The sequence below is a fragment of the Mchenga conophoros genome, linkage group LG3 (genome assembly GCF_057382185.1).
Source record: "Mchenga conophoros isolate Kocher_MC1m ecotype Shallow Benthic linkage group LG3, M_conophoros_male_GT1.1, whole genome shotgun sequence".
Taxonomy (NCBI): domain Eukaryota; kingdom Metazoa; phylum Chordata; class Actinopteri; order Cichliformes; family Cichlidae; genus Mchenga; species Mchenga conophoros.
Window position 1 is genome coordinate 45,041,009 of NC_140528.1, and position 52,478 is coordinate 45,093,486.

A 52,478-nucleotide genomic window follows, 5' to 3' on the forward strand; every position below is an offset into this window, starting at 1 on the left:
CTCCCCCTCTATCTGAACCGGCAGGGGACCTTCTCTGGACCTCCCGAAGTCCACAACCAGTTCCTTAGTCTTTGAGGTGTTGAGTTGCAGGTGGTTTGTGTGACTCCATGCGACAAAGTTCCTCACCAGACTTCTCTACTCCTCTTCCTGATCATCCCAGATACACCCCATGATGGCCGTGTCATCTGCAAACTTCTGAATGTGGCATAATTCAGAGTTGTAGCAGAAGTCAGAGGTGTACAGGGTGACCATTGTCAATCAATCTCGTGCCGTGTCTCCAGTACATTACAGAATGTGTCCAGCTTGTCAAGTTTAAATAAATCTTCGATCGCTACCAGTGTGGCTTTGAAGTGCTGTACTGTGTGTTTGTAAGTTTTCTCGCCAACAAACACAACAATGGCGATGAAACATTTTGCACCGTCAAAGTCACCTGCGGGTGTCTTTGGTTTCATTCTATAATACTGGACTTATTTTTCTACAAAGGTTTGAACTTTGAGAGTCTTTAAACAAGAGAGAAAAGTGTGAAAATGTTCATGCCTGTCTGAGAAAAGTGTATAAAGTGTGTTGTGAGGGGTTCTACAGCCTTAAAACATCTATAATAATTGTATAAAAATAAAGTTGGCTACTTCGCAGATTTCACCTATTGCAGGTTAATTTTAGAACATAACTACCCCGATAAACGAGGGACCACTGTACTAAGTAATTTATTGAGAATTTTTCAGAAAAACAATATTTCCCCATTGGATAATCAGAAGAGAATGGATGAACGGATAATATTTCACCATTTTACTAGGGTGACCAACCGTCCTCTTTTTTGCAGTTGTTGACTTGTAAAAGCCTATCGTTTAAATATGTTAAAGTTTTCTTTAAGCAATTGTATTATTAAAGTTTTTCATGACTAAGCCAAATCTCTTCTTTTTTTGGAAATCAAATGGAAATCAAAATATGGTCACCCTAATTTTACAAGACAAGTTTTCTTTACTTTATTGGGTGCAGCCCATATTATTGAGTCATTTAACCTGGACTGAATTCATGGTATTTTACCAGACAGGAGACACTCCTTTCCTGTACAGCTCTTTTGGTAGTTATGTTTAAACAGTGATTGCGAAAGAAAAAAAAAATCTTAGAATTTCTTAAACATTTCTTGCATTTTTCAACTGTCTTTTTTTCATCAACAACATGAAGTGCAGGTCTTCAGGGCCAGCTTATGTGATAGGAATTCTGTGGAAAGTGCAGGGTATCAAGCAAGTCCAGGGGATCAATCACTGCTCAATCTCATCATAACAACTTTATTCTCTTAAACATTAGATCTTTAAACCATAGTCTAAGTGGATATATCACCTGAAGCTTAGATTTGCTCTAAATCTGACCAGGCCTGCTTCAATTCACAACTGAAAAGTGTCTGTAGAATATTTTTGCCTGTACAGTATAGTTATTTATTTATTATTTTATTTTGTAACAATGGAAAAAAGTATTTACTCCTTTTCTGTTAGCTGACACCCATCCTAGAGTAAATAAGTGCAACAGACAGAAGTGGTACCAGCAAGTACAGACAGATTTACACTTTAAAAGATTGAGAGAAACTGTATTGTGATCTAAGGAGCTTGGAAGGAAAAGCGTCTGGACTTCTTTAACCTCCTAGAACCTGGCGTCCACATATGTGAACGTCACATTTTGGGTTGCCTAGACTAAAATATGTAAATCATGTAAATTGACAGAGTGAGTGCACAGAGGGCACCAAATTTTTGCAGAGTTGCCACAGACCTCCAAACTTCATGCGGTCTGCAGATCATGTGGATTTAGTCGTGAACCGTTTACCAAGCAGCGCGACCTGATTTCTGCTTGTCTAGTCTGCCATCTGGTGGAAAAAGGCGGTAAGTGCACGTATGACCGCCTGGGTCCACTTTTTTTCTTCTTTGTTTCTGTCTCAAATAAGCAGCTGCTACAAAGAAACCCCCGAGCTGCCCCGCTGCTGTGTTTTATCCATGCCGGCTCCCTTACAGTCCGCCGGGCTTTGAGAAACACGCGCTTTAGGTACGTCCGTTACTTGGCTAGCCGAAGCTGTTAGCTTCCTCAGCAGCTACAACAGACTGCGACGTTTACGGTAGAGGGTGTTTGTGCGACCGCGTTAAACAGCTAACTAGCTTGAGCCCGCTGATGAAGTGCGGTTATAAAACAAAGGGATTAGCAATGCTGGCCTCGAGCTGTAGCAACACCTAATAACGGTCGCAGCTAACAGTTTTTACAGTAAACAAATGCTATGATGAAAAGCATTGCGTAGAAGTACTAGTATTGTGTTAATCACAGGATAAGTTGCTCTACTTTCCCCTCTGCTGATGTGAGCGTTGGTGGTATAGTGGTTAGCATAGCTGCCTTCCAAGCAGTTGACCCGGGTTCGATTCCCGGCCAACGCAAAGTCATTTTTTCACTAAAGTGGCAACTTTAGATTCTACTGTTAACAATTGTATATTTAAAAACGTGCTCACCCCAACGATTTTCATTTGGTGTCTGAAAACTAGCGTCTGAAAACTTTTTGTGGGGGAAAAGCTTTTTGTGGTATGAAAACTAAAGTCATTTAAACACACTGTTAGAATTTAAAGCTACCCGGATTTTCAGGCACTAATGCAGGCACAATCAGCTGTCTATGTCCTGTTAATGGGGACTTTGGCACGACTGTCCTATCCTCTCTTGCTTGCCGTGATCAAATTCAGTGAGTGTTCATACCAACGGGACAGGAATTTTATTCTACAAACTTAAACATGAAGAGGAACTCATGACACTAAATACAAAATATATTTAAAAAATATATAACTTGTCTCTTATGTTGTTCCTGCAGCTGCTGAATGAGCTCTGTTAGTACATGCCGACATGGGGAGGTATTTCCACAGCGAGGTGGACATTAAGAGCCCGTGGCATCAGGTGCTGGCTGCCTTCTGGCAGCGCTACCCAAACCCATACAGGTAATTAATGATTGTTTCAGTGAATATGCAAAGTCATTTCCATCAATGAATCTGATATTTTTCCCTTATAAAACAGTGAAAAATGTCACCTTATTATCTAGTACAATAAAAGAAAAAAAACACATTAGTCCATTTTCTCCAGACAATGGACAAAGTGGACCAAACTGTCGTGCTTTTATCTTGACTGCATCAACCCTGGGTGTTGTTTGGAGAACTTCAGTTTTTTAAACAATAAAAGACATTTAAAAAAAAAGAATGTGTGAGTGCCCTTAAAAAATAGATCTGTTTTGGTGTACCAGCACCCATGTACTCACGGAAGATGTCCTATACCGCGAGGTCACCTCCAGCAACCACCTGCTGTCCAGGCGACTGCTGACGAAGACCAACCGCCTGCCGGGCTGGGCGGAGCGGGTCTTCCCCATGCACATGGCTCGGGCGGTCTATGTCCTGGAAGATTCTATCGTGGACCCTCAGGCCCACACGCTCATCACCAAGACCTGGAACCTGAACCACAACACGCTGATGGTGAGATGCGCTCTGATTAGATCACTGTGGTTAATTAACCCCCCCACCCCCACCCCATGACAGATAGGATAGAGTTCAGATCGATGGTCTTATTGTCATCAAGTGATTTCTCCCACTTTGAATGGGGCAGTTTGCAGTTTGAGATAACCAATCAGAAAATGGCCACGAGCTGTGAATAGCATGAAAGCATGAGATCATGGTCATAAGAGGTGGATGTAATAGAGCAGACCTTCCCAAAGTGTGGGGCCCGCCCCCCAGGGGGGGGCGCAGAGCCATTGCAGGGGGGGCGCGGTATGAAAAGGGGGGGGAGAAAAAACAAAACTCTTGGACACTGCTAGCACGGGGCGCCCACAGAAATGCAAAGCAGGAGATGAAGCATTGCTGAATATGTTTCCAAACCAACTTCATTCTAAGCCAAAGACTAGAAAATCTGGTGAAGCATGTTTGCCCTTTGGTTTCACCTGCACAAGTGCCGAGGTAGGTCTCCCGTACAGGATTGGTTTTCCCTGCGTTGGGAGCAGCACTGTGCTCTCCCTATCACGGACAAACAGTATCCCACAGTTGTTTATGTTTTTAAACCCATTTTGCACAGAGAGGCATTTTTTGAAAAATGCATTGATAGCAATGTTGAATATTATTACACATACAGTAAAATAATCACACCGTGACGCCTCTGCCTTTCTAAATGGAGGGACAGTAACTGCGTTTGTATATGTTAGTGTGTAAAACCTGAAGACAGTAAGATTAACAGTATTTTGTCTCTATCTGCCATTCTGCAATTCATCTCATGTAAACAATAACGTGCGCACAGCGTGACGTGAATAAAGGCACATACCTTTGACGTTGCGTGACGAACTCTGTATTCCTCATCCACACGTAAACGGAAAAAAAGGAGTTTTAAAAAAATCTCAGTTTTCGGTGATTCGAAATGCTGTTTATGTGTGAACGAAACAGCTGCGTTTTCAAAAATACCCGTGTAGGTGTGGACGTAGTGTAATAGTTTACTTTCTTACTACCTGTAATTTATTGCAAGTTACTTGTATTTGCTTAGTTGTTTACTAAATGTTTGAGGTGTGAAAGAAACCGCAATGGAGCAAAATATGGGCGTGTGTGGTTGGAGGATGTGTTTGTGCGTGTGCGTGCGTGTTGTAAAACAAAGGCAGCAAAAAAAGTTTGGGAACCACTGTAATAGAGGAACCAGCTGACATGGTTTGAGCACCTGAATAGGAGATCTCCTGCACATCTAGACTTTGATGGACTAGGTCAGGGGTTTTGGGCATGTCCAGCTGTGAGGAGACCTGGGACAGAAACAGGACTGGACTGGGAATGCCTTGCTGGAAAGGCTGGAGATAGTTGCCTAAATGAGGCCATTCTCTCCACTTTTGCTCATCTCAGAAAGGACAAGAAAATGGATGAATTTGCAGATTTAAAGAACTGCACTGGACACAGGTATAAATGCTTTTTGACTGGAAAACTACAAGGCCTCTTACAGTCTGGTTGGTTTTAACATTTTCAGTATTTAACTAAGTTGAATATAATACTTTTTCCTGTGCTTGAACATAGTTTGTGTTTGGAGTAAAAACGGGCTTTTTTGTACATTTTCTACCGTCTCTGCCTCTAAGACTGTTGTGGAGCGGTGTCTGTTTGAAGAGAACCATGGTCGGCCATCTTGGACCAAATTGAGGAGGGAGGCCTGGATCTCCACAGCTGTATATGGACTGGGTCGACCCATACAGGTATACACAAACATACAAATGTTTCAGTCCTAAGGAAAATTGGCCACCAAAACCCAAACTCAACCTACTATCACTTAAAGTATAAAGAACACATCAGCTTCTCTTAGTGTATTTCTGATAGAGATTGACAGACCACGTGACCTTCGTGCATTGCTTTGTGGGTACCCGTGGCAACAAAATCAAAACACTGCATTAAGCGCTAGTATTTCCAGCACCGGTAATCATTAATTCTGTGGTTTTAAACCCTACTTGCATTTTATTTACCCCAAAAACAGTTATGTACAAAACGACGGACAACACGGCAGGTCCGTACAAAGGTTGATAGAGGGCGCCCAGTCTGGATCGCATTCCAGCATTTTGTAGGCTGGTTTTCCTACAAAACATAACAAACATTAGCCCGCAAAGCCACAGTGAACAAAGCAGCATAGCGCAATGAATTCTATTCAAATCAATATAAGACTTACTTGTAACCTACATCAACAATTATGTTATGATAAATTACGTAATAACTACAACAGAAGACGTACCTTTGTGGAAATGCTTGGAGCAGACTAACATGTGAGCTGGAGTGTTCTGAAACGTTATATTTGGTCTTCAAATTGCTGCAATCCAGGCCATACGTCAGCTCTTGTTACTTCGGAAACATGGCTTGAACAATTTCTCTTCCATGACGTAATCCCATAAACGATCTCTTTACCCGTCGGCTTCCCGTGGCTGTCATGCGACCGGCTATTGCAGTTAATAATACAACAGCTTCTCGCCATTTTTTGTGTTTCTTTTTATCGCTGTGTGACTGTTTTCATGTGAAAGCCTGCGTGCGCTAGTACCTCTTGCCACGAATTCCCAGAATCCTTTGCGGTTTTACCCCAGAATGACATCACATTTTCAATCTCTATAAAAGATCCCCAGTAATGGCTGGAGGTGTGGTCAACACGAACTTGATAACGGCTGCTTAGTTTGCCTTAATGTTCTGCATGTTTGCGATTATAATTTTATTCCATTATTTTTGCAGTTGGGTTGTTATGCTTGTTACATAGCTTCATGTTGGATTAGCTAATATCTCGGTTACTCCTTGGCAATGCAGGTCATAAATAAAACCCCTGACTAGTTAGCGAGTTGTTGCTGGGGAAATTCGTTGCAAAGAGGGTGCTGCACCAAAATTCTGTCTGCGATTGGTTTGGTCTCTTATCAGATTGTCCATTGTCGCCCATAGTTTGCATGGAAGATGTCTGCAAACACTCAGAAAATTGTGAAGTAATACCTCCTGGCTCTCAAGCCAAGCCAAGATACCAAAACCAACTATGTGACCCTTCGTCAGTATCTATATACAGCTAACGTATGGTGCGGGTATTTATCTTTGACTAATTCTTTGTCTTTCTCCGCCAGGAATTCGGTCTTGCCAGGTTTAAAAGTAACCAAGCTAAAGCCATGAGAGGGCTGGAGTACTCTCTCTCCAAGCTACAGAGTAAGTCACAAATACATGCACACACACATTTGTATTTCACCTCTGAGGGCTTCACCAAAACCTGAAGCTTAATTACCACAAGCTATGTGTTTTTGTACAAAAGTCCTGAAACTGTAAAAAGAAATCCAGTTAAAACCAAGAAAACAAACGTCAGCCTATCACAAAACCGCTGTTTTTTTCTTTCTTAAAAAGGGAAATCATCATTTAAAAACTGTGGTTTTTATTTTCTCTGATCATCTTTGTCTAATTTAACTTTTAGAGCATTTCATTAAACGTTGGTCTCAATCTTGAGACCAACATTTACTGTATTGCACACCTTTGGTGGTGGCTTAGAGTGATGTCAACTTTTTCATTGATTTTTAGATTTGGTCACAGGAGTCACAATTTTTTTTATTTATTAAAATATGAATAACAAATGTCATATGAGTCTTCTCTTTTGACTTTTTTATGTAGATGTAGTTTAGATCAGCCTGATTTTCGGTCATTAGAACTTAAACCTTAGATTGCATATAAAAGACGACGGTACACTCCGGGTGTGAGAACTGTGCATTTTCTTTTCTAGTGTTAAACCTTAAACCTATTTTCAGCTCCATTATGCTCATATTCAGTTTATTTTTCACTTCAGGGCTCAGATCAGTGTGACAGTTCCTCATTTTCTACTTTTATTTATCCACAGCTAGTGACCAGGGAGAGTCATCAGAGAAGCAAAAGCCCCTCCCACCACAAGCCACGCCGACCCCCAACCAGAAACCCAAACAGTTTGTCTGAACATCAGTAGGAACAACAAGCCCACAATAGAGATTGACAGACCACGTGACTTTTGCGCATTGCATGCCGGGAACTCGTGGCAAAACAATCCAAGTACCGCATCAAATGCAAGCATTTGCAGCACTGCAAAACGTTCATTCTCCGGTTCCAATACCTTCTTGCTTTTTCTTTGCCCCCCAAAAAAGGTATGTACAAAACGAAGGATAACAATGCCGGTCTGTACAAAGACAGACTCGACGAAAAGGCAAAGAAAAGATACGTGGAAAAAAATCAAAGGAGTGAAAGGGTTAGACCCTTACGAGCACACAGAGTGGACAAAAGACGTTAGCGTGCTGCCCAACTTTCACCACCACCAGTGCATACATTCATGAAGTTTAGTAACTTCAGGTCACTGCAACAAGCCCAGGTACAGTTTACTGACGGATGGGTACAGGACCTTGAAATGCACCGTGTAGAACGAAAGACCATCGCACAAACAAAGGTAAGTTTACCAGTCTCACAAATCGTCTTCATAAATACACATTCGTTAACCGTTTATTAATAGGACCTTTAAGCTCAATGGTAATTAATTAGTAGTGGAAATAATTTCTGGTACGGATTACAGAAATGTAGCAGTGACAATAATATTGTATGCTGTAATCGTACTGGGCAATTAGTGATACAAAAAAACAAAAAACCTGTTTTATCTGCTTTACCCGTCGGCTTCCCGTGGCTGTCATGTGACCGGCTATTGCAGTTAATAATACAACAGCTTCTTTCCATTTTTGTGTTTCTTTTTATCGCTGTGTAACTGATTTCAATTGAAAGCCTGCGTGCGCTAGTACCTCTTGCCACGAATTCCCAGAATCCTTTGCGGTTTTACCCTTGAATGACGTCACATTTTCAATCTCTATGGCTCGTTTGAAGAGCAGCACTAAAACGGTGGGGCATCCACTCATCCTCAGTTCTGATTGGTGACACATTAGCTGATACTGATTACTTTTCAAAGTCACCAATCAGAGCAATGAACTACAATAATTCCCAGGATTCCTTGGGACTGATTTAATCATCTTATTAAAGTTTTAGTAATTTTTTTTTGAAGTTTGCAGTTTGTAATTTGTCAGTTATGTAATGTAAACATGATATTAAGTTAATAATTTAAGTTTATGTTGACTTTTCTTATCTTTGTTTTTATATTTTTATATGGAAATAGTTTTTTGTCTTATTTTGTAGAATTCTCTGAATGATTATTGTCATCTTGGATTTCTTTGGGACCTCCCACAGTAAATGTCTTAAGAGATTTTCTATCAATAGGAACGGGTTTACATCAGATTCAGGTAGTTTAGAATCAGACAGTTGTAGAAATGCATGTTTCATAGTATCCATATGCCAGTTTGAGTAAATGTTTGTTTTCTGGTGGTATGGCTCTGATCTTAAAATTCCAATAGATTTATGTTCTGGATAATTGGCCAACCCATTGAGACCAAGGGGAAGGTCAGAGTTGAGTTTTGTTTTGTCTCATGCTAAAGAGGATATTGTGTTTTAGATGTAGTCTTATCCGTTTTGGCTTTCCCATTTTTCCATTTGGTAGCTCGAAAAAGGGTTGTCAGTAACCTGGTGTATGTTAATATTGCAGCATGCCAAGCTGCATTATGCAAAATCAACCTCTGGGGCTAACAAATAAAGCTAATGTTAAAGCACTGAACACTGCAGTTTCTCTAATATCCACTTCAGACTGGTTCTAAAAGTGACCAAAAGTGAGTCAGTTCCCACAGACGCAAAATGTCAAACTTTACAACAGAAATAAAGATATTTACAGCCTGCTACAAAAAGATATTTTGGCCATATAAACTGTCCTGCATGTTGGCTAGAAGAGGGACATCAGTGTTAAAACTTCTGCCCACTCCCTGTGTGTTCTATATAATATCTATTCACACATCTTGACGCTGAAGGTTCTACATGGTTCTTACATGGTAAAGTAAGCACCTGAAAATAAAAGAGAAAAAACTTGTGGGCTGCAAATGGTAGTTTCTCATTGCCCGGATAAAAATAATTTGTTAAACAGCCCTCACTGGATTGACCAATGCTTGTAATGGGAAAGCCTAAGTGAAGATATAAGAAGGAAAACTGTAGATTAACCTGAGTTGGGAAGGTCTGTTGGAGCTATTTCTAAGCAACTGCAGATTCCAAGATCATCAGTTCAAGCAGTTTCATCTAAGTACAAGTTATTTGGATGTCTCATTGCTAAGGACTGAAAGAAGAGCCAAACTGTCACTATCAGATGAGAGGAAATTGGTCAGGATGTTCAGGGATCCCCCAGGCTCAAGCCTGCCATGAACAGGAAACTTCTGGAACACCAGCATCAACGTCGATAGCAAAGTCAGTTTTAAATTGCCACGGAATGAGAGGGTGCTGACCAAGAAACAAACTCCTACTCCAAAAATAACACCTTCAAACTCCACTGAAATTTGTAGCTGCCCATATGGACAAGCCAAATGCATTCTGCAGAACATCTTTATGATGAGACTAGACGACCGGGGCGGCGGGTTGGGAAGCTCATCTATGTAACCGGAAGGTTGCCGGTTCGATGGACAAGACACTTTACCTACTGCCTACTGGTGTTGGCCAGAGGGGCTGATGGCGTGATATGGCAGTCTCACTTCTGTCAGTCTGCCCCAGGGCAGCTGTGGCTACAACTGTAGCTTGCCTCCACCAGTGTGTGAGTGAATGAATAGTGGAATTGTAAAGCGCTATGAGGGTGTCGAAAAGCGCTATATAAATACAATCCATTATTATTATTATTAGACAAAGGTTGAACTATTTGGCCAAAATGACAGGTGGTGTGTTTGGAGGAGTAGCACTGCAGCGGCCGTCAAGCATGGTGGTAGCGTCATGCTCTGGGGCTGTTTTTACACTATTGCTACTGGTACATTACACAATGTGGATGCAATAATACAGGACTCCTTTTTTTTTTTTTAACTTGACAATGATCCCAAACACAAACGAAAACTCGATTCAAATGGATAAAGCACATTAGCTCACATTAGCTAAGCCAGGTCTTTGCGAGGAAACTAACCAATTGAAATAACCTCTACCAATTCTGCCATGATGAATGGTCAGTTATCCAGCCTGAATTATGCCAGAAGCTTGTTGATGGATACCAAAAGTGTTTGGTTGAGGTCAAACCTTCTGAGACATTTAACCAAATACTAGTGAGGATGTAAGTATATATTTAAGTCTTTATGCATAGTTTTCGACCCTGTGTGAATTAGAGAAAATTCCAAATAAATTCAAACTTGAGCACCCAGCTCTTATTTTTTAAAGTAATTAAAGATGTATGCTATACCATCATTCCACCATCGAAAAAGGCCAGTTCCAATAACTTATTTAAAAAAACCAAATTACCATGACATTCATGATGAGTGTGTATAAACTAGAGATGGACCGATCCGATATTACGTATCGGTATCGGTCCGATACTGACCTAAATTACTGGATCGGATATCGGAGAAAAATAAAAAATGTAATCCGATCCATTAAATATCACGAAAGCACCTCACAAAACTTGCAACACGCCGTAACTCACCTCAGAACGTTAGCAGTCGGAGCAGTATGCATCACGTGATAGAGCGGCTGTGGCATGCAGGACCTGTCGGTGGTTTGGATAGCATGTGGAGCTTCGCTAGCAACCCGGCATTTCATCTCCGACAAAGTTATCCCCGAGAGAAGTAAAGCAAGTGTGTAAGTCCATCTCTGAATGTTTGTAAAGCATTCCTGCCTTAAGCTTAACAAGCGATATATGGAGCGACTGCCTCTCCTGCTGCTACTTCAATCACGAAACTGCTTAACGATCAGCTGATCGGCTTTTCTGTCGCGAGTCCGTGTCTCTAGTTTGCTTTTGGCCCACTTTGCACCAGAAAGAGGAAACCAGCGGCTGAACAACAGCAGCACGTTTAAGCTTGATCAGCTGTTGTTAGAATGTATTTAATATTACTTTCTACTCCAGGATCTTTTTCTACGTAGCTTACGGCTGTAACTGTGCAGGGGCGGATCTAGCAAAGTTTAGCCAGGGGGGCCGATAGGGCATGAACAGGGAAAAGGGGGCACAAAGACATACTTTTCTTTCTTATTCTCATTTAAAATGTCGAGCTTTTAATAAATAATTATCTGACACCCAAAGTTTTAATTTTATGTAAAATGAATAGAAGTCAATTACTGTATATAGTGACTATTAAGTCTAATATATATACCCTAGTAAGCTATAGTACTTTTTACTTTGGGAAGGTACCATCTGTGCAGTCTGCAATTTTGTTGAAGAAAGATGTTGAATCTATTTAATATTTCTTGAAAAATAATTGATTTCTGTGCATTTTTTTCACACTTTATCAAATTAAGGTTGATTACGTCGATTAAGCATCATGAGGTGGAGCGTGAGGGGTGGTTCCCTATTTTTTATTTTTTTATTTTTGTTGCTGGGAGTTGGAACCCTATTAGTTAGGTTGCTTAATATTTACGCTAAGTACTCTTTAAAATACCAGAATAGGGAGGATGGTGTAGGTTTAAGTTTATTAGATTGATCAGTATTGCTGAACTATGAAATATTTTTTTTGTATACAGGTATAACAGAATAGCTTTAGTGTAGTTGTTGTTTTAAACTTGAGTATGAACTTGCAGACTTGCAAAATGCAGCAAGATATTTTAAAAAACAGTTTTGTTGATTAAAAAACACTATATCGGATTCATATCGGTATCGGCAGATATCCAAATTTATGATATCGGTATCGGTATCGGACATAAAAAAGTGGTATCGTGCCATCTCTAGTATAAACATCTGACCACAACTGTATGTTTAAATGTGGAATGAATGGGTGGTGTCTGTAACACTAATATTAGTGCACATCTTTTCATTTTTCTAAGCCCGTCAGCTTTTCAAAGCCTCTGAATGTATTGCAGGAAATATTCATTAAAGCTGAAAAGACTGGAGTTCAAGCTGAACAGTTTCAGAGCCAAAAAGTAGAAGTAATGAAATTCTGGAAAAACACAGACTGGTTACCACACGCTTTATTTTTCCATCCTTTAGCAGAAATAGTACAAGTATAAAGGAGATGGATAAAAGCAGCATGTCTCTTGTCTCTGCGAACACTGTCACATTAGGTCAGCACTCGGTTGGTCAGTCAGTCCATCAAAGTCACCGTGGAAACCACCTGAGAAGACAACCAGAGTAAACTGTGACTGCTGTTCTTTCTGTCACAGACCTTGGCTCCTTTTCACAAATCATATCCCAGTTCTTCTGTTGGAATCATCTGTGTTTGAGGATGACCTCTGCCCTGATGCTGGACTGTCAGGTGACGTACAGTGGTGTGAAAAAGTGTTTGCCCCCTTCCTAATTTCCTATTTTTTGTGTATTTGTCACTCTTAAGTGTTTCAGATCATCAAACAAATTTAAATATTAGACAAAGATAACATGGCCCTGTATGAAAAAGTATTTGTAATTAAATAGAAATTTTCTAACAAACTGAAGCAAGCTAAGAGATCTCAAAAAGCAAAACAACATACCACGATCCAAAGAAACGGCTGATAAACAAAGTAGGTGACATCTCTCAGTCTGGAAAGGGTTAGAAGGCCATTTGTAAGGTTTTGGGACTTCAGTGAACCACGGTGAGAGCCATTATCCACATATGGACAAAACCTCGAACAGTGATGAACTTTCACAGGCCAGCCTACCAAAATTACTGCAAGAGTGCATCAGCAACTCATCCAGGAGGTCACAAAAGAACGATTCTTGACCTCAAGCTGAGATCACGAACAGATGGCCGTATATTCCCACTTGGGTTCTGCAGGAGGACAATCATCCAAAGCACAACAGCAAGTCCACCTCAATGGCTTAAGAAAAACAAAATGAAAACTTTGGAGTGGCCAAAGTCAAATTCCTGACCTGAATCTGATTGAGATGCTGTAGCATGACCTCAAAAAGGTGGTTTAGGCTTGAAAATCCTCCAATGTGGCTAAATTACAACAATTCTGCAAAAATGAGCGGGCCGAAATTCATTCACAGCACTGTACAAGACAGACTGCCATTTATGGTAAACGCTTCGTTTCAGCTGTTGTTGCTAAGTTTGGCCCGACCAGTTATAAGGTTTAAGGGAGCGATCACTTTTTCACACAGGGCCATGTAGGTTTTTTCCTCTTAAAAATAAACACCTTCATTTAGAAACTGCATTTTGTGTTTACTTGTGTTATCTTTATCTAATATTTAAATTCTTTTGATGATCTGAAACATTTAAGTGTGACAAATCTACAAAGGAAATACCAAATCAGGAAGGGGGGGAAACACCTTTTTGAACCACTGTATAAACTAGGACATTTTATTCACTCAACAGCTTATCAGGCAAAGTTGGAAACACAAACCCATCAGTTTAGGTGGGCAGAAAACTTAACTCCAGTAAAAATTGCTAACATATCTGTAATGTCTCTTTCCACCTCCACCAGTGAGGTTTCCTCAGGCATTTTTCCTCTTTCTGAATTTCTTACTTAAACTTCACTGTTCTCTTCAGCAATCACCACATAACATATATGATGGTAAATCACAAAAGCCGATTGTACCTTACCTAATAAGTCCAGGACACGCTGATGAAGGCTGGAGCTTCAGGTTCATATGTCAAACTGGCAGATCTGCGTACCCGAGCAGGTGTGTTACACGTCTGGAAGTTAAAGACAAAGTCCAGGCTTTACAAAACCAAGAGTGATCCATTCATTTAGGACTGAAGCCACTGACAGCAAACATTTCATCTTTTGTGTCAAAACCCTCCAATTCTAACATTTTTATTGAATCTGATGATAGTAGTCTCTGAAAGTCGATCAGCATCTATTATATATGGGTCGATTCATCTTTTAAAAATGATGAATTCCGGTGATAACAATGAACAGCATCAGAAACAGCATTTTCAAAAGCTGAAGAACCTTTTAACCCTTTAAGACCTACCATAGAACCAAGTCCGCCAAAGCTTACTTTATATTTTTACATGCTGTAGTGCCATTTTTGGGAGCATTTCAAGTTGCTATACATCAATACAACTGTTATAGCCCAAATTTTAATAATATTTATGCATTAAATCCATAGTAACCACATAAATTGCAAAAAAGTGCAATAAACTACAGAAAAATTGAACATCGTTTTTGTTTTGTTTTTTAACATATATTTCTAATTAGAGAAATTTAAGAGGTTTATCCCTCAAAACTTTAAATACAAAAAAGTTGCAAAAAATAGTTTACAACCACAGGAAATTTAATTTGAGTGTCTTCATAGTTTTATTTCTGAGATACACCAATTTTTATATACTGCAGAAAAATTGAAAAACAATCGTATAATGCAAATTTGCAAAGAAAACAGCATGTGCATCAAAATAAACTATTTAAAGCAGTGCAATTTGAGTTCTAAGCATCACAGAAACTATTCAGAAAAGCATAAAGTCAAACATGACTTTTAAAAACACCAGTATAGGCTTTTGAGGCCTACAACTAAAAAACTACATTTTCCGCGAAAATGACGTCACTTCCGGTTTCTGGCAGGTAATGGCGGACATGCGATCGTTCGCGCTGACGTCTATTTCAATGTAGGAAGTGTTACGAAAAGCTGATCGGATTGGCAAAGTGTATTACATTTTTGTTCCTGCAAGCACTTTTTATGCAATTTTTGCAAAGCTATATGTGGAAGGAAACCGTGACCTAGCACAAGCTGATGGCATAAGATGTAAGTACAACCCCTCCAGTTTCATATGCAAAACAACATTATTGTGCTAGCTTACATGGTTCCGGTTCTACAGGGATTTAAAAATAGTTACGCAAAACGGAGCGTTGCCGCTCCGACCGCCTTTAAAGGGTTAATGCTTGATGCACTGCACCCATATCTAACAGCTCGGGCAAATTAGGAAAAAAATCTATGGTGTCATGGACAAGAAAGTCTACCACAACATTTTAGTGCATTATGGAGTCTCTTCTGGACCGGAGCTGATTAGTCGTGGGTTCATATACCAACAAGACATTGACCCCAATCATAAATCAAAGCTGTGCAGACACTATTTGACCAAGAAAAAAGAATGTGAAGTTCTGGACCTGATGAAATGGCGAAGCGAAAGGTCAGACTTCAGTTCTGTTGAGCAGATTTGAGATTTAATGTATTCAAAGACAGCTCGCTAAAGTTTTATGCAAACCAATTCTCTGTGGACAGCTAGAAGCTATTTGGACATCAATAGCAAAAGACACTATGGATAAGGAACAGTAAATAATGCGCTTCAGTGCTTGAACATTTGCACACTGAAGAGAAATGTCTATGTGCAGAGCAATGTCTCATGAAATCAGAAAAGATGGCCAGATTTGGTATATCTTTCTATGAACATTTGCGTACCGGGATGCAGTTGTTCCCCTGTTTGGGACACAGGTGGAGTTGGCAGTGAAGGAAGATGTCACTAGAGCCCCCAGTGAACCGGAACATGTTGAAGGAGAAGTAAGTGGAGGTTGCCAGTCCGTTTTCCTCCACCTGCACCGTCGGGTCAGCAGGGTTTGCACAGCTGTTCATAAGCAGGAAAATAAACTTTGTTCAGGAGTCCATGAGAGTGATCAAAAGGAGTTGAATTAATCTCTGAGCAGCAGCGAGCAACCACCACCTCTGAGTTTCTCTCACCCGTTAATGATCAGATCATGTCTTGGACTGCTGGTGGGTGATGCCTTGTCAGTTGCCCAGCAGGAGTCGGTCACCACACTGACCATGCTTCCATCCAAGCCATCGGTCTTCAACACCATCCAGATTTTCTCGTTCAACTGCAATTCACTGTTCCACTCCACAAGTTGTGTGCGGCCGGCATCAGTGTAGGCCTTGATAGTCAGAGTGTAATTCCATGCTCCAGATGTGATGCACTGTGCAGCGGACCTGTTGTTAACAACAATCCCAACATCTTAAAATACTTGCTCTGTTAACAATGCCCACATTTTAACAAATATTCAAACAATACCTAGCAGCCATTACAAACCAGTCTCTGATTCTGAAGGTTGCAGTGTGGATGCTTGGCTGACTGTGAACACAGGAGAAGTCGATCTGGACTTGGTCGTTGCGAGTGATGATGTCAGAAGAGTGATTCTGGCTCCTGATGGTGTTCTTATAGATGACGTAGCTGTTGTTGGTCTGCAGGGTCACATAATCAGATACTAAGCAAGTTCTTCATTGTTTCATCTTTAACATCTGATACTCTTTAAGATGTTGACTGACTGGTATAAACTTCAGATGACCAAAAATTTTAGAATTCACAGAGATCAAAGCTTAAACAGCAGGAGATGAAACCCACCGTGACCACCGTCCCACATCTGTTGCTGCTGTTGAAGCTGAAGGTCACCATGTGGGTGAGCTCGTCCACCTGACCCCTGCAGGTCGGGTCGTTGAGCTGTAAAGCAGAGTAATTGATGTCTTTGTCCTCCAGGAGACAACCGACCAGAGTGACTGAAGCAGTGTTCTCCTTGCAGACCGCTGCATCACCTGAACGTCACAATATCAGTCAGAAAAATCACAGTTAGAAGTTTTCCTCCATTATTCAGCCCTGTTGTCATGGTGATGTCACAGCTGTCGTACCCAAAGAGTTGTTTTCTTGGTACTTGGAGGCAAAAATGGTCCGACAAAAGCAGCGAGTGTCACCACCGACCGTCTTCTCACCACAGAACTCGTGATCGCTGCAGGTCCTGTCCTGACAGAAGGCCTCAGAGGCTACAGAGGAACACACTCATCTATTATCCTGAAAACATGGGAGCTCTAAAAATCCACAGTTCAGTTCTTTAACAAAGGAGAGCTTATTAATAGGGGTGGGTTTTGATTAGTGATTTATCGATTAAAATCGATTCTAGCTTGGATAACGTGATATCGATTCATTAAAATCCTGAATCGATTTTTTAATCTAAATTTATTTTGCCCAAAAAGCCAGAATCTCAGGTTAAACCTCACAAAATTTCAACAACCACCAAACAGCTAAAACAGTAAATGAGAGCAGGTACACGGATTCTGCACAAAGACGTAAACACAAAGCGCGGACCTGTGGATCAGGATCAGGATCAGTGAGATGTTGCCTTTCTCACCCGACGGCACGGACTGGGGCTGAAAGCCGACAGCTCGCTGATTCTGATGTTTCGGCGGGTCCACGCTTTTTTGCGCTAGATTCCGAAGCTGCAGGTTTCTCTCTCCAACCAAAATTCACTGAACCAGCAGCAAAAGAAGCAGCAAACTACGCTTCACATTTGATAAACATCGACGTGAATTCCCTCTTACTTTTGCTGTTTTGCTTCCACCACGATACAATCACACTTCATGCACAGCTCTCTCTCTCTCTCTCTCTCTCTCTCTCTCTCTCTCTCTCTCTCTCTCTCTCTCAGTCTACTTCAAGAACAGTTTTGTTGAGCTAGTTAATAGGTATGCCCTCATTGTCATCTGTTGTGATTTTATTTTGAAAGGATGCTTCCTGTTATGCTGCGGAGTATACGCGAGAGTTCAATAAACAAAGTCACCTTTTGGTGTGAATGTTCCCATGAAAGCCGATGCCCCACGTGTGATTATTCCTCCGTCTAGATAATAAGTATCTTCAATATTTGATAAAGTCTCGCAAGTGTCAGCTTTCTTTTTATGGATATAAAAATATAGAAATGTACCAATGCATGATCTGAATTATAATATTTCTGACTGTCTGAGGCCAAATTTCCCCGATTCAAATCAAATCGAATCAGAATTGAATCGATTCTAGAAATCAGTGACAATCTGACGTCTTATTAAGGTCTTATTAACATCTTACAGCAGCCGGTCTTTGATGTCCAGCCATCCAGAGCGTGGTTGTGTTGACTGCAGGCTCTGGCGTAGGCCTTCAGGAACTGACAGTTGAGTCCGCTCACCGCAGGATATTTACACAAAGTGTCGGTGCAGGCGGTTATGTAGGGCTCTGGGTCGATGTCAGTGTTACAGGAGGAGAAGGGCGCCTCCTTCAGGAGATTACAGCTGTACCACAGATAGAGAAACAAAATTGAAGACAATAAAATAATAATCTGTAATCAGTTGTGTTTATCTTCCATCTATGCTACAGTCACATGTGATGTACCATGTAATTTACAAGACAGATCAACACACATGTTTTTTATTACGTCAAAGGGTAAACAGATCCTGCCTTGTGGATCAGTCTGCTCACCGTTCAGTCACACTGGTGCAGTTGATCGTGCTGTCAGCAGGCTCACTGTACTGCATCTCACAGCTAGGGGGCGACAAACAACAAAGTTCAGGCTCCTTTATAAAAACAGAATATCTGCAACATCAGCAGCAGTCAGAGGGACTCTGAGCTTGTGATGCGGTCTTACCTGGTGGAGCTGTACTCAGAGAGCCTCAGGTCACTCAGAGACCTGCTGGAGTTTCCACACAGACCCTCCACAGATGAACCAGCAGGTCCTGCACAGGATCAGGACAGAATGAGTCAGATCAGCATCAATATTCAAACTGGACAAACACAGAAGAATAAATAACAGCACAGTTTACAGTTTACATTACATGAGTTAAACTTTATTTTCTGTACCTTTTAAGACGATCTGTGCGGTGTCGCCATCAAAGAAGACAGAGATGCTGAGTTTGGTGAGTTCGGCAGTGACTCCAGTTTGGTCCTTAGAGAGCTGCACACCGTGAACCAGCTGAGATGAGCTGCTGAGGGTCAGTGTGGAGTCGTCCAGCTGCATCACAGCAGAGACAAAGTGGTGGAAACACTGAGTGAAACATGTCAAACACACAAACAGGCTGATTTCACAGCAACAACCACTGAGTTCAGCAGAGGATGAGGGAGGACTTTGGATCAGACTCCACTCTGACACATGAACTGTGGCTGTAGGTCGCTTACCTGAACTCTCCCACCTTGTTCCAGGTGAATGTCATGCCCGTCCACACGCAGCGTCACACTGTCCAAAAAGCTCACATCTTTACGACGTCTGTCCCTGAAGTTCCCCAGAACAAGGAAGTCTGGGAGTGACGGAGTCGAGAACAGAGAGTACGCACAGCGATCCTGGATGGAGTTCATATGGCCGTGGACGTCGATGACAGTGGGGCCGGTCACAGTGCAGGTGGAGGCCGACACGCAGCTGATAAAGGCAACCAACCACAAACATCACCATGAGTTGCTGCCAAAGAAGGTTACCGCAGGGGACCCTCTATTTCTTAAGTTATTTCACTGTAGAACCTTTTAGTAACAAAATATGAAGAGAAAATATTTACATGCCGTTGCCTTGACAATACTCCAATGGACCACAACCAGAGGTCTGGAGGGTTGCAGTCTCAGAACAGGTGACATTGGAGCAGATTTCTGGGTCAGAGTTGACCACAGTACCAGGTATATACACAGTACCTGGGAAGAGATAGAGGCTTCACTTTAGTTCAACAGTTTTCCAACTGTAAGTGCAAATAAAACAGTAACAATCAAATCTTTCAGAATTACATAATCCCAAAGTCACGGTAGGAGTTTAAGATTCACTAACCTGAGTGTCTGCATCCACTGATATCTACGGTATAATTATGATACTTGTTAAGAACGTTATTAACCGCTAATGTGTCGATTACGAAATCACTGACCCGAGTTTGGAGCTAAACAGAAACAAACACAGCTAATGTTATAATCACAGAGCAGAAAGAACTGACATCAAGCTGAAAACAGACACAAATGTTGGCATTAAATATAAAGTATTTAACATATTACGTCAAAGTGTTATTGTTCATATACACACAGACTCACCGCCACTAAACCAGTGCCATGTGCTTCCAAACTCAGAGCTGCTTCTGTCCCAAAGTTGAATAGGTTTAAGATCATCTGTAAACAGGTTAACAGGAAAGATTCAGTCACTGTGAAGAAGTTTCATCTGAAAGTGTTTAGAAAAGCTCAGGTTCACAACATTAACATTGGGCCTGTTGAGCTGCATTGCTAAAACATTTTGAATTTCATAATGGAGTGTTTCCATATGCTATAAAAACTACAGTCATCACACATGTTTTTAAATCAGGTGATTATATAACCAATCATCAGACCAATCCTTCTGCTAGCAACAAAAATAGCAGAAAAAGTGATTTTTAAACAAACACGATCATAATCCAACATGTTGTCATATACTGAAGTGGTATCCATGCAAGTCTCTGTTTTCATGGTCTGTATTGTCTTAAAGTGCCTCTGTTTTCAATCTTTAATAGTTGCTTTTGATGTTTAGTTTGTTTGGTTATGATTATGCATTACTTTTACCATTCACATGCGTTGGTCCTGTCTCCTGTCTACGCTTAGATGCCTTTGCATCTTTGGTTTTCCTTCACCCTTCAGGTGAAAACTAGCCTGTACGGCTGCATCTTACATACTCATGTTAATTAGTCTACAATGTCCCTTTAAAAAATAAAAAATAAAAAAAACATTTTTCATTTTATGTTTGTTTTCAGTGTTGATTGAAACTATTAATTTTAGGCACACCCTTCAGGCTTTGTGATACAGAGCAGGACTCACCGTTAAATGGCGGATCGGCATGATTATTTTCACACTGCATCTCAAACTGTTCTGAATTGTTTGTGTTTTAGTTCTAATCCAACGTTCAAGAAAAGAATCTGCTTGAACTATAGAAAGAACTGCTCTCCTTTTGTCAGGTGAGCTCCCCACGATGCAGTCGCCTTTATTCCCAGGGTTGTAAAACTTGTCAAAACAGAACGCAATCTCTTCTCTTGTGAAGTTCGCCTGTAAAAATCAGAGACACAACAAATCAAATAGCAAAATATTTTGTGGGTTTTTCTGTCATGTACAGCTGAACTGTTGGTGCTCAGGTTTCAGTCAGAGCTCTCGCTCTTCTTCAGGAAGCTGCATCAGGTGATGGTTACATACTCAGCATCACTGCAGAGGACATTAATAAGACGCTGATCTCTGAACTCTTCACTCAGTCTGCAAACATCATCTCTGCTACAGGTGGAGATTAAACAGCAACAACACATAAAGCTCTGCTAAAACATCAGGCTTCATCCTACTCACATAGAGCTTCTCGTACTTCTGTCCATAATATGTGATGGGACATGAGCTGATGTCCAACACTGAAGACTCACTGATTGTCTGTTGCTCAGCACCTGAAGACACAGACACACGTGAGAGGTGTGAGCTGCAGCCTGTTAGCTGTTAGGACAAACAAAGGTTCACATTCACGCGTTTGTAGAAACAAAGTATTCGTACAAGTTGCCAAAATCTTGGAAAAGGAGGGTAGATTACAAGTTAAACTTGGGGAACTTATATGGATGGGTATAGTAGACTTAACGTTTTTATTACTTACTCACTTTACACTCTCATTTGTAATAGCAGAGCATACTCGATGCAGCGATGGACAGCCGGATAGGTCATGATCAGTCTCATAGCTGGTGTAAAACAACTATTCAAATTATTTTGCTAAAGAAATAGGGTTGATGGATATATGGGGACTTATGAAGTCTTATCTATGTTACGGTAGTACATTAACATGTACTCTCACGACAGGCCTAAACACTAAAGTACAGAAATGTTACTATGTTGTAACTTCAGATATTGCATTGTATAGATCAGCTATGCAGTGTTTGGAAAAGAGAATGAGAGCTGTTTTGATCTGAATATGATGAGTTGATAACATTCAGAGTGCCAGTGAGGCTAAAACAAAGTAAAACAAAATGTATGAAATACATGACAGGGACTCACAGATAATCAGGGTGAAGCTGAAAAACCAGTAACAGACAGATATGGACAGGGAAAAAACTCCAAATGCAAAGACTGGAGGTCCACTACGAAGCAGGATTCAAGGCAAGGCAAGGCAAGTTTATTTGTATAGCACAATTCAACAACAAGGTGATTCAAAGTGCTTTACAGAGACATTAGAAACAAAAAAAAAATAAAAAGCACGATTTAAAATGGATTAAAACAAGCAAATAAACTAACTAACTAATTAACAAATCAAATCAAATCAAATCACTTTTTATTGTCACATCACATGTGCAGGCACACTGGCACAGCACATGCGAGTGAAATTCTTGTGTGCGAGCCCCACAAGCAACAGAGATGTGCAAACACAACAACACAAACGAGCAAAATACAAGAATGGCCAACCTGAAACTAATAAAACAAACAAACAAACAAACAAACAAACAAACAAACAAACAAACAAACAAACAAACAAAACAGTATATAAAATCAAAACAGATAAAAACAGAACAGTAGATAAAATCAGTAGTTAAATGTAAGTTTTGAAATTTAAGCTTAAAAGTGTGGATTCAATCTTATTTACGCTGGGTTTTCTGTCCTGTGAAAGTGTGACTGGGGCATATCATGATGGTAACTAATACTGCAAACCTAACCTGCACTGGGTAAGAGATCAGCAGGTATGAAATCAGTCACCTATTCTCCAGAAATGAGCTTGGCCATTTCTGGGAGATCCCTCGGACCTCTGTATGGCGAGCAGTGTTGGTCAAGTTACTTGAAAAAAGTAATCAGTAACTAATTACTGATTACCTCCCCAAAAAATAATGCCGTTACTTTACTGATTACTTATTTTCAAAAGTAATTAATTACTTAGTTACTTAGTTACTTTTTAAAACACGATTTACAACCTGAATAGGTGATAAAGCGATAGATCTTTCAGCCCAATTCTACTTTTTCTGCATAATCCATCATACAAAATGTAATCAAATGGAAAAGTCTCTTTTTTTAAACTTGTTTTATCAGTTTTAATCTTTTAACTTTATGCATCAAGCAAAACATTTAATTATATGCAACATTCTCTGACTTGAAGAAATTAGTTTAACATTTAAACCTATTTTCTGCACATTCCAGCACATAAAATAAAATATTTTTTTGTGTTTACACTCAGTCTTTCAAATAGATGCAAGTAAAACACAGCAGAAAATAAATAAAGTCAAAGACTAGCGGTCCTGTTGCTCTATTTTCACCTGTGAAGCAGGAGTAGGGTAGGCGGATGCTTGCCCTGGTGCAGGTGTGCCGCGGTCAGTTGAAGAATCTGCGAGTTTCTCTGTGAGTTTCCCATTACGTGGTAGCGCACTCGGTGCTTGCTTGGAAGTTTAGGGGGTTTTTTTTGCTGTAAAAAGAAGTTTTCTTCCCACGCACAACGGACGCTAATGTTTTTGTCACTTTTTATGGAATCAAACTCAAAGTAAGGTCAGTACTTCCACGCTTTAAACGCTGCACGCTCATACTCTCTCCCACAATCGATATATGATCCATTGTTGATCTGCACACAGCTGTTGTCACCAACGTCGCGCTCGCTTACGTCACTGTCATGACACATTCTCGCAAAAAAATCACGGTTTTAGTAAGGCAGTAACGCAGCGTTCCTACGGGAAAGTAACGGTAATCTAATTACCGTTTTTGCAATAGTAATCCCTTACTTTACTCGTTACTTGAAAAAAGTAATCAGATTACAGTAACGCGTCTGATGGCGGGTAAGGAGGGTCTAAACTTTTTCAATGACATCTAATGTTTTTGTCACTTTTTATGGAATCAAACTCAAAGTAATGTTTTTGTATTTCTCTGAGTATCAGTTAAGAAAAAAAAAAGATTCTCAACTTTATTTGCTGATTTTCTCCTGGCTGGCTGCAGATATCTTAACACATCTTTTCTGTTTTATAAGCATTAATATATTATTCTAAAAGAGAGCAGATATTTGTATTGGTGACCTTGTTAAACATTTTTCAGTTTTACTAACTGAAGTGCTTGAAGTATAAACTTTTAGTACTATATATTTCTCTACAGTGCCTTTCTCTTCACACACACACTGCTATTTTTGTGTGTAGCGATCCATATTTTCCCCATGGTACAGTTTTATCTTCCTGCATCCAGTAAATATGGAAGCTTGTTTCTGCCACTGAAAAAAATGCTGTCAGTTAACTGCAAGTTACACTTTTGGTTTACTGTCTTTAAATTTCAATTTAGTAACTCAAGTTTAGGATCAGGACTAGGGGTTATAATTTGTCTGAGTCTTATTAGTTCAAAATGCCACGAAAATAACTCAATATTAACAAAAAACAGGACTTGAAATGTTCAGTTATTACGTGAAAAGTTTAAGATGAGTGAGTTAAATTGAATGTGAACAGAAAACAGGAAATAATTTCTTCCACATAGACCCAAAACTATATTTACTGTGTTTGGACCTTTAAGGACACAAACATGTTAAATGTGAGCAAAATGTTAGTAAAGCTCAGTGTTTTCAATGCAAAAAAGACCATAGCATTGTCAAACGCGCCAAACCTTCCACGAGAAAAACATAGAAACTAAAAGACAAGACAGGGGGTTTGAAAGAGTTCAGGGAGTCGTGTTGAATGTAATTAATGAACCATCAGATTGATGGATGGGCAGATGACAGAGATCTACATCCCTTGAACTCTTTAAAAATGCTTGTTTGTTTGTATGATTGTTTATTCTAAAATAAAGATATGAAAGCAAGGATCCCAGGAAAATCTGTCCATGTTTGTCAGATTATCAGCACTTCAAATGGCCTTCACTGTCCCTCCTCACTTCAGGTCATTTGGTCTTTGTTCCTCAGTCTCTGATTATCAGTTCCTGAATACTAATCACCAAATACTCAAGTCTAGTAAGGATACTTTTAAAGTAGCTGCGGTGCATGCTTACCTGCCAGTACAATGAATGCAGACAGGAAGAGCAGTGGGCACAGCATGTTGGAGGGAACCAATCGCCTGACAAAGACCTGAAAGAAAAAAAAACACAGTTGGACGTCTGTGATTGGACAGAAAGTAGCACAAACATCAAATGGTAACACTTGGAGTTATTACTGTACATCATCTGTAAGGTTAGGAAAATCCCAGCATGCAGAATGTTTGAAATTATGACTCTGAAGATGTCACAGAAACAGACTAACTGAACAATCATCACTGTGCGAGTTAAACATCTCCATGCTCCTTCAGCTGTCAGTGAAATTTGTCTCCTTGCACCAACACTTGGCACATTTCCTCTCTGAATCTAAGTTTATTTTCTCATTAAACACCAAACTTCAAAGAAGAGAAACATAACAATATGAATAAAAGACTGGAGGAATGCGTATCATGAGCAAAAAAACCAACGAAAACCCTGAATTTATCCTTTAAAAGGAGGACTCGGCATTTAAAAGTTCTAAAAGTCAGTGTGCGAGTTTTGCCCACTCCTTCGTCTGTCTGTTATTTATCCTGTTAAAGCCACAGAGATGCCCGTCAGTGACTCTTTATTGTTCTACTCGTGCAGCTCGTCTTACCTTCTGGAGCTCTGTTGGAGGATGAGGAGGGTGGAGGCTGCTGCTAAGGAGGCTGTCTGGTGATGGTGTCTCTGTGAGCCGTCCGTCTCTCTTTATTTGGATCCTTCCTGCTGTCCACACCCAGGTAGAGAGGAGGGCTGGAGGAGCTACCTGATGGGAACCTCCCACTGATGAATCAGCCTCTTACAGAGAGACACCTGAAATAAGCCCCCGAGAGCTTCAGGTGTTTTTTGAAACCTTTCAGCATATAACATTTATGTCTTCTTAAATGGAATAAAATTAGAAATAATTCCTTATGAATTTTGATTGCTGAGATTTTTCTAGTGACCAACATCTTGTCCCGGTCCCGTTCGTAATCTCAGCTTTCTAATCACCACGTGGCTGCAAACACAAGTGCACACGGGCAAGAAAGTCGTCAAGGCCACCAAGATACAGAGACGGCAGAGATGGAGGAGAGTCCCAAGGCTGGAACGTTTGAGGCCAGAGATATCGTATCAAACAAAAATTCCTTTAGTTCACTCCTTGTGCTGAAAGTTTTCGTGTCACCCTCACTGCACCTCATCTTTGGGATGACTGTGTATTCACACTGTTAGAGTCCTGTTAATGCCATCATATTACAACAACTTTAATCTACATCTGCTTCTGCTCAGACGGTACCTTTTTAGGGACCAGGAACCAGTGGGGTAGAGAGGAGGGCTGGAGGAGCTACCTGATGGGAACCTCCCACTGATGAATCAGCCTCTTACAGAGAGACACCTGAAATAAGCCCCCGAGAGCTTCAGGTGTTTTTTGAAACCTTTCAGCATATAACATTTATGTCTTCTTAAATGGAATAAAATTAGAAATAATTCCTTATGAATTTTGATTGCTGAGATTTTTCTAGTGACCAACATCTTGTCCCGGTCCCGTTCGTAATCTCAGCTTTCTAATCACCACGTGGCTGCAAACACAAGTGCACACGGGCAAGAAAGTCGTCAAGGCCACCAAGATACAGAGATGGCAGAGATGGAGGAGAGTCCCAAGGCTGGAACGTTTGAGGCCAGAGATATCGTATCAAACAAAAATTCCTTTAGTTCACTCCTTGTGCTGACAGATTAACAAAAGATTAATACACTAATCAATTTTTGTCAGAAGCACGTCGCATATGCCAGCAACACAACTCTAAGTAGCTACAGAGAGACTGATTAAGCAGTAAGAGTGAGTTACCCAGAATTAAACACAGATCGGCCACAACTGTTATAGGTAAAAATGGAATAATGTCACTCTTTCACTGGCTAATATGATCACTTCACTGTAGGTCATTAGTCGCTCAATGAACATTTCATTAAACAGAGCAGGAATGTTTAAAACAGCGTGTTCAAACATCCTAGTTTTATTTTGAATGCTCACATTACTTCTTACTTTGCAAAAACACAAAACTAGCAGGGTCAGAATTATTAGCATCACTGATGCTAACAGTCAGCTGTGTGTGGTCTCTGTTGGATAACAGCCTGAACCGAGTAACCCCAGCCTATTCTTCTTTTGCAAAATTCTCAAGCACCTCCAGATTTGACGATCATCTTTTATGGAGCTCGGTCTTCAGTTCCCTCCACAGATGTTCAGCAGGCTTCAGGTCAGGACTTTGTGCAGGCCAGTCAGTAATGCTCATTGTGAGCTGGTTTTTCATCGCCTCCTGAAGGAGCCACGTCTGTTTTGTTTTGCGGTTATGTTGGAAGACAAAGTGAAGACCCAAGCACAGTTTTGCTGCTGACTGCTTGATGTTTTCCTTCAGGGTTGTCACATTTTCTTTCTTCATGTTTCCTTCCACTATGAAGCATCCTCACCGTGTTTCACTGTGGGGACGAGGTTCGCTAGGAGTTGGTTGTTCTGGGGTCTTTAGACACGTCTCTCACTAGTTTTCTGTCCAGTCTTTGAGATCTATTCCTTCCAGTCTCTGCCAGGCTTGTTCTGTACTGTCTGGCTGTCTTTGAATGTATCGATGATCCTTCTCACTCCACTTCTTGACACCTGGAAAATTATTGTTAATGTTGTATTTTTAGCTCCAGCTTTCTGAGCCTCAGCAAGTCTTTTTCTCAAGTCTAAACTGATTTCTTTTGGTTTTGACATAATTTATCTGTGTAAGTTGAAAGATAATCCTCAGTTTTAACTTATTTCACAAGTTTTGTGGATTTAAAGTTAAACTAGATCATTTGCACAGCTGTGGCTTAATAAAAAAGTATTTTTTTCAGGACGGGTTTGATTACAATTTTGTTGTTCTTGACAATAAGATTCTGAAACAGAAATAATTTAGGCTTACTTAAGAAAACTAGTATGTTTACACATGCCATGTTGAAGTTTGAAAAGTTTTAACCCAAATTTTAAATTTTAGCGGATGAATGGAGGGAACATAACAGGATGTAAAATATTGGTCATTACATTTAAAGATGTTAGAAGGATCATTGTGCTTAGTCTTTGGACTCACTGACCCATTGATCCAATCCTTTGTGAGCAGGTTTTCTGATGTTTGACAAAAATCTCTAGTAAGTGTCATTAGCATCAGCTTCATGTCAGAATTATTGGGTGTAACAGATAGAAAAGCTCCCACAGTCCCTTTATCAGCCCTCTGAAATATCAAAAGATGCATTTGAGTACACAGCATGTTTACAGGTAATCGTGTCAGTGTTACGTAGTTGTTATCAGTCCTTAACACACTCATCTGAAAAACCCCATTATACGTCATGTTGCTTTGACTCGGTGTAGACACAGATACAGGATGTGGAACAGTTTGGATAATAAGGACTTTAGTGTACATTTTGTTCCCACTGGGATTTTATTACAGCTAACAACAATACGCACTTTACATTCTGAAAGCCTTCCTTTACTCTGACATTTGGGCTCTGAATCAAGAACCGTTAAGTTTGTACATGCTTCTCTGATGGTGAACATCTGTCGGCGTATGCTTATGTACTCGGGCTAACAAACTGCACCACAGAAAGTACACTATGTGTACTTTCAAAATGCATTTCTTGCAAAAATTTAATTTTTGTCGTATGTACATCATCTTCATCACAGTCTCACTTTTTCAATCACATGACATTTTACTATGGTATTCTGGTTGTGCTTTTGTGCAAGAACACGTATTTTAAACTGGCCAGACTGCATCAAGATGGGATTTTAGTGGAGCCGAGTGTAAAATGAGGATCTTTCAGTGCAATGATGTCATTTTGCATGCACTGAAAGTTTTCGTGTCACCCTCACTGCACCTCATCTTTGGGATGACTGTGTATTCACACTGTTAGAGTCCAGTTAATGCCATCATATTACAACAACTTTAATCTACATCTGCTTCTGCTCAGACGGTACCTTTTTAGGGACCAGGAACCAGTGGGGAATGTAGACAATTTAACTTTTAACAATTTTACTTGAGTGAACTATGTGAAAACCTCCTTTATTTATGAAGAGTCAACAAAATATTTGCAAAAACACAAAACTAGTTACAGTATCATCATGCAAGGACACAAAGACAATTTTTAGGTATTTTGAGATGAGACATCTAGAATGTCAAGGCTTGGGAGGAGCAGATATAAGGGCGCATTTCACATTTGATTTTGAGGAAATCAACATACTTTGGGTAAACCATGTGGAGCGATTCTCACAGAATCATAAACACAAAAAACTTGCTGTGCTACAAATTGAAAGACATCACCACTGTCGTGAAGGTAAATGCTACTAATTAGTGAACTAAATGACACATTCAGAATACTTTATTAATCCCTGAGGAAATTATGTGGTTACACATAATTAATGTTAATTAATGCAAATCAAATTAATTTGATTTACATTAAAATTAATGTCAATGTCAATGAAAAGGTGACAGGCATGTTTTCTGGAGTGCATCTTGCCAAAACACCTAGTGTGACAGACCTCATTCCAAAAGGTTGGACAGGATGTGAGATTGAACATTACACAACTTTTTATTTATGTCTGTTCCCAGAGGCCATTGTTGAGTTGTGGGCAGTACACCATCGACAGCTGGAGTGCATCTAGGATCCACCATACATGGAAATTTTTAGGTGTAGGGTGAATTCCAGTGTTTTCTGACAGGATGTCAGGTAAAAGGTGTATTGTGTATATTTGTCTGTAACAAGTTAAGCATGTGATCGTGTTATCATTGTCATTAATTTGATGATTATGTTTAGGTCCCCACTGTGCAGCACAGCTTTATCACTGCAGTGTGAAGCTCTGACAGGAGCTCGGTGCTGTATTTGGTGGTCAGGGATGAAACACAGGGTTGTCTCTGCGAATGCTTCAACTCTAACTGTTTGGAAAAACTGTTGAACCTAAACTTTGATTGTGTCCTCTGTTTTATGTTATTTGAATTTTCTTTTAGATGTACATAACTTTAATCATCAGCTGTAGTTTTTAAATGTACTTTAGAAATAAACTTGACATATAATTATGACATTTTTGGTTTATATTGAGTTGGTGTGCTTGTGCTTTCCTTGTGCCATTGTTGATAATTTAGTTCAGCTGGGTCTCGTTCTACATGGCTGTCTGCACTTCCCTGAATTTCCCTCTGTGTATACTTCAGTTGCCACATTCTGTATATACTAGAGATGGCACGATACCACTTTATATGTCCGATACCGATATGAATCCGATATAGTGTATTTTTTAATCATTAAAAATGTTTTTTGAATATCTTGCTGCATTTTGTATAAGTTCATTCTCAAGTTTAAAAAACAAAACACTAAAGCTATTCTGTTATGCCTGTATGCAAAAAACACACTGCACTCAAAATATTTCATAGTTCAGCAATACTGATCAATCTAATAAACTTAAATCCTCCATCCTCTCTATTCTGGTATTTTAAAGAGTACTTGGCAAAAACATTAAACAGCCAACTGAAATAAATTTTTCTAATGTTTAAAGTGTCAGGAGGCTTTTAAGAAACTGAGTGGAAGGACTTGCTTCTAGGAGGACTTTGAGTCACCAAATACATTTCTCACTTCAAAAATGATGTGTTCAATTTATTTCTAGAAGCTCAAAATCATCTGCAAGTATTAAGGCCTTTATTTTACCTCAGATACACAGCTAGAAGCTGCTCCTGTTCCCTGTCAGTCAGTTCCCTAAAATTACTTCTCTGCCTCCACAGATGTCTTCCCAACTCTGCTAACCAAACCTCAAACTGCCCCACTGACATCCTGAAAAATGCACGAAAGCGGTCATGGTACAGATTTAAACTCCTGGATCAAATCTCACCGGCGTTCTTCTTGTGAGAAAGTGAACCCAAAAACTCATCCCAAAAAATTCTGAAATTCTTGTAGTCTTTTTGCATAAAGCTTAGTTTTTGTTTTGTTTTTAATGCTCTGAAATAATCTGGGGTGCATAGTATTGTGTACATGTGTGGTCAACTTCTAAATTCTGCCTAACAAGATTTAAAATAATTCAGTGCTTGCCTCATCTCCTACAACATTAGTTTCCTGTTTGCTATGGTCACCAGAGATGGGCAGTAACGCGCTACTTATAACGCGTTACTGTAATCTGATTACTTTTTTCAAGTAACGAGTAAAGTAAGGGATTACTATTGCAAAATCGGTAATTAGATTACCGTTACTTTCCCGTAGGAACGCTGCGTTACTGCGTTACTAAAACCGTGATTTTTTTGCGAGAATGTCTCACGACAGTGACGTAAGCGAGTGCGCCGCTAGTGACAACAGCTGTGTGCAGATCAACAATGGATCATATATCGATTGTGGGAGAGAGTATGAGCGTGCAGCGTTTAAAGCGTGGAAGTACTGACCTTATATTGTGTTTGATTCCATAAAAAGTGACAAAAACATTAGTGTCCGTTGTGCGTGGGAAGAAAACTTTTTACAGCGAAAAAAACCCCTAAACTTCCAAACAAGCACCGAGTGCGCAACGACGTAATGGGAAACTCACAGAGAAACTCGCGGATTCTTCAACTGACCGCTGCGGCTCACCTGCACCAGGGTAAACCTCCGCCTACCCCCAGTCCTGCTTTACAGGTGAAAATTACGGTGGCTGGGAAGTGCAAATCGCAACAAATTAAAAAACCGCAACAAATTACAAAAACCCCACAACAAATTACAAAAACCCCACAACAAAATACAAAAAGCCCACAACAAAATACAAAAACCCCACAACAAATTACAAAAAGCCCACAACAAAATACAAAAAGCCCACAACAAAATACAAAAAGCCCACAACAAAATACAAAAAGCCCACAACAAAATACAAAAAGCCCACAACAAAATACAAAAAGCCCACAACAAATTACAAAAAGCCCACAACAAAATACAAAAACCCCACAACAAATTACAAAAAGCCCACAACAAAATACAAAAAGCCCACAACAAAATACAAAAAGCCCACAACAAATTACAAAAAGCCCACAACAAAATACAAAAAGCCCACAACAAATTAAAATAAACCCGCAACAAATTAAAAATCCTTGACGGAAAGGGATTGTCTGAAATACCGGAAGTGACACAACGATTAGGCTTACTCCATATTTGTAGCTCAGAAAAGTGATTCGGGATGTAAACAAACGTCGAGAAACGCACTCCTCACAGCGCTTCCTCATTACCCTGACCGTGCTCGCTGCACTAAAAATAGATGGAAAATGTTTTGTCCGTTTTGTGGCGTTAGCTTCTGCCTCTTCACCCCTTTTTGTGCTTCCTGTGGACGGTCTCTGGAGCTTTTGCGGGACACAGACCAGGCCGAAGGATCAGACTCCCCAGGGACATCAAAACATACAAAAAATTCTGAACAAAGTAATTTTGATATATTACTCACTTTTTTTCTCTTCAGTCTATACTATTTCAGTTAAATAGCACGTTTATTTACCATTTTGGCTTTTGTTTCTTTTTATGTTTCCTTATACTGTATTCTCGTCTACGTTTAGTAATGGAGAGTGCTTATAACCCCGTTTTGATGTTAAACGTTTTTCATTCAACCAGAACAAACATGTCCGTCATACAAGCAGTTCATGGAGTACAAAAAATCAAAATCCAAAGAGCGTCAAGCCTTCAACTGTGGAGCAAAATTAAAACTCAAGCAACAGAGTAAACCTGTCAAGGTAAGCCATCACAGGTAAATTTATAAACGAGGATTTGGCAATTATTCTTAAAGTGATCTTGCTTTTATTATTTGTTTCTAGATCAATATAGGAATAATGGCGAAACAACAAACGGACTTAAAACCGCTAAGAGGGAAAACACTGCCCTTATTTATTAGCCCCGAAATTACAGCCCCTGACCTCCTGAAGCAGGCTGTAGAAAAAATGATAACATTCAACAAGGACTTGGTGGAGGGACCATATGTCCTTTTGTATCCCGACTGCACAGAGGTGATAAATGTGCCTGGGACAGAAAGGCCATTCCGACTGGCAGACTACAAAGATGAAATAGGAAAGAACTACAACAGGATTTCTCTTTTCATTTGCCCAGAGAGCCACTTCAAACAAGGTTTGTTAATTTTATATTTTGATGTATTTACATACACAACAACTAATAATGTGTTTATTTTCTCAGCTCTGATTGCAGAGGATGGTACCTCAGACTCAGACCCTGAGATTGTGATTACATCAAGAAGCACAGCTGAGTTCAACCAGGCAGACACATTGGTGTGTACCTTTTTCCCCCTCCACCATGCCAGAGGCCTGTGAGTGGCCCAGGCTGAGTGCTCTATTTTTTTCTCTATAATGATCATAATTCTGTAACATCCATGGGTGGATTATTTTCATTGTGTGATTGTATGTTCTTTAAAAAAATTATTATTATTATTTTGATGAACTAAATGCAATACGAAGTTGTTGAAAGCTTTGAAAAGTGCATATTTTTCATCTTAGGTTTTCAAACCACAAGACCAGAGTACCCCTAATGGTAAACATGCAGAGAAGGAGTAAGTTATTTCAGAGCTTGTTCTGCTATATATTAGAGTTGGGCAATACAATATGTCACAATATTTCTTTGTTTTATTTCAGGGAATATTGATATACATCACAATATAAACAGCTAGATTTGTACATATTAAATGTGCCGTTGCTCATAAGTAAGATGTGAAATCCTCAGAAGCTTGTTTTGATTTAAATATTTATTTCCTGTCATACGTTCAGACAGACAGATGTATTACCATATTACATTCCTTTCAGATAACTAAAAAAAGGTACATGTTAAAAACTAGATAAAAAGTCAGGGATAAAGATTTCCAGTTTCAAAAGACAACAAACACCATATCACTCAATTGCTTGGTCAATTACATTTAAAAACCAAAAAGAATGATTCTAAAAATAAATCTTAGTTTACAGTAAGTTTTACAGGAGAACAGACATAAAATTGACAGTTTTTGTCAATATCATATGAATAAGCTAAGAAATTGTCACGGCTGGCGGGGTGAGCCGTGTGGTGTGGGGGAAAAGGAGGACCCAAAATGCGGCAGTGACTGATGATTCGAGTGTTTATTTACAAGTGGTGGAGTGGCAAAAACAGGCAGTGAGGCATGACAAAACAACTGCAGAAACCTAAACTGGGAGAACTAAATGACAAACCTGAGACCATGCAAAAGGGGTGCGGGGCAGAGAGACAGGAACGGAACACCATAGAACGCAGACGAGCCAACAACGAACACAGACCGACACCCACTATATACACACACACATACACAAGGTAATCGGGTAATCGCACACAGGAGGGAAGAACAGCTGATCTGAATACACATGATGACTGGAGGACACAAGCTGAACACAATAACAGACACAGACCGTCAGAATAGAACAGGAAATCCAGAACACGAGCCTTCAAAGTAAAGCAGGAAACACACAGACTGATTTACAACACAACACGGGGACATGAACAGAGCACCAAGGACAGACACAGGTAGGGCTGAATATACACCAAACTTCAGGTTCAACCCTAAACTAATACAAAATCAGAATAAACACAAAACGCTGGGTCAACGACCCAGGACCATGACAGAAATAAAAGCAAATTCTCCTAATCTCTCCTTGTATATTTATTTTAATGGTTTGTTTAGATGTAAATGGTGCCCAAACATCTCCACGGGTGGTGTTGCTACTTCACTGTGCTGCAGGTAACAAGTCACCCTAACTGGACATGATGCTGTTCCCATAGCAATTGGTTGCTGCGCAACTTGATAAGGATTGACTATTCTTATGTCAATGAAAAAAAAGAGGGATTAGAGGAATAAGCAGCATGTAAAATGGATGGATAGCTCTATTGCAATAGTCTCATATTTCCATTGAGAAAAAAGTATAGTGCAATACATATTGTTATTTTATTGCCCCGCCCTAATACAAATATTTATTGGTTTCATAGCATTTTTATAATGTTGGTATCATAAAAAATATAAAACTGTATGAGCTTCTTATCTGGACATTTTAATTCCAATTCTGTTTCAGACATGCTCCAGGACCTTCATCTACCATACAGCCATGTCAGGTATTTGGGCAATTTATGTCAGCATGAGGTTTTTTGCTATTGTTGAAATAATACAATGCTATGTATGTTTATGTACAGTATGCAATCTTTGTTGTTCTTGTTTTTCAGATTGTAATATCTGATACAGAGGATCTTGATCACCAAAACGAAACAAATCCAGTCATGAGTCCCTATAGGTAAATAAAATTGTGTCTTATACGTAATTTTAAACCTGTAACTACAGTACACGTTTGGGTTTGTGAAATGGGTAAAGATAGTTATAGGGTCAACACAAGTTTTTCTAATGTTGGAATTATAATTTCTCAACAGTAAATATGCAGACCTGTGTGCCCCCTGCATTGAGGACGAGGATGAAGAGCTGGTTGAAGTTGCTTCACCGATGGATTCCAAAACACTGTAAAATATCAAATAATACTTCAAATAACAACGCTAAATTGTATAGTCTTGCATTCTGTCTTTCATTTTTGTGATTACAGGGAAGACGTTAACATTACTCTACCTGACATCATTGCAAACTTATCCAGTGCTATTCATCATGGAAGTGTCAGCAGATTCAACATCTCAAGAGCAAATGTCTGGGATGGAGCAGTCAGGGGTTTCAGGCGGTTGTCATACTCTGAAACCAATGACATGTTGGTTAAATTTACTGATGATGCTGGCATTCTAGAAGGAGGACTTGATGCAGGTGGCCCAAAACGAGAGTTTTTGAGTCTGCTAATGAAACACATGAAAGATCGTCCCATTTTTGATGGACCAGAAGGACATCGATTCCTCGTCTACAATGCAAAGGGTATGCAATGATCAGATCTTTGATAAACTTAATTTAAAAACATTTTTGGGACTTGTAAATCAATTTGTTTTTAATTATTATCAGAAGCAACTCATTTTTTTTGGATTATTTCAACACAGCATTAGTATGTCTATCTGGTCGATTGATCTGACATCGATCGGCTCTGATCGATTGATAGAGAGAGGTGTGTGTGTGTGAGAGAGTTTATCATTTACTGTATTCATTCACAGCTGTAAGAGAGGATGACTACTACCTAGCAGGAAAGATGATAGCTGTGTCAGTTGTGCATGGTGGTCCAGGGCCCCATTTCCTGTCAGAAGAGCTGGTACATTATCTTGCAGGCCAGACTTCAGTAAAAGCAACAGTTGCCTCAGTCACAGATGACGACATAGGGAAAGCTTTACTAGAGGTGAGGACAGCGCAGGATTTGAATGCAGGATAGAACTATAGTTTCTTCATCTGTATGAAATTAAAATCTTCTTTCTTTGTGTAGGGAAAAAAACAGGAATGAAAATCAGACACGTAAGCTTACATTGTGTATGTCCATTTTTATGGGTTTTTCAGATCGACAGTGCTGGTTCAGTGGATGTCCTGCGTGACTGTGTCATAAAACACAGTACTATGCTACAGGTGGCTGGTTGTCTAAGGCATGTTTCCACAGTTGAGGAAAAGAAAGACATTGTGTCTGACTATCTCCGGTGGTATATAATTGCTCGAAACTCATCTGTAATTGACAGGTAAGACTATTATAGAAGAGACTATGCACAACACCGTCATAACAATAATTCTATAATTTCCAACTGAAATGTTTTACATTCTCCAAGGTTTCCAAAGTTCAAAGTGTGTCCATAGTTTATGCATGTATTATGAACTGGTAAATGACACAAAGTTCTCCTCATTCTTTAGATTTAAAGAGGGTCTTTCAGCACTTAATTTCCTGAGTGCGCTCCAGCAACACCCTACTTTGCTTTCCCCGGTCCTGTGTCACATGGAAAAGAAACTCACAGCTCTTGAACTTGAGAGACTTTTCAAACCTGACTTCAGCCCATCTGGAAGTAACAGGAGACGTCTGGAAAGTCAAACTGTGGGCTACTGGTCAGACTATCTGCTGGACTGTGAAGGTTTATACCAGTATTTCTTTTAGTACTCATTACAAGACAATGTGTTGAATTCACATATACATATATAATTTTTTTTATTTTTTTTTTTTTATTCTTTGCAGAATCACAAACTGCTGTGTCGGTGGGCGATGTTCTGATGTTTGCAACTGGGCTAACATCACTGCCACCTTCTGGATTAGATCCACTACCAAGCCTACAGTTCCTGGATGACTCTTTATTCCCGATGGCAAATACATGCTTAAACTTATTGAAACTACCCATGACAACCTCATATTCTGTGTTTAAATCCAACATGGATTTTGGAATTCAAAACTCCCCAGGATTTGGATGTTTCTAGGATGTCTGGCCTTGTATTTCAAACCTGCTGTTGATTTGTTTCTCTAGTTTTTAAGTCAAGATTTTTTTAAAATATGTTATGAATAGGAGAAGGTGGGACATACTAGTTGTAACACTGATGTAGCGCTAATGAGTTAATACAGGCTAGGGATTGAGTGTGATTATTATTAATCAGAAGATTTAGGAATGCTACTGGAGCTGATGGGCAGTAATTAAATACACACAACACAAAATGCTTTTGCAGGTACCATGTATTTAACCGAAAGCAAAGAAAATTAAGAAAAGAAAATGAAAGCTTAAATAATCATTCCTGCTGTAGCTATTTAATTAATAGAAAAACCCAGTGGGGGTGCACAAAAACAACTAAGCAAATTCTTCTGGCTTATACAAAGCAATATAGATTCTCAAAAAAAGTTCCCCATAAATAACACATGTTAACATCGAAAACACTGATCCACACTGAAGTCCATGAGTTTTATCTGAATATCCATGAGAGATGTCCAAGCGCTATTGTCCATAAACGGGGGAACTGGTGTGTATGATTGTGGAAATCAGTGTATTCGGATATTACGGGACAGAGCGTAGTCTTTGATAGCTTCCTACCAGTCCAGTGGAAGCTTTAATGCAGAATGAGTCCTGCTCCTAGCCGTTCATTGGCTCGCCATCCTTTTCCATACCCCAAAAATGTTCACCTGGCCTGCATTAAATAAACAAGGCCAATAAGAAATCACAAGAACAACATACAAAAATGTCAGCCAATTAAGCTAAATACATTAAGTTATTCTTGTTCCTGTGTACACAATTTATAAAAATAAACAAACAATATATTGGTTAAATATAATATTTCTAACCAATAAGGATTTAACTGAAAACATTTCAACTGCTACATACATACATACATACATACATACTATGTAGCTCCACAACATTTGTTATTCAACAACTATCAGTCAAATCAAAATCAAATTGTTTGGACCGGCAGCAGCCGATTAGGGTCAGCTGGTAGCAATACAAACAGTCAATTAAAAGTTCAAACTCACCAATTCCGTTCTGTTCAGTGCACAACAACATTATGGCTCTGGCTCACAGTAATCAGCATCTAAGTTGCATAAGTTAGTTGGTGTTAAAAAAATGCATTAAAACGGGAAAAGCAAATGTTTGCCAATACACACCTGCAACAGCTCTGTCACCTGGCTTGCCTCCACGCATCTGACGGGAGGAAGCCGGGACAGGCTTACTATGGCCTACATGCCATTCGATTGGCTGAGCAAAGTCATGTGGTTGGAGTCATGCATTTGTGATGCGTTCAATGGCAGGAAATAAGTGCAGGAAATTACTCTGGGTTACATAGTGGTACAGCACAAATCCATTTTGGTTTACCAGGTGTAATTTTATTAGATAACCCAGTCACTTACAGCTGCTTCTTCTTGGCATTACATTGTAAATTCTGTAGGTTTTTTTGATACAGGACTTATCCAGAAATCAGTTATGTATTTGAGCGTGTTTTTTTTTATTCTAAAATGTAGGTACATATGTTCAAAGGAGATTGAAAATACAATGGCTTGACTTGATTTGTTCAAAGGTTTGACAGTGCCGCTAAAAGTAAAGGCATTTAAAAGTGCACCGTGTTCTACTCTTAAAAGTTGTAATAAACCCACAATACAGTGCAAGATTTGATTTTATTATTTATCGAAATGTTCAGGACTGTATCTCAACTTCCATCAGCTAAACAAGCATCACAATTTGCAAGACATTGCAGTAAGAATGTGCTTTTACAAACACTAACTTAAACTTTTGGCATCTTCAGCCAACTCATGTAGCCTAGTCCAAAAATACAGCATATGCTATAGGTTTTGGTAAAAAACCAAAAAAAAAAAAGGTTGGTTTTTTTGGGTTTTTTTTTAGAAATTTGCAATTTCTAATAACTTCATGTAGAGTTCAGTGGCAGACTCCCAGCAGACTGGCTTTTGAAAATGATTTTGCTCCATTACAAAATCCAGATACTCCTGTATGTTTGAGTCCCCACATACAACTACTGACAACCTAGACTCAGGAAAAGTGTCCAGTTCAGATTGTTGAATCAGGAATCCACAGTCCCTGGAGCCGTATCTGTGGTCAATGGAAGACAATTGCATTAATATAGGTTTACACAAAGTAATTATTTGATCATTATTATCCATTACCTGTGGGGTAGGTAGTACAGTTCATTTGGCACGCCTCCTGGACATGAAGCTGTTCTTGAAGGACGACTCCGATGAGTGTTCCACAACTTCACACATTCATCAAGATCCTTCTGAACAATGTCAGTGAAGCAAAATCTCAAAAGGCACTGATGCTCATGACTTCCATTGAAGTATCCAGCGTCTCGAAGATCCGCAAACAGCTCCAACCAAAACTGAGCCCTACAGAAATTGTTAAAAAAAAATTGTTTAGAAATAGTTTAGTTAGTTTACATGGCATCGTTTCACAACATGTCATCGCATGGCACTTTACAGTTCATTTTAACTGAATCATATATAGACTCCAGTCAGTTTAAATGTTTTCTATTGAAAGGGATTGCATACAGGCAAAAATCGAAAACATTTGAGTAATGTGCAAAAGTTCATTTATTTTAGTAATTCAAATTAAATGTGAAATTACCAATATTGACTCATTACATACAAAGTGAGGCATTTCAAGTATTTGTTATAATGTTAATAATTAAGACGTAGAACTTATGAAAAACATGTTCTATTTGTTTGGGTCCTTTTTGCATAAATTACTGCCTCCATGCAGCGTGGTATGGATGCTATCAGTCTGTGGATGTGTTGAGGTGTTATGGAAGACCAGGATGCTTCAGTAGCAGCCTTGCGGTCTTAGCCACTACACTATGTGACACCCCTTTCATCCACACTTACATTGGACAAAACTTTCTATTAATGTGCTTTGATAGTCTCTGGGAACAGCCAACGTCTTTTAAGGTGTTCTTTATGGAGGGTGTCAATTATGTGTTTTTTTCCCCACAGCTGTCAGGACAGCAGTCATGTCCATCCTGTGAGTCGTCCTAAATTAGAAAGACCATTTAGAGGCTCAGGAACCCTTTGCAGATGATTTGAATTAATTAGCTCATAGTAGAGTGGCACTTTAAGTCTAAAATATTTAACCTTTTCACAATATTCTGGTTTTGGAGTTGGGTTTTCTTAAGTTCAAAATCATAATCATCATAATTACTAAATGGGCTAAAAATGTCTAGTTTGGCAAATAATGAGTATTTAATATCGGTTTTACTTTTTAAGTTGAATTACTGAAATAATAATAATAATAATAATAATAATAATAATGGATTGCATTTATATAGCACTTTTCGAGGCCCTCAAAGCACTTTACAATTCCAGTATTCATTCACTCTCACATTCATACACTGGTGGAGGCAGCTACAGTTGTAGCCACAGCTGCCCTGGGGCAGACTGACTATAAATCAACTTTTGCACAACATTCAAATTTGTTACACCTTTAAATATCAGGCAAAATGAAATGTTATATTTACCTTCCTTTTCGATATATGGACCACCAGGACTCAATTCGCTGGTTATTCGTTGATGAACCAAACATGTGACTGGACTCTCCGCTGAAGTGGTCATCATGATGGTGACGTAGTGCGCACTGAACTGCAGCCATAATGCCGTTTTCTGTCCCACAGTCAGTTCTCAGTCTCATCGGTACAACACCAAGGCTCCCAACACATGACAAGTAATAGTAAGCTATAACCACTGGATTATTATTGGTTGGTCCACATTCTAGCCACAAAACCTTGCGTGAAAATCCATCAATGCACCCTGAAATGGCCAAACCGAATGGTTTGAGCTTGTCATAACCATCAGCATGCCACATGTAGTTGGGTCCCAGCGAATGATAGGTTCTCCTAATGAATCTTCTGCGTGTTCTCATCTGGCATCCATGAGGATTAAGCTCCCGGAGTATTTTCATCACATCATCCCTCTTCACTTTAAGATGATGCTTTTGTTTAAGTACCTGCCACATTGTTCGATACCCAAACAATCGCCCAGGTCCTTGAAGCTCCGCTCTGATTGCGTTAATGATTGTTGTTCTGGAGTGAAAATGTTTTCTTCGGTAAAGTCCAGCATTATTGAGTTTACTTTTAAGACTCCTTAAACTCATCTTTACACCATGCAAAGTTAACATCATGTCCATGATAACACTATATGAGTGACCTTCGTTGAAATATTTAATGCAGCACTGTAGCTTGTCTGATCCTTCGGCCTGGTCTGTGTCCCGCAAAAGCTCCAGAGACCGTCCACAGGAAGCACAAAAAGGGGTGAAGAGGCAGAAGCTAACGCCACAAAACGGACAAAACATTTTCCATCTATTTTTAGTGCAGCGAGCACGGTCAGGGTAATGAGGAAGCGCTGTGAGGAGTGCGTTTCTCGACGTTTGTTTACATCCCGAATCACTTTTCTGAGCTACAAATATGGAGTAAGCCTAATCGTTGTGTCACTTCCGGTATTTCAGACAATCCCTTTCCGTCAAGGATTTTTAATTTGTTGTGGGGTTTTTGTAATTTGTTGTGGGGTTTTTGTATTTTGTTGTGGGCTTTTTGTATTTTGTTGTGGGCTTTTTGTAATTTGTTGTGGGCTTTTTGTATTTTGTTGTGGGGTTTTTGTAATTTGTTGTGGGGTTTTTGTATTTTGTTGTGGGGTTTTTGTAATTTGTTGCGGTTTTTTAATTTGTTGCGATTTGCACTTCCCAGCCACCGTAGAAAATAGAGCAACAGGACCGCTGAGTCTTTGACTTTATTTATTTTCTGCTGTGTTTTACTTGCATCTATTTGAAAGAGTGAGTGTAAACACAAAAAATATTTTATTTTATGTGCTGGAATGTGTAGAAAATAGGTTTAAATGTTAAACTAATTTATTCAAGTCAGAGAATGTTGCATATAATTAAATTTTTGCTTGATGCATAAAGTTAAAAGATTAAAACTGATAAAACAAGTTAAAAAAAAAGAGACTTTTCCATTTGATTACATTTTGTATGATGGATTATGCAGAAAAAGTAGAATTGGGCTGAAAGCTTTATCACCTCTTCAGGTTGTAAATCGTGTTTTTAAAAAGTAACTAAGTAACTAAGTAATTAATTACTTTTGAAAATAAGTAATCAGTAAAGTAACGGGATTACTTTTTTGGGGGAGTAATCAGTAATTAGTTACTGATTACTTTTTTCAAGTAACTTGACCAACACTGATGGTCACACCTCTCTGTTTTCATCAAAAACTGTGTGCTCAAGGGGGGGAAGCTATAAACAACTGAAACGTAAAGCTTGCAGAAACACAGAGATGAGATGAACAGACTTCAAAGTCCAATACAGCACTATATGTACACGGAGAAGGGGGAGTGGAGAAAGCCGGGGATAACGAGACACAGGTAAACTAAATTGAAGGGTGAGCCAATGAAAGGGTAGCTAAAATCAAGGCACAAGGAAAATGCAGGAAACCACATAAACAAGTAAACCAAGAGTCAAATAGAATATTTACATAAATAAAACGAAAGTCCAAAAACTTAAAAACATTTGGTCAAATCACCCAGGACCGTGATACACTGTATGCTTTTGAATCCATTAGGTTGCGTAAAAGGAGAAATCGTCAGCTGGATAATTACTGGATTTCTACCTGAATGGTGTTTGAGCCAGAAAACAAGGATCAAACTCAGGCTGGTTGTTGCCACATTCTTTATTTTTTTTTGGCAGAAAGTACAACAATAAAGATAATTGTAGGGCCTCTACAATATATAGTGCCTCAAAGCAACTTTTGGTGTGAATTGGCACTATATAAATAAAATTGAATAAAGAAGATGGAGTGAAGTAGTGTTTCTCTGTGTGTCTGCTGAACACTGTCCTCAAAAACAATGTTCAGCATTTGGTCGGCAACTGGTCATTCAGTCGTAGTCAGCATGGAAACCACTCTTGCCCTCTCGTGATTCTGTTCGCAGCCAATCTTACTTCTTACACCACTCATTAGATTTGTCACCTGAAGTTACCTAATGAGTCCAGGACATGCCGATGGAGGCTTCACCTTCGTATTTGGATCCAACAGATCTGCGTCTGCGAGCTGCTGCATTACAATTCTGGATGTTCAAACAAAATACAACTGAATTCACTTCATGTTTTCAGTGTTGTGCTGTGAGTGTAGTTAAATGAGGATAAAAATGTACAGAACAATATAATCTAGTAATAAACAGGTGTTTAGTTAGAACGTAACACATGCACCTGCTTTACTTAAAGCACCAAAATGATTATATATGACCATATATGTTAATGGTGTGCTTTGGAACAATGAATAGATGGTTAGGTTTGTGCATAAAAAATCAAGCCCTCCTGTAACAGGTGGGATGAATAGGTAAAGCTTGCTATGAGTGTTTGACAGCGAGGCCTACCGGTATGCAGCTGGTCTCCTCTTTGGGACACAGGTGGAGTTTGCAGTGCAGGTAGACTTCACCAGAACCCCCAGTGAACCGGAACATGTTGAACGAAAACAAGGTGGAGGTTCCCAGTCCGTTTTCCTCCACTGCCACTGTCAGGTCAGCGGGGTTCGCACAGCTTTTCATAACCACGAAAATACACGTTATTGAGGAGCTGATAAAGGTGATCAAAGTGAACTTATGAGTGACTCTGAGTATCTCTCACCGTTAATGATCAGATCATGTCTTGGACTGCTGGTAGGTGATGCCTGGTTGGTTGCCCAGCAGGAGTCGCTCACCACAGTGACCATGCTTCCCTCCAGCCCATTAGTCTCCAGCTCTACCCAGATCCTCTGGTTCAGTCTCACTTGACTGTTCAGCTGCACAACTTGTGTCCGCCCAGCGTCGGTGTAGGCCTTGATAATCAGAGTGTAATTCCAAGCTCCACATGAGATCTTCTGTGCAACGGAGCTGCAGAATGCACACATTTGCACTGTTAACAATGCCCACATTTTAACAAATATTCAAACAATACCTAGCAGCCACTACAAACCAGTCTCTGATTCTGAAGGTTGCAGTGTGGATGTTCGGCTGACTGTGAACACAGGAGAAGTCGATCTGGACTTGGTTGTTGCGAGCAGAGAGGGGCAGTAACGCGTTACTTGTAACGCGTTACTGTAATCTGATTACTTTTTTCAAGTAACGAGTAAAGTAAGGGATTACTATTGCAAAATCGGTAATTAGATTACCGTTACTTTCCCGTAGGAACGCTGCGTTACTGCGTTACTAAAACCGTGATTTTTTTGCGAGAATGTCTCATGACAGTGACGTAAGCAAGTGCGCCGTTGGTGACAACAGCTGTGTGCAGATCAACAATGGATAATATATCGATTGTGGGAGAGAGTATGAGCGTGCAGCGTTTAAAGTGTGGAAGTACTGACCTTACTTTGAGTTTGATTCCATAAAAAGTGACAAAAACATTAGCGTCCGTTGTGCGTGGGAAGAAAACTTTTTACAGCGAAAAAAGCAAGCACCGAGTGCGAAACGACGTAATGGGAAACTCACAGAGAAACTCGCGGATTCTTCAACTGACCGCAGCACACCTGCACCAGGGTAAACCTCCGCCTACCCCCAGTCCTGCTTTACAGGTGAAAATAGAGCAAAAGGACCGCTGAGTCTTTGACTTTATTTATTTTCTGCTGTGTTTTACTTGCATCTATTTGAAAGACTGAGTGTAAACACAAAAAATATTTTATTTTATGTGCTGGAATGTGCAGAAAATAGGTTTAAATGTTAAACTAATTTATTCAAGTCAGAGAATGTTGCATATAATTATATTTTTTCTTGATGCATAAAGTTAAAAGATTAAAACTGATAAAACAAGTTAAAAAAAAGAGCCTTTTCCATTTGATTACATTTTGTATGATGGAGTATGCAGAAAAAGTAGAATTGGGCTGAAAGATCTATCGCTTTATCACCAATTCAGGTTGTAAATCGTGTTTTTAAAAAGTAACTAAGTAACTAAGTAATTAATTACTTTTGAAAATAAGTAATCAGTAAAGTAACGGGATTACTTTTTTGGGGGAGTAATCAGTAATTAGTTACTGATTACTTTTTTCAAGTAACTTGACCAACACTGGTTGCGAGTGATGACGTCAAAAGAGTAATTCTGGCTCCTGATGGTGTTCTTATAGATGACGTAGCTGTTGTTGGTCTGCAGGGTCACATAATCAGATACTAAGCAAGTTCTTCATTGTTTCATCTTTAACATCTGATACTGTTTAAGATGTTGACTGACTGGTATAAACTTCAGATGACCAAAAATTTTAGAATTCACAGAGATCAAAGCTTAAACAGCAGGAGATGAAACCCACCGTGACCACCGTCCCACATCTGTTGCTGCTGTTGAAGCTGAAGGTCACCATGTGGGTGAGCTCGTCCACCTGACCCCTGCAGGTCGGGTAGTTGAGCTGTAAAGCAGAGTAATTGATGTGTTTGTCCTCCAGGAGACAACCGACCAGAGTGACTGAAGCAGAGTCCTGCATGCAGACCGTTGCATCACCTGAACGTCACAATATCAGTCAGAAAAATCACAGTTAGAAGTTTTCCTCCATTATTCAGCCCTGTTGTCATGGTGATGTCACAGCTGTCGTACCCAAAGAGTTGTTTGCTTGGTACTTGGAGGCAAAAATGGCCCGACAGAAGCAGCGGGTGTCACCACCGACTGTCTTCTCACCACAGAACTCGTGATCGCTGCAGGTCCTGTCCTGACAGAAGGCCTCAGAGGCTACAGAGGAACACACTGATGTATTATCCTGAAAACGTGGGAGCTCTAAAAATCCACAGTTCAGGTCTTTAACAAAGGAGAGCTTATTAATGTCTTATTAAGGTCTTACAGCAGCCGGTCTTTGATGTCCAGCCATCCTGAGCGTGGTTGTGTAGACTGCAGGCTCTGGCGTAGGCCTTCAGGAACTGACAGTTGAGTCCGTCCACTGCAGGATATTTACACAAAGTGTCGGTGCAGGCGGTTATGTAGGGCTCTGGGTCAATGTCAGTGTTACAGGAGGAGAAGGGCGCCTCCTTCAGGAGATTACAGCTGTACCACAGACAGAAGATGAAGTTGAAGATAATAAAATGATAATCTGTAATCAGATGTGTTTATCTTCTATCTGTGCTGCAGTTACATGTGATGTACCACAGAGATCAAGGTACAACACAGATGTTTCCTGCCTTGTGGATCAGTCTGCTCACCGTTCAGTCACACTGGTGCAGTCGATCGTGGTGTCAGCAGGCTCACTGTACTGCATCTCACAGCTAGGGGGCGACAAACAACAAAGTTCAGGCTCATTCATACAAACAGAATATCTGCAACATCAGCAGCAGCAGCAGTCAGAGGGACTCTGAGCTTGTGATGAGGTCTTACCTGGTGGAGCTGTACTCAGAGAGCCTCAGGTCACTCAGAGACCTGCTGGAGTTTCAACACAGACCCTCCACAGATGAACCAGCAGGTCCTGCACAGGATCAGGACAGAATGAGTCAGATCAGCATCAATATTCAAACTGGACAAACGCAGAAGAATAAATAACAGCACAGTTTACAGTTTACGTTACATGAATTAAACTTTATCTTCTGTACCTTCTAAGAGGATCTGTGCGGTGTAGCCGTCAAAGAAGACAGAAATGTTGAGGTTGGAGAGCGACAGCTTGGCAGTGACTCCAGTTTGGTCCTGAGAGAGCTGCACACCATGAACCAGTTGAGGCAAACTTTCAAGGGTCAACATGGAGTTGTCCAGCTGCATCACAGCAGAGATAAAGTGGAGGAAACACTGAGTGAAACATGTCAAACACACAAACAGGCTGATTTCACAGCAACAGCTCTGAAAGAACTGCTTCTAACAGCCCTGAGAAGAACGATGAGAGGAAACACAGCAGTTTCTTTGCATAACCTAAACTTGCACCACTGACCAACAATCGACCGAATTGTTATGACCATTAGTTAATTGCCATGAGCACCATTGAGAATCGGGGAATGGCTGCAACAATGTACATGGCAATATGGTTAAAGATGTACCCTTAGCTTGCCTGACGCAGCTTACCCAAACTCTCCCGCCTTGTTCCAGGTGAATATGAACACCTGGCCCATCTAGACGCAGTATCACGCTGTCCAATAAGCTCACATCTTCACGACGGCGGTCTCTGAAATTTGCCACGAGGTACAGGTTTGGGATTGACGGAATAGAAACCAGAGAGTAAGCACACCGATCCTTGATGAAGTTGAGTTGGCTGTGGACGTTGATGACAGTTGGGCCAGTCACAGTACAGGTGGTGTCCACTACACAGCTGATGGAAGCAAAGAAGAAAACAATCAACCACTAACCTCATAAGCCGCTGATGAGGAAGAGACCAAATACACAAAATAAAAAAAATTAATTAAATTACATTAAAAAAAAATCCCTTAACGCATCAGATCTTTCTTTTAAATATAAATGGGGTTATATTCACGTGTTGTTTCCTTGACAACGCTCCAGTGGACCACAGCCAATGGTTTCAAGGACTGCAGTTTCAGAGCAGGTGAGTTTGGAGCAGGTTTCTGGATCAGCGCTCACCACAGTGTCAGGTTCATATGCAATACCTGAGAAGTGATGGACGGTTTACTTTAGTTTAAAAACCAACAAGAGCAAGCAGAAAGGCACAGCACTCCCTGTAACATCCCAGAGTCAAAGTAATGAGCCTGAGATTCACCAACCTAAGTGTCTGCATCCACTGATATCTTGTATTGTATTCTTGTACACTGTAGTCACCTTGATACCACTGATGTAAACTTCCAAGTCCTAAGCAGAACCGCACAAAACTCATGTTACACAGCAAAATCTCCAGTGTTAAATTAACACTGGAGAGTGTCTATATGGGTGCACACCTCTGAGTGTTAAATACAACACTGTTGAGTGTTAAATTAACACTTTGACAGTGTTATATGTTTAAAAGTAACCTAGTCAGTTTTGAAGATTAACAATGGCTAACACTGAGCAGTGCTGATTTTCTAACACTGGAAAATAACTCAAAATGTTAGAAATATTTTGCATTATTCTCCTGAATTAGAAGAAGGTGATAACTATTGCATTTGTTAAACTGATTTGCATTGCATTAGACTGCTGATTTATTGTGAATGAATGATATTGTTTTATGATGCATTATACTGCTGAGTTATAAGAAATACTGTTCGCAGAAAGTCATCGCCTTATTTGTCTGATTAGAAGAGAACAGAATATACTGGAGTTTTCTGCCCCATCTCAGCAGGAGGCCGTAGCTTAGGCGCTGTGTGAGAGAAAGAATGTGAATCTCTCAGGCCTGAGAGATTGAACTTTAAAGCGCTATAAAATATTCTTACTGAAAACAGTCGCAAAGTATTTTTCTCCATGATTATAATGGGCTTGGGAGAAAGATGGGACATTGATCACATGAGAAGTCCTGAGCCTAAAAGGATTGCAGCGAGTCAATCCAGTCCAAAAAAAACACAAGGAACTGTTTTCCTTTAAAATGATGACGTCATCTTGCTGGTGATGGAGCCTTGAATAGGCTGCGCGTGAGACTCCATTATCAGCAATATCTGGTATGAATGTGTGTGGATGTATGCATGTGACTGGACTGTGATGGACTGACGACTAAAAGTTTTAACTGACTTGATACTGAGACAAAAACGGTACCGACTTTAGGATTAGTAAATGTCCACAAACAATTCACCCAGCCTGTAAAAGAAGGGTGGATGTTTTGTCTTGCTTCGTTTTGTTTTTGCAGGAACAGAAGGATGACAGAGACTAAAGGGGGAGGCTGTAGCTTCACATGAGTGTGAAATGCAGACTTAACCCTTTGGTTGCTAATTTTGAGTTACTGATGTTTGCATTAAGAAAATTGTGTTTTAGTAGCTGTGTTTTAATTAATGTATCACATTATATTGTTGGGAATGTTAAATGCTAAAGTGAAGAAAAGGTTTGATTTCACTCATGACTGAACGTGTTATTATTAACCATAGCAGGCCACTGTAAAGAGTCAATTAACTTTTATAGAGGGAAAAAAAAAGCCAAAAAACCCTCTATTGAGGTCTGTGAATAACAGGGGAATGATAGACTTGTCACACTCAAAATGGAGATATGTAATAATAAACACTGGTCCCCGTCTTTTAGGTCCCTTCATTGAAATAGTCAATAATTCAGAAAAGTACAGATATAACCGACAGGGGCATGTGCTGAGGGGTGGTGCTGCACAAGAACAAGAGCAAAATAAAGAAAAATATTGTGTTTAGCTTTGAGAAATTCAAATTAAAACGTACCATTACACTCAGAGGATCAATATGAAATTCGATATATGCTAATTTTGTGTGTGAGTACATGACTGGTGACTGATCTGTCCTGAGCTTTTGTTTTTACAGCACCCACTTGACCACACCAACAGTTTCTCGCCACCAAAAGGGGGTACTTGCAAAGAATAGGGAGGAATATCATCAAAACTGGGAAAGGTAAGCCCCGAAGGGGGTGATAACACCATAACTTTCACTTATGGTCAAATTCTCAAAATTTGACCCCAAACTTGAAAAATTCTTCAAACATTTAGAGACAGAGTGGATAAACATAATGTCGCAAACCACATAAGGATGGAGCATTGGAATTGATAAGATGGTGAAATAACACGCAGGAAAAATATTGACCATGTTGATTATGTTTATTCCAGTGTACAGAGATTGGCTAATCTGACCAGGAAATGTTATAAAATGGATTGTCGGAACAGTCAGCATTAAAGTCACCATTGACAGTCCAGACCAAGGTTATTATCGTTAACAAAAACTAACGAAATAACGAAAACTAGAAGTGAAAAAACATTTTCGTTAACAGAAATAAAAATAAAAACAAAAAAGGAAAACTAACTAAAACTGTAATGAGTGTTCACAAAACTAACTAAAATTAACTGAATTTATAGCAAAATGTGTTTCGTTTTCATTGATGTGTGTGTGTCATACGATAGTCAAGGGTGAAGATGAAGTTTAGTTTCCAGATTTTTTCTTGCTGTCTCATTATGCCAGAAGGTGGCAGTACGTTAGTCGTGTCATCTGTGTTGCTGCCAGTGTTGCCAACTTAGCAACTTTGTCGCTATATTTAGCGAGTTTTCAGACCCCTTAGCTAAAAAAAAGACGTGAAAGCGTGTATCACTTTTACTCTCAACAAGCAGCGGATGCTGTAACGCAGTCAGTTCTTGTTTTACTGTTTTACTCTTATGCTGTTTTGTGGATCACAAGGTTTAAAACTAGTTATAAACACACACACAAAGTAACTCCACAAGAGTGCCTATTTCGGGTCACTTTTGCCGGTCCAAGCCCAGGTAAAGGAGCAGGGTTGGAATTGTGTCAAAAAAACAATAATTGCTAAAAGAAATTTAATTTATAGTTCTAAATAGACTCTAAATGCATTTAGGACGTTTTTTACTCACTTTATGTCTCTTCCACGATGTTATTTCTCTCTCCAACAACTTAGGTTACAATGAGATTAGCATGACCAATTATGCAAATTAGGCGATGACGTCATTTAGCGACTTCTAGCGACTTTTAGGACAACCAATAGCGATTTTCCTTATTGAGGAGTTGGCGACACTGGTTGCTGCTCCGTCCACGCGCAGACTCAGGTCAGGAAAAGTCGGGAGAAAGCGCCAGAGTCCAATTTGGGATTACTTTGAATATGACTGTGTTTTGGATAAAGGGACATTTCTAAAGGGAAAAAACTCCCACAAATCTTAAAGTGCACTTGAAAAGCTCACACCAGAAGGCTAACCTAACTTACCTTGAGAAGGTAAGGGAGCACACTCAACCCTCTTCCCCAGAAAACAGAAGCTAACCCCAGGCAAGACAGCGTGATGCATCCCGAGACAACAGGACGGGGACATCTGCATAACTGTGTGAGTCAATTGCCTTCAAAAAGTTTATCAATTCACTTGAACCAAAATTACGACCATCCTGGTGCTGCAAGAGTTAATAGTCTCAATACCCAAGGATAAGCAGAAGAGCATGACTGATATGATGGAACGGGGATTTCATTACACTTAGTTATTGCAAACACAACTAAAGCTATAACTGAAACTAATCAAAACTAAACTGAAACTAAGGATTTTCAGGAGAAAAAATAGAAACTAAACTAAACTAGCAAACAATTGGTAAAAACTAATTACAACTGACAGGAAATTGAAAATCTGAAGTCGAAACTAAATAAAAATAAAACTAATGAAAATTGCAAAACTATTAAAACCCTGGTCCAGACTAAGATGGCGTTGGACATCTTCAGGGCGGAAAAGTGTTGGTGTGAACAAGGTGTGGTTTGGCTTGTTGCATATATGTTTCAAGATGATACAGCTCTGGATGAACCAGTTACCAGGGCATGGAAGGAGGACGGACTCATTAAATGAGGAGAAGAAATTTTCTGGGATTGGTAACCCTCTGGGTGAGTGGTTGACTAAAAGCATGCATAAAATAAAAGCTATTTTTCATTATTGATTGGTAATAGATTGATAATTGGCCACATTTACAGCTGTATTGACTTGTTGTGGACGTAGTCTACTTCATGTTTAAGCACTCTAATTAACAGATTGAAAATAGTGACATTAAAGGAAGAGTATGCAGTGCCACCCTGTCAGACGCCAGTGACGGTGGGGCTCAGTGATTAATCAGGTGAGCTGCATTCATGGCTGAATCAAAACATAGATTCCCCTGCTGTGGTCAGTGAGGGGAAAACAGGGGGAAGTGAAATTAAAAGAGGCATGGATAAACGTTTATGTGTGAAGGTTATAAACGGGATAAAAGGGGGTGTTTTACTGTTATTTTAGCATCCGCATTATTATTACATAAGAATCATATAACAAGCATTGCATTAAACATTTTTTTAAGCTATTGACATTACATTAACATTTGTTTTACAGTGATTGTTATAACCTCAGGTTAATCTTCTATTTACAGGTGTTAGAATAATCATATAATCTTTCATTGCAGGTGTAACCATGATCATTTTTATACATATTGCAGTTTGTTGCTCATTATAGAGTTGTGCTGAAGTTAATAAG

The 52,478-nt window shown here is 39.7% G+C and overlaps 3 protein-coding genes, 2 long non-coding RNA genes, 1 other non-coding gene and 1 pseudogene across 7 annotated transcripts; 3 read left to right on the plus strand and 4 right to left on the minus strand.

Moving 5' to 3' along the window:
* The first annotated feature begins 1,812 nt into the window (after positions 1-1,812).
* On the plus strand, positions 1,813-9,265 carry LOC146578937 (PRELI domain-containing protein 1, mitochondrial-like). Of its 2 annotated transcripts, none has more exons than XM_085269456.1 (6): positions 1,813-1,874; positions 2,837-2,960; positions 3,260-3,485; positions 5,108-5,221; positions 6,608-6,686; positions 7,363-9,265. In XM_085269456.1, the coding sequence occupies exons 2-6, from the start codon at positions 2,869-2,871 to the stop codon at positions 7,452-7,454; spliced, it is 603 nt and encodes a 200-aa protein (XP_085125582.1). In that variant the 5' UTR covers positions 1,813-1,874; positions 2,837-2,868; the 3' UTR covers positions 7,455-9,265. The 2 variants fall into 2 exon arrangements, with proteins under 2 accessions (XP_085125582.1, XP_085125581.1); XM_085269455.1 differs by lacking the exon at positions 1,813-1,874 and adding an exon at positions 1,904-2,034.
* trnag-ucc (transfer RNA glycine (anticodon UCC)) lies at positions 2,343-2,414 on the plus strand. The gene has a single exon. It is a non-coding gene; the product is annotated as a tRNA-Gly (tRNA).
* Positions 9,266-12,478: 3,213 nt separating the features above from the next.
* Positions 12,479-25,873, minus strand: LOC146578939 (alpha-tectorin-like). The gene is made up of 19 exons (XM_085259787.1): positions 25,728-25,873; positions 25,112-25,187; positions 21,485-21,576; positions 20,972-21,196; positions 20,222-20,296; positions 19,968-20,073; positions 19,708-19,837; positions 19,337-19,574; positions 19,022-19,172; positions 18,810-18,897; positions 18,644-18,706; positions 18,257-18,456; positions 17,053-17,184; positions 16,772-16,959; positions 16,460-16,611; positions 16,114-16,359; positions 15,838-16,000; positions 14,042-14,134; positions 12,479-12,637 (listed from the first exon to the last, which is right to left on the minus strand). The coding sequence occupies exons 2-18, from the start codon at positions 25,155-25,157 to the stop codon at positions 14,042-14,044; spliced, it is 2,388 nt and encodes a 795-aa protein (XP_085115913.1). The 5' UTR covers positions 25,158-25,187; positions 25,728-25,873; the 3' UTR covers positions 12,479-12,637.
* A 6,833-nt stretch (positions 25,874-32,706) lies between these two features.
* Positions 32,707-37,677, plus strand: LOC146578940 (G2/M phase-specific E3 ubiquitin-protein ligase-like). Its single transcript, XM_085269457.1, has 10 exons — positions 32,707-32,808; positions 32,890-33,196; positions 33,275-33,354; positions 33,580-33,613; positions 33,915-33,921; positions 35,665-35,978; positions 36,209-36,387; positions 36,543-36,715; positions 36,885-37,099; positions 37,201-37,677. Exons 1-10 carry the CDS (start codon positions 32,719-32,721, stop codon positions 37,434-37,436), a joined length of 1,635 nt encoding a protein of 544 aa, XP_085125583.1. The 5' UTR covers positions 32,707-32,718; the 3' UTR covers positions 37,437-37,677.
* On the minus strand, positions 37,669-38,955 carry LOC146578941 (uncharacterized). The gene is made up of 2 exons (XR_014891656.1): positions 38,476-38,955; positions 37,669-38,132 (listed from the first exon to the last, which is right to left on the minus strand). It is a non-coding gene; the product is annotated as an uncharacterized LOC146578941 (long non-coding RNA).
* A 4,220-nt stretch (positions 38,956-43,175) lies between these two features.
* Positions 43,176-44,516, minus strand: LOC146578942 (uncharacterized). Its single transcript, XR_014890160.1, has 3 exons — positions 44,111-44,516; positions 43,861-44,023; positions 43,176-43,551 (listed from the first exon to the last, which is right to left on the minus strand). It is a non-coding gene; the product is annotated as an uncharacterized LOC146578942 (long non-coding RNA).
* Positions 44,517-45,466: 950 nt separating this feature from the next.
* Positions 45,467-48,239, minus strand: LOC146578943 (alpha-tectorin-like; annotated as a pseudogene).
* Between the last annotated feature and the right edge of the window lie 4,239 nt (positions 48,240-52,478).

What these genes read in the sequence shown, in the direction of transcription:
- LOC146578939 (XM_085259787.1), bottom strand. Translation starts at nt 25,157, where the DNA reads ATGCTGTGCCCACTGCTCTTCCTGTCTGCATTCATTGTACTGGCAG. An exon ending in TATTGTCAAGGCAACGGCAT is followed by an intron (nt 19,575 to 19,707) that starts GTAAATATTTTC and finishes TGCCTTTATCAG; the next exon opens with CTGCGTGTCGGCCTCCACCT. An exon ending in ACCTTCAGAATCAGAGACTG is followed by an intron (nt 16,360 to 16,459) that starts GTTTGTAATGGC and finishes TGTTAACAACAG; the next exon opens with GTCCGCTGCACAGTGCATCA.
- LOC146578940 (XM_085269457.1), top strand. Translation starts at nt 32,719, where the DNA reads ATGGAGTACAAAAAATCAAAATCCAAAGAGCGTCAAGCCTTCAACTGT. An exon ending in CCTCGTCTACAATGCAAAGG is followed by an intron (nt 35,979 to 36,208) that starts GTATGCAATGAT and finishes ATTCATTCACAG; the next exon opens with CTGTAAGAGAGGATGACTAC. An exon ending in CTATCTGCTGGACTGTGAAG is followed by an intron (nt 37,100 to 37,200) that starts GTTTATACCAGT and finishes TATTCTTTGCAG; the next exon opens with AATCACAAACTGCTGTGTCG.
- LOC146578937 (XM_085269456.1), top strand. Translation starts at nt 2,869, where the DNA reads ATGGGGAGGTATTTCCACAGCGAGGTGGACATTAAGAGCCCGTGGCAT. An exon ending in CGCTACCCAAACCCATACAG is followed by an intron (nt 2,961 to 3,259) that starts GTAATTAATGAT and finishes TTGGTGTACCAG; the next exon opens with CACCCATGTACTCACGGAAG. An exon ending in GACTGGGTCGACCCATACAG is followed by an intron (nt 5,222 to 6,607) that starts GTATACACAAAC and finishes TTTCTCCGCCAG; the next exon opens with GAATTCGGTCTTGCCAGGTT.